Source organism: Pelmatolapia mariae, linkage group LG7 (assembly GCF_036321145.2).
Source record: "Pelmatolapia mariae isolate MD_Pm_ZW linkage group LG7, Pm_UMD_F_2, whole genome shotgun sequence".
Classification (NCBI taxonomy): domain Eukaryota; kingdom Metazoa; phylum Chordata; class Actinopteri; order Cichliformes; family Cichlidae; genus Pelmatolapia; species Pelmatolapia mariae.
Genome location: NC_086233.1, coordinates 5,278,239 through 5,350,327, shown reverse-complemented (window position 1 = coordinate 5,350,327; position 72,089 = coordinate 5,278,239). Strand labels below are relative to the sequence as shown.

At 42.4% G+C, this 72,089-nt stretch overlaps 2 protein-coding genes, 1 long non-coding RNA gene and 1 pseudogene across 5 annotated transcripts in view; 2 read left to right on the top strand and 2 right to left on the bottom strand.

Moving 5' to 3' along the window:
- spire2 (spire-type actin nucleation factor 2) overlaps positions 1–3,452 on the bottom strand; it is a 48,923-nt gene extending 45,471 nt beyond the window's left edge. For all 3 annotated transcript variants that reach the window (XR_010094290.1, XR_010094291.1, XM_063477644.1), the window contains exon 1: positions 3,022–3,452. Coding sequence is in view for 1 of the 3 variants with exons in the window: in XM_063477644.1 (XP_063333714.1) it covers positions 3,022–3,319 (298 nt within the window). In the remaining 2 variants the exon portion in view is untranslated. The remainder of the gene's footprint in view (positions 1–3,021) is intronic.
- A 28,589-nt stretch (positions 3,453–32,041) lies between these two features.
- Positions 32,042–33,321, bottom strand: LOC134630520 (carbohydrate sulfotransferase 6-like; annotated as a pseudogene).
- Positions 33,322–45,858: 12,537 nt separating this feature from the next.
- Positions 45,859–54,298, top strand: LOC135933344 (uncharacterized). Its single transcript, XR_010573726.1, has 2 exons — positions 45,859–46,451; positions 52,221–54,298. It is a non-coding gene; the product is annotated as an uncharacterized LOC135933344 (long non-coding RNA).
- Positions 54,299–55,511: 1,213 nt separating this feature from the next.
- On the top strand, positions 55,512–57,543 carry LOC134630509 (uncharacterized). Its single transcript, XM_065471430.1, has 3 exons — positions 55,512–55,775; positions 55,876–56,349; positions 56,500–57,543. Exons 1-3 carry the CDS (start codon positions 55,512–55,514, stop codon positions 57,541–57,543), a joined length of 1,782 nt encoding a protein of 593 aa, XP_065327502.1.
- Positions 57,544–72,089: the final 14,546 nt, after the last annotated feature.

Below are 72,089 nucleotides of genomic sequence, written 5' to 3'. Positions count from 1 at the left end.
ACCACTGTGCAGCATCCTCTCTTCTTTTAGAAACAGTCTGTGAACATCTGGGAACTGAACAGATCAGCTGCTGGACTTCTTTTCTTTTCATGATGCTCCAAAATGTTTTCATTTTGTTGTTTCTGTCTGGATGGCACACAGGCCAGTTTAGCACCTGGACCTTCCTACTACAAAGCCACGCTGTTGCAGTAGATGCTGTAGGCAGTTTAACATTGTCTTGCTGAAATATGCAAGGCCTTCCCTGACAAAGACATCGTCTAGATGGGAGCACATGTTGCTCTAAAATGTGTTTATATCTTTCAGGATTGATGATGCCTATCCAGATATGCAAGCTGACAATTCTATAGGCACTAATGCACTTTTGAAATGATTGTTGATAACAAGCCGGATGGCCTTTCTCCCTTTAGTCTGGAGAACGTGGTATCCATGTTTTCCAAAGAGAATTTCAAATTTTGTCTCACCGCAGAATGTCCATTTTAAACAACATGATCCAGACAAGACACTTCATGTTCCCATATGGCTTCTTCTTTGGATGGCAGAAACTTAACCTGCATTGTACACAGCTTGGTGAACCATGTTCATGGTCAGTGATTTCTGTGAGTGTTCATGAGCCGATGCAGTGATTTTCATGACAGAATCAAGCCTGCTTTTGATGCAGTGTTGGCTGAAGGTCTCAAGGATCATATCCAATACTGATTTTCAGCTTTGTCCTTTGCAGACATAGATTTTATCTAATTGTATTTATATAGCGTCATATCACAACAACACTTAATAATCTTCTAGACTGACTAGTGTTGCCACAGGTCGTCTTTAGTTTCTAAAACAGCCCCACCTTGAGATTCGATTAGCTGGTCTATCCTGAAGCCAAAAAGCTGCACTGTCATATCAGTCAAGCAATGAGAGGAAGTTATTGGGTGGCCAAAAAACTCCTTATTCCCTTATTCTGATTAAAAACATAGTTTTCCTCCTCACTGAACTATTGTAAATATAACTGTGTAATGCTAAATAACAATATTGAAAAGTCATGTGCTTATTGTAGATTAGAGATGTAAAACAATGCATTATATGCCTATCAGTAGTTTGGTCCACTGCCTGCCAAATCCTGTACTTTGCAACATCAAACTTAAAACTAACGATGGGTCAGACACTCTACCTTCCCCCTTCTTTACTGTTATAACTACACTGCATTTTGTTAGCTCCATTACCAACAGGAGGAATCTTGTCTTAAAAAGTTTTCTCCCTTATTGTTTTACTGCAGTCACATCTTCTAATGCCTCGTCATCAAGATCTGTCCACAGTAACAATCATTAGAAGTCAATTTTCAACCAGTTTAAGGGGTTTGGCTTGCTATTTATTATTTATGACACATTCCGCTGATTGCCCGTTCCCTACACCTGTATGACAGCTGCTAAATCTAAAGCAGTTCACTCCAACAGCACTGCCATAACATCTGATAAAAAAGCGATAATCCTACTTTATGTTTATTATTGAGGTCACAGTTCAGGATGATGGTGTAATGAGCTCATATTTAAAAGGTGTTCCTTGAAACAGTGTAACCATTTTATGCAAATTAATGCTGTGTTTTTTAAAAAGGTTACATTAACTTTACTTTTTCTTTATGATCATTTCTCATGTAGACATCAGAACCAGGACTGACCCATGATTAACTAATAAGAATGTTATTTGACATGTGAACAAATGGCAGAAAGAAAAGTAAAGTGCCATCCTCAAACATGCACACGGACCCTTCCTGTTTGATCTTTGAACAGCTGTTACAACAGCTGCTACTGTATATTCACCTGGAGACTTTATCAAAAAAGGAGCTCAGCATTTCACAGTTTTTCCTGAGATTTGATATCCAATATTCTTTTCTTTTGCCCACATTTCTCAGTCATATTTTAAAATGTAAAAGTCTATCTTCTCTCAGGGCTGCTGGCAAGAAATATCCTGGCTGTATTTTGCCTAATTGCAAAATAAACAGGTTACAGACATGACTTTAAGCACAAAATATAAATTTCTGGAGATATTGTGTCGCCATTGCCTAAGATAAGATTTTTGGAGTAAGAGGTGAAAAAAGTTTGAGCACAAATTTGCCTTTTTTTCGGATTAAATTGAGTTTTGACTGAAGTTGTCTCCGTGCAGCCTCCTCTTGAGCTGCAGTGAGGACATAAATACTTCACATGCAGCAGGATATTATGCAGGTACGGGCTAATTTCAGCACGGAGGGGACAAGAGGAAGGCTGCCTAAAATCCTCTGGGCTTCTAGCCACCCTTTGATGTCTCCAAAACAGTCTTTGCATAAGGAGATGCTAGGGGAAAGCGGTGCTCCATGAATAATTTATCATTTACCGGCATAATACGAGTCATCCTTGCTGGCACGAGTAGTGCGACAAAATCTAGATGGTGTAAAATATAAAAATACAAAGGCAGTTTGAGTAAGTGAAGCTTAGGGTTGACCAAATGACCAAATAATCCAGTGAGGGTCAGCAGTGTAGGGATTGATGCTGTTTGAGACGGGACAGGTTAGCACCGCGGCGTCCGTTACTGAGCAAGACGTTGTGAGCCAAACTCTGTATTAAATCCGAATAATTTAGGACAAAATGCTTTAGATTTGTGTTCCTGGTAGATAAAATATGACATAATGATACTATATGAAACAATATTAGACACTCTTCGGTTCCGCGTTAATATTGTGAACAAAGCATGGAGTACTTTAGTACACTTCTGGATATAAACACAAGCGCTGTTCACTGAGGCGGAGTAGTTTACTGGGAGAAATCATTGCAGTGCGGCTGAAAAAAAGCGGTAATTTATTTATTTATTTATTTTTACAAAAATGTAAATTAAACTACGCCAAATTCAAAAGTGGGTTTTAATATTTAAAACTAACGACAGGTATACCTGCAAAGGCCATGTTGCTTCTGGCAACTGGTCTATCCTGTTAAAATGCACTTTTTCCGCACTTGCTTTAAGTTATCAAGATAGCGGAAAGTTGGGAGTAACCGCGGCCGTCTGTCCTACCGTCATATCGTTGCTCCCGCTGTAACGATACGGTTCCGTCCCTGTGGAGGAGGATGGAGGACGGGTCCTTCACCCGGCTGACTCTCCCTGCCGGCGGGCGGGGCACCCTGAGCCCGCTGCAGCACTGGTAGCACACCGCCCATGCCTGCTCCTCGTTGATGGGCTGCTCGTAGGACTTCAGCACCTCCTCCAGAGACAGTTCCCGGGGCTCCGCCAGGTCCCGGGAAGCGTCGCGGTCCGTGGGGGCGGTCACCCGTGGGTCCCCATCCTCGCCGCTTCTGTTAGTGGATCTGGCCATGGCTGCGATGCCGTGGAGCCCATTCTTTACTCCGTAAACACCGGAGCCATTGATGCTGTCCGCCTCTCGGCCCAGTCTGCTGTTCAGTCCGCGGCTTAGACGTCTTCAAGTACCGCAGCTGCACCTCGTTATCGCAGTGACGCCGTCAACTTGGCCACCGGAAGCGCAGCGTTTCCGGATCACGTTTTCAAACAATAATAACTTTTCAAAGTAAAATATTTTGGAATCGGCGCTTCAAAGGATTTTTGTTTTGTTTTGTAAAAAGCCCATCCAGAAGACCTATGTGCATGAAGTAAAAATAAAATAAGCAATACAATTAAAATCTGTTAGTTTTTAGTTATTTTCTTCTTTACAATATTGTATAAACGTCTATAGTCACATCTCATTTTGTTATATTTTGCTTCCAAGAATGTTGGGGGTGGAGAATAGGTTTGGGACAGTGTGGTGTCAGTGGTGTTGGAGATCTTGTTAAAACTGATGGAATTGTGAACACAGAAATACACCATCAGATTTTGATACCCCATGCAATTCCATGTGGAAAGCAGACTGGTAATGATTGGTAATGGTTTCATTTTTCAGCATGACACAGCAAACACAATGGCAATGGAGTCAAAGGTAAGCGAGATAGAAAAACACACAATGCAACATCTTTAGTCATGGATTGGCCTCCCCAGAACTTGGCATGTTAGTTGAGCGCCACGGTGTGATGAAGAATGATGTTCAATTGACTTTCAAGCTTGTTAGAATTGCAAACCTGACAGAGTCAGCTAAACTTTATGTATTACTTTATACAGTATTTCCATGTATGTTTGCAAATGTTTGCTAGCAGGCAGGGCATACATGGAACGCCATAACCAAGTGTCCGGCATAGTATCCAGAAACATCTGTGTCGAATATGGCCTGGAAATCCTGAGGTCAAAATGTGAGATGCCCCAAGAGTGGTGGTGATTGACCAAGCTAAGATCCTGTGGGACTTCCAGATACAGGTGGAGAAAATGGTGATGGCTAACCAACTGGGCACAGTGGTGGTAGACAAACAGAAGAAGATGGAATAATGATGTAGCGGTTCCAAATGACAGCAACATCAGGAAGAAGGAACACGAGAAGCTCAAGAAATACCAAGGGCTCAGAGAAGAGCTCGAGAAGATGTGGAGGGTGAAGGTAACAGTGGTCCCAGTGGTAATCGGAGCACTAGGTGCGGTGACTCCCAAGCTAAGCGAGTGGCTCCAGCAGATTGCCGGAACAAAATCGGAGATCTCTGTCCAGAAGAGCGCAGTCCTAGGAACAGCTAAGATACCGACAAGCTCCCAGGGCTCTTGTAGAGGACCCGAGCTTGAAGGATAGACCACACGCAGGGGCGAGAGGGGAATTTTTAAAATATATATATTTAGAAGGCTAGCTCAAGATTTTCCCACCATTCTAAATTTTAGACTCTTTTTTCCCTTTTTTTCAAAATAGTATAACTTCATTTTCTCCCAAATTCTCAAATGCCAGCTCATCGGCATTGCATCTATTTACCTAATATACCTAATATAAATGGTGTATGGTTCTCCCAAGTGGCATCATGAAAACAACTTGATATCATTTAATAGTTTTAATAAGACAAATTCAAATGATAACCACTTTGGAATATAAAATAAATATTTTCAAATATTTTTCTTTTGAAATGCATATTTTTTGTTGTTGTTTTACATTTATCATGTTAGATTTAAACCAGAAGGAGAATTATGTTTTTTGAGTGGTGAAAAAAGAAACACTTGCAGAAAATAAGTAGCTGCCACAGTTCTTCTATTATTGAAGCTTGCAAGCCAATAAAGTACAAAAAACAAACAAACCACCTTTTGCCCGTCACAACACAATATTTCAGGTTATTATCACTAAATTTCTAACTCAAAATTGAGAAAATCTTCTATCTTCTATAAGGAAACAACAGCTTACCACTCCAGCTCTGTTTAGCTGACTCTATCAAGTCTTTTAAAAAGCAGTTAAAAGTTAGACACTATCTCTACTTTTAAGATCAGGCTTAAAACTTTCCTTTTTGCTAAAGCATATAGTTAGGGCTGGTTCTGGTGGAGGTTTCGTTCTGTTAAAAGGAAGTTTTTCCTTTTCACTCTTGCCAACGAGCTTGCTCTTAGGGGGTCATATGATTGTTGGGTTTTTCTCTGAATGTATTATTGTAGGGTCTACGTTACAATATAAAGCACCTTGAGGCCACTGTTGTTGTGATTTGGCGCTATATAAATAAAATTGAATTGAATTTTGGAATGAATAAGTCAAAATTTTCCAATAATAAACCGACTAAGTTCTGTTTAATTATTCAGGTAATACCACTGTAATATAACCTGGATTTCCTGTTAATATAAAGCAGGTAATGCTGCCATCACCTTTGTCAAACCGATCTGGCTGGTGTTCAGAGAAGAAGAATGATCAAATAACCAGATGCTTTGAAAAACAAAATCTTTATTTATTTTTAGTTTTTCCTTTTTAAAAATTTTCTTTATAAACCAGCAAATGACATATTTAAATATCAGTAAATTGTACAGACAGCAGGTGTTTCCAGCCTTTTTTTCTTTTAACTGCTGCTCTGTGTTACTCACACAGTGAGTGTGGGTATCAAGAAAGTTGTTTTTTTTATCTTGTACATCTGAGCACATAGTTCAGGTTCTTTCTAAATGAATATAGCTTTGCTAACTGAATGTTCAGAAAAAGAATACGAAATAAAATATTTATTAGTAACTCAGCCAGCAGATGGCGGTGCAATGTAAGTTAAACTCTAATGAGACACCCTTATCATCCTCTCACAGTGTGAACTCGTCAAAGTTCTTAGTAACAGACTCAAACAGACAGGAGTATATGGAAATATTTATTGCTGTCATTAGTCCCATTTAGTTTCTGACTGACTCGTCTTACAAAGTGAAATAAAAACAGTAAACACAACAAGCTTTCTCAAACATGTAATGAATAACACATGTTGTTCCACATTTTTTCACATCATCTCAAAACGAGTCAGGACACTGAAAATAAAACAGTCATGCAATCTGTTTGGAATACTAGATAATGCCGTTTGTGTTCAGATGTTTGACTCTTCACAATGACAACCACAAAATATGTGCACACCCCTGCCCCCGGTCCTCCTGTGCCTTGAATCATAGTTCGTACAATTACTTTTGATACTTTGAAAGTGGGAGATACAAATAGTTTTAATACAGTTGGACCTGTGATTAGATGCTCAGCTGTGATTGGTTCCTATTAATAGTGTAGTTTGGTCCAAGTGAAAAAAAGTCATGAAGTTTGGTGAAGATCCACATTGATAAGATATTCCAGTAAGATCTTGGCCAAACTGGTTAGGTTCCGGTTTTCAGAAGACAACAATGATCAAACAACCAGATGCTTTAAAACACAAAATCTTTATTTGAAAGCTGGTTTATTATAAGTTGTGGTAAAATGTCCTTATAAACATTCCAACCCAGCCTTTAGTAAGCAATTCATAATTTGCAGGTCTTTCCCTCATCCCAGGACTCACACACCACACAGCAAGTGATTATTCAAATGATCACAAACCACGGCACACAAGAAAAACCCACTATACAGCCACAAAGGATCAACCATGGAAAGGACAACAAACAAAGGCGACTGAAGTATACACGGCCACCACCAATTATTATGGAACAGGAAAGCCCCTGACATTAGGCAGGAATTGCTAATCAACCTATAACCAGATGAAGAGTGAGGAATGGGGCTGAAGAAGGAAGTACTAAAGGGTAAAGAAGGAAGGCCTAGGTTTGTCACACGGGAAAAGAAAGAAAAGAATCAGTGAATAAACAGACTTTTTAATTCCTCACATGACTTGTAGAAATAGATTGATCCTGGTTTTCTTTGGTCATAACTCCAAGACGGTCTAAAGAAGGTGAATTGAATGGAAAGTACTAATAGTATTTGCTACTACTGCTACTAACAATAATGACAGTAAAAATTATAGAAATGATAAAGCTAGATAAGAATTGAACCCTATGATGCATTTGAATCTTATGTCTGAAAAGAGAGTAAACATTTTATAAGCAATTCATTAGCTCACATTAAGTGAGAATTATATCTGTATAGGGAAGCTGTAAATTTGAAATGAATTTGAGTTGTGCTTCTGGACTATGTATACAGCATGTAGCAGAGTATTAATAAATCATAGTCTGTGAGTCATATACTACATCATGGGTCTAAAACTCGTGGCCCAGGGGCCACTTGCAGCCCACGTCATCCCTACTTGTCGCCCGTATATTGACGTGAAGAAATATAATGCAATTTGGCCCTTGAAGTTATGTTTTTGTTAGGGAGGATTTGTTTGTTGGTGAGTGCAATGTTAAAATAAGTTCTTTAAAAAGCAAAAAGTGATTTAATATAGGCAATATGAGCAGAAAGTACAAACATGTTGAGGGATTAGCTGTGTGAGAGAGTTATTTGTAAAGAAAACAATTTTCACTAGCAGTCAAAAACTAATGTGTACACCTATGTCTGCATTTTTATTTTGTTAAATACAAACAAAATGATAGCAGAAGTGCTGCCACGTGTCTGGCCAGAAAGAGAGGACCAGTTTGTTTATTTGGTAGTTCAATGAAAGGCTTCAGTGAGTGAGAAAAAAATTGCGTTCATGTTTACAGTTTTGGTTTGTTATACATTTGAAATGAAAAAACAAACAAACAAAGCACTAAATTTTCAGAAATATTTGTAGGTGTTTTCTTGTTTGTTTGTTTGCTTTTTGTACTACTTCAACACTAAAGTGGCTCTCTCAAACTTAATGGCCCACAGCTCATTTCAGTTTGAGACCCCTGGGCTACACCATGACTGAAGTGTAGCTTTAATTCAAAGTTATTTTAAAAACTATTGCATACCTGGTTAGGAATTATGGCTATATTTTATAGTCTTTCATTTTCAGAAGCATAAAAGTAATTTGATAAATAATGATCAGGTGAGGCTTGTTTCTTCATTATGTTGTAACAGGTTAAGCTGATAAAATATTTGGAGTTGGTCCCAAGGGTTTGGCAGCATTTCACTAAAATGCATGAATGACTGAGATTCAAAGATATGTCCGTCGAAAGGAAAGAGGGTCATCGTTACATTAGCATCAGGAAATCGTGGATTGACAAAAGTTCCCCTTTGCTTGGACTGAAAAGTGCGATTAAATGCGTTAATTTTTTTTTATGCATTATTTTTCAAATTAATTAATTGCAATTAACGCGTGAAATTCCCACCCCTAATATATATATATATGTATGTATATATATATATGTGTATATATATATATATGTATATATATGTGTGTACACACACACACACACACACACACAGAGTTTTGATGAAACCAGCAGTTATTCTAGAGGACCTAGACAGGGAAGCATATACATGCTAAACGTGTCTTACAGGATGGTTGTCAGAATCATCATGTAAGTAGCATACCTGATGCACTATACTGAGCTCTCTTACCAAGGAGTGGCAGGGTGATTTTCCACTGCCTGTACTGAGCAATGCTATTTTAAGTGCTTCATGATTTGGTGGACTTCCCATGCTGCACATGATAAGAAAACAATACTCTGCATGTTTCTCCTGTTATCCAGTCAGCCAGTTGTGGAAACAAACAATCCCCTGACGTGCAAAGCATTGAAATGAATCCAAGTGTTACAGTTTTTTTCTATTGGTTTGGCGCAGTTTTCACAAGCAATTGGTACATTTCCAAAACTCTTAGTACTTATATCACAACAGATCATCAAAAGTGCACCTTTTTCAAACATTTCAGCATATTTTCAATTGTGTTAGTACAATACACATAATGACAAAATATCCTTGACACTACACAAAATAAGTGTTTCATCTAAATAAATGTTTCATTCACAGTTACTGCCTTTCATAATGTTATCACTATAAAATTTTGGTTTTGCATCTCTTATTAGTCAGTTTAATACATTTGTCTGTCACTTCATTCAACTGATCTTAATGTTTAATCAATGAATCATTCATTATGTCCATGGATTTCCAACTTGACTGATTGTTGTCTGGTCATTTGTAAGTTACACATTGCTGCAAGAGCTTTCAATCTAGAAATAGTAATTGCTAATTGTTTCCCCCTGATGATCACAATTAGTTACCATATAAGTAGAACTGTGTTTGAGACTTTGCACTGTTCAAATATGGAGCAGGATAGACTCGTAGGGAGAGGAAACCTTCATCGGCGAGGTGGTGGTGCTCCTCGACAGAGAGGTGGTCTTCAGAGAAATGTAGGTAGAAGACAACGCACCATCATCTCTAATGAAGTCCGGGCCATCATTGTTGACCATGTGGTTAACAGAGGCTTTACCATGGCTGAGGCTGCCAGGTTGGTACAGCCTAATTTACAAAGGTCAACTGTCAGCTCTGTCATCAGAACTTTTCGCCAAGAAAACCGGTATGTCTGCTATAGCAACTTGACTTCTAAAATATAGTACTCTATTGTATAGATGAACAACATGTAATTGTCAGTTTACAGTAATGTAATTTGTAATACTTCAATATTGACAGTATATGATTGTCCTCAGAATAAACAGGAGACAACCTGGTGGTGGTCGCCCACGTGTTTTGACTGACCAGCAGGAGTTGGCTGTGGTGGAAATGGTCAGGGCAAGGAATGACATAAGGCTGTCTGAAATCAAACAGGCTATTGAGAACAGCAATGACACCTTTGCCAATGTGCCATCAATTAGCCTTCCAACGATTGCCCGGCTTTTGAAGAAGCACCAGGTTTCCATGAAACAAATTTACTTGGTTCCTTTTGAGAGGAACAATGTCCGGGTGAAACAACTGCGTTCAGAATATATTCAGGTACAACACTAAACTGGCATGCAATTACTGTAACAGTACTGACAACTATTAGTTGTAAAAAAAAAAAAACTAAATTATCATTTTAGAGGGTGATGGAGCTGGACGCTGCTGTGAATCATCACAAGTATATTTTTGTTGATGAGGCCGGTTTCAATCTGGCAAAAACTAGACGCAGAGGACGTAACCTTATTGGACAAAGGGCTACCATCCAAGTCCCTGGACAACGTGGGGGAAACATCTCAATGTGTGCAGCTATATCTGAAGATGGTGTGGTAGGCTGTAGACCAGTTCTAGGGTCATACAACACTGAACACCTGATAGTTTTTTTTTTAAATAAACTGGAGCAGGCCTGTCAGGGAGAAGACATCGTCTATGTTGTTGTGTGGGACAACGTCAGCTTCCACCATGCACAGCTGGTTCAGGAATGGTTTCAAACACATCCTCGCTTCATGACCCTCTATCTTCCACCATATTCCCCTTTCCTCAACCCAATTGAGGAATTCTTCTCTACATGGAGGTGGAAGGTGTATGATCGCCATCCCCATGAGCATGTCTCCCTTCTTCAAGCCATGTGTGAAGCTTGTGGTGATATAACTGCTGAGCAATGTCAAGCCTGGATTTGTCATGCCAGGAGATTTTTCCCACGGTGCCTGAACAACGAAGACATCCACTGTGATGATGAAAATTTATGGCCCAATGTTAATGACCGGCTTGATTAATTGTGTAAAAGTGATAAGAATAAAAAAAAAAAAAAAAAAAAATATATATATATATATATATATATATATATATATATATATATATATATATATATATATATATATATATATATATATATATATATATATATATATATTTTGCTTATGTAAATGACTTGGTTTTTTTTTTCTTCCTTTTTCGTGTGTGTGTGTGTGTGTGTGTGTGTGTATTTTATGTCTGAACATAAGTGTAATATTTGCTGTGTAAAGTTTTACAGTTCAGTTGCACTCATTCATCACCAAGGACAATTTGAAACGCTTACCTTCTATTATTTGCTCCTGAATGAAATGATTGGTAAAAGTACTACGTTGAGAAAAGATCTTACTGTTTTGTTTGGGTGATTAAAGCAAATGTTCTCAAAATATATCACAATGATCATGTGTTCTGAAACAATAATTAAGTGGAATGAAAATATGTGCAAATACAATGAAATCATGACATCACATTTGGAAGAATGACTAGTGGTGTTACAAATGTGATCAAATGTGAGTTTTGTACTGAGAGATTTGAAAATGCACACTTTGGTTATGGAAATAGTACCAGACCTATTAAAAAAACTGTAAAAACAATCAAAAGTGTTCACTTTCCCACTGTCTGTACACAGGATCATATAACTTGTACAGCATAGAGTACAGGCTGTCTCATATTACCTCTACAACCCTGTCTGAGTTTACAGTAAGTTCAAACACTGAGACTCAGGAGAAGTGAAAGAGGATTCAGACGTTATTGAAATGATCCAAAGATATAGAATGAGCTTCTGAATATATAGAATGACACTTCAATATGTAGAGTGATCTTTTGAATATATAGAATGAAACTTGAATATATAGAATAATCTTTGGATATATAGAATGAAACTTGACGTCATGGAGGCCCTTGCGCCATCTAGTGTTTTCCTTGTTTGCAGCTGTGAGAAGTGGCACTATAAGCCAGTCCGCACGGAATCTTGTGGCTCAAATTCTAAGTAATGAGGATCTATATAACACCCTGGCAAAAGCATGTTCTGGCCAACCTAATATTACAGTTTTTCTCAGTCGCTTTGGTGCTTTTCTCACATCACTATTAACATTTGCACAGCAGTTACTGTATTTCTCAAAACAATTGGTGCAAATGGCAAAACCTAGTGCTCAAAATAGATAATCAGTTCCTCAAAAGCAAGTATTTATGTCAATGAAACTGCCAGTGCCATCAAAATGAGAAGTCTTGAGACCATTTTATGAACAAAGTAGTCAAATGGCTTTGTCATGTTCTCATTATGACAGTTTACAGTATCCTCTCAGTGTTTTCCAATGCAAAAAAAGGTCAGAACTCGGTGACACAACCTGAAAATGCTCAAGACAGCACTATACACTTTTTGTACAGCCATTTACAGTAAAATCTATGGTACAGTTAGACATTCCTGTAGTTAGGGAAGTAAGTGAGTACAAGACACTGAACACGTATGTTTCACATTTTTACTGTGTAGGCTGTTTGTAATTCTACAACATTGTGCAAAAGAAAAATACTCTACAGTCACTTATTTAAAATAAACATAAGAAACACCCTTTTGGTAGAGCTGTGCACAAATGTGAACAATATAACAGTACATATTGTAACTGAACATACGTAAATCATTCTGGCACATCCAGACGTTCCTGTCTTTCTGGCCACATATTTTCATCTACGTCACAACGGGTATCATCCTTTGCAATGCAGCGAGGAAAGTATCTTCTGAAGTGGCGAATCCACCCCCTGCATGACTCTGCTGTGATGTCATCACATGCTGCATCCATGGCTGCTAGCAGGGCCATTTGCGCATGTAAATGCCGGTCATAAGCCTTCCACCTCCAGGCAGAGAAAAACTCCTTTATCGGATTAAGGAATGGGGAGTAGGGAGGGAGATATTCAACCAGCATTCTGTCATGTGCTGCAAACCACTGTCTGACCAGATGTGAGTGGTGAAAACGGACATTATCCCAGACAACATACTTGTTGAGTTGGCCTCCACCCCTCATTCTCAGGGACTATGTCCCTGTAAAGAGTGTCTAAAAAAAAGTCAGGAGATGTTGTGTATTATATGGACCAAGAAGGGGAATATGGGTGAGGATGCCATTGTCTGAGATGGCTGCACACATTGTAACATTCTCTCCACGCCGGCCTGGGACATCAGTGGTTGCTCTCTGTCCAATGCGATACCAACACCATGGGAATTTCAGATTTTACACAGGTGGGTGGATGTTACACTCTGGAAATGGAAGCAAGGTGAGTGTTATTATGACTATTTTAAGCTGACATAGCAAAGAGCTGCAGCCACGCTGAGTCTCTATTTCAGCCCACATTGAAAGTTCGGACTTCAAAGTTTTTAAATTTTAATTACAGGCCAGTAAATCCAGAGTTATGATAATATATATAAGCCACGCTTTTTTCTAAATACTGTCCTCACGTTTTTGTGTGTGGGGGTTTTAAGCGTTTTCTAAGGACAGCGCGAAAACAGTAAAGAAAGGAAAAAAAGCCACCGCTTTCTTATCGGTGGAAAAATGTACCATGTCGACCAATTTAAAAAAAAAGTCAACATGTGGGATTTGGTTGTTTAGGAAGAGGGAAAAGTTTTGGGAGTGACGGTAACGGCAGAAAGACAGAGCAAGCGAGTGAGAGAGAGAGAGAGCGAGAGAGTTTTTAGATGTGGGAGATTTGTGACGTTTAGTGTGGAGTGTATACTTAGTGTGTTGTGCTGTCTTGTGTAGCTGTTCTGTTGTGTAGTCGTTTTGTTTTGTGTGTCAGTGAGGGCAATAATGAATGTCACTAAGGCACATTTGCAATGTAAACACTGTCACTAAGTAGAAAACCAGCGGAGTGATACACCTCCTGTTGTCAGGCCTGCAGGTTTCTCCCTGTGCTGTTCTCCTCTGTCTCATGGTGGACAAACTTTTTTTTTTTACTGGCACACATCATTTGTGGGGCATCTTATTGCGAAACCTGATTGTTCTCTCATTTTAGTTTTAGTAATATTTTTAAATGGTTGTAGAAAATGAAAAAACAAAACAAACCGGCAGGTGTATTGGCTGCATTTTTAGATAAATAGTTGTATATGTTTACAAAATGTACAATTTATATTTGCATTTCAAGTTATAAAAATTTACTCAACATGTCTGTGTTTTTTTTACAGTAAAAAATACTACTAGGATTTTAAGTTCTTTGTGTGATTTCAGATCAGTAATAGTACTATTAATAGTAATAGTAGTACTAATGCAGTATGTCAGTGAAAAAAATAACTAAATTCAGTTGAGCTGAAAAGATAACAAACAAGGCAAGGGGAAAAAATTAAAATGAAACAATTTGAGGGTGAACTACAAATGTAAACTCAAAAGGAGTCAAAAATGGCTGGTTGTACTTAGTTAATCCAACAAATCATGAAAAATTTTTGTTCATGACAGTGCAGATTTCTGACATTTTGTGTAATTTAAGCATGTAACAATGTTTTCTAACAAAAAACAGTGTGAAACTTAAGTTAGACTTGTGTTTGTAAATGAACCGCCCCATGTTGTGTAGCTTTCTGGATTTTATACTTATTGGGCTACATATTTATTTATTATAAAGGCTATACAGTACATAATATCAAAACTCACGTTTTATGTAACTAAAGTGTGTAATTATGTGGGCTACAGACAATAATTAAGTTGTAGACTATATTTATATGAAAAAAGTGTATACTTACTGCATTTGAATCATTTTAACCATATGAAACCACCTGCATATGTGGTTTTTTTTTTTTTGGGGGGTGGGGAGGCTTTGATTTTGCCACCCCATTTGATTTCTTTGCCACCCTCATGCCACCCTAAGAAAATTTCTCTAGCTCCGCCCCTGGACAGCGCTTTGAATTTCTTTCAACTGTATTGCATTGTTTGCAATCACCATTGCACAAATGGCTTCCTCTTGCTGCGTGGTAAAAAGGGGCCCTCTTCCACCTCTGTGAGGTAACTTATCACTCAATTTTATTTGAAATGGGACCATGCACAATAATAACATAAATGTTGCCATTGTCCCATAGTTACTTTAAGCTAACTTGCATCTGTAGTCCCTTGGCAGGTCATATGCAGAAGATCATAAAAGTAATGGTCGAGCTCCTCAACCTATCTCTAAGGGAGAGGCCAGCCACCCTTCGGAGATAACTCATTTCCGCCACTTGTAAACACAATCTCATTCTTCCCGTCACTACCCAGAGCTTGTGACCATAGGTGAAGGTAGGTAAATTGGGGGGAGGGAGGGCTTTGTTTTTAACTCAGCTCCACCAATCCTTCTGTCAATCTCCTGCTTCCATCACTTGTGAACAAGACCCCGAGATACTTAAACTCCTCCAATTGAGACAGTAACTTGTCTCTGACACGGATTGGACACTCCACCCTTTTTCCGGCTAAGGACCAGGCCTCAGACTTGGAGGTGTTGATTCTCATTCCCGCCGCTTCACACTCAGCTGTGAACCGCTCCATTGCGAGCAGCAGGCCATCACCCTCGCTGTGTCTGAAGCCAACAGAACCACATCATCTGTGAAAAGCAGAGATGAAATTCTGAGATCACCCAAATGGAAGCCTTCCGCCACCTAGCTAAATTCTGTCCATTAAAATTATGAACAGTCAAAGTCCAATGCCCACAAAGAATGAGTCTGAAAAAACAAAAGATGCTAGAATAGTCCAACCCATCACCTGACCTGAATTCAATCCAAAAATGTATGTAAAGAACTAAAGCTCATATTTCATAGAAGGGGCCCACGAAACCTTCAGGTTTTGAAGACTGTGTGGAAGAATGGGCCAAAATCTCAACCGAGCAATGCATGGGACTAGTTTCTCCATACAAGAGGCATCTTGAAGCTATCATTACCAACCACGGCCTTTCTATGAAGTATTAAATCTCTGTACGCAAATTCAATAAATTATCTTTGTGTCATTTCTCATTATTACACATAACCTAATTTATGGACCTCTATTGTTTGATTTATTTGCATGTGTGGATTGCATGGGTTCTTACCAACATATAGTGATAATTTAACCTCAGTAGCACCTGTAGAAACATATTTATTTACAAAATTGGTAAAGTGTTCAATAGTTATTTTAGCTACTGTTTAGTAGGGTTGGGTATCCTCACTGATTTCTAGAATCGATTCGATTCTGATTCACAAGGTCCCGAATTGATTCGATCCACGATTTGATTCAAAGGAAGTAAGTTAAAAAAAAAAACAGCGGCCGACACCGTAGACTGGTGGGTAATAAGTAAGCGAATAATGCAGAAAACAGAGATTTTTAGATGGGAAACTGTTCTTGACGTAGGGGGGGGGTGTGCAGGAAGTGTGGTTTTATCGTGGTGGAACCAAAACAGCAAAAGTAAGAAGAAATTCGTGACAATGTTTATGTGAAGCAAAATGTGAAGCGTAGTTTGGATTTTCTTTTGCTGCTGGTTCAGTCAATATTGTTTGGAGAGAGATAAAACCTGCAGCTCCAGAATCTAGCGCAAAAAGGACGTAAACACAAAGCGCCCGCCGACGCTTCAAAATCAGTGAGCTGTCGGCTTTCAGCCCCGACGGCGTGTCCGCGTACGTGCTGTCGGGTGAGAAAGGCGACATCTCACTGATTCGGATGCGTTGAGTCCGCGTTTTGTGTTTACATCTTTGTGCAGAATACCTGCTCTCATTTACTGTTGTAGCTGTTTGGTGGTTGTAGAAATTTTGTGAGGTTTAACCTTAGATTCTGGCGTTTCTTGCAAAATAAATTTATATTTAAAAATCGATTCAGGATTTTATGAATCGATATCACATTATCCAAGCCAGAATCGATTTTAATTGATAAATCGATAATCAAAACCCACCCCTATTGTTTATATAGTTATGCATTTTGGGTCATTAAAATTTGAGCACACAGTAATAAAAATAAAATCCCTTTATATTACAACAGACAACTAGTGACAATTTCTGATTGGTATATTGAGAAAACAGTAGAGTTATATGTCACAATAATGCAAAATAAAATATGTAGGATAGTTTTTAAAATCAAATTCTTGGTCACAGAAATGAGGACAATGTCATTTTCGCGCCCTCACAAGACTGCTCAGGTGAAATGGTCTCCTTATTCTTAATTTTTTTCCTAGTTTATTTTTATTGCCAAAAATTTTACATTGTACTTGTTGAGTTTTTAATTCCTCTGAGTATCTTTTAAGTTATATATGAATTATGAAGCTCTTTGAGGGCAAAAGATAGCATGGTTTTTATTTTTTGTGACTAGGAATTTCATATCGAATGATATTCAACATGCTTTGAATGATTGTGAAATAAAACTGTCCATCATTCAGAAATGATCACTATTTGTCAAAAATGGCACTGGAATTATTATTTTTTATATTTTAATCTGCCAATACTTGAACATTTCCTAATGTCCATGTTCCACATTACAGGTCCTGACTCATTTTAGTAGTAACAAAAAACAATTAAAATTTTTAGACTTTTATCTTTAATATTTCTTAGATGTTGATGTTCAAATGTTGCCTCAGATTTTAATGGGCGTAAAAATGGTCTGAAAATGGACTGCTGGGAAATATATCTTGATGGTATTTAATATACGAAGATAAAATTTCACAGCATTATTTATGTTTAAACTTTGTCAAACCTCTGAAAATACAGTTAAAAGTCTAAAATTGTCCCGTCTTTCACAAATTTCACACATATTTCACATATTCCAGAGCCGTCCAGTGGACTGAATTGAAATATTTGCTAGGCCAGTTCTTCCTTACATTTCAACAGGCTGCTCAAATGGAAAGCATTGTGCACAATACACCATTGTAATACTGAAGTGTTGAATCATGTAAAAATGGTGTCATGTTTCTGATCCGTTCTAACAAAGAAACCCTTCAAATAACATTTCAACATAAACATGTCACAATCGGAGATGTGTGTTAAACGGATCCATCAATGTAAAACTGCCTGAGGCTGTATGAAAATGTGTCCTTTAATTAACATGAGTCTGGAGTGTCACAGTCACTATGGATGAACAGTAACAGATTTGCAGAATGTGGAATGCCTCAAACCCGACTTTATGTTAGAAATATAAAAAACATTTATACTGGAGATTAATTCCATTATTAAGTTTGGGGACGCTGAAACAAAAGCCGCAGAAACTATATATAAAATTAGAATGGATCGTATGTTTCACAAGTAAGGCTATGTAAGTCATGGAGCCCAAGGCCAGGTGTGATGGAGCAGTGGGGGAAAACAGAAATTCATCCCAAAAGAACCAAATTACTTTGTACTGCAAGTTTCATTAGAGATGTTTAGTTGTGGGAAGGCTTATTGCATGATCTGTGCTGCTGGTGACTTTCAGAGTCACAGCTTTTGGTAAAACGGATTTAAGCAACACTGACACTTGCTCACAATGCACTTCAGGGAACTCAGATAATTATTTTCATGCCACGTGTGTCAGTCACCCTGTCCACCCATTTGGACTGAAAAATGATCTACTATTCTGGGCTGTAGAATCTCTCCATATCCATCAACGTCCTTTTTCGCTAGTATTGCAGAACTTGACAAAATCCCTGGGAAATACAGGAACCCACTGTTGGGTCTTAACTCAGACCCCGCTGTATCCAGGACTTATTCCCATGAAAGAAAAACAAGGCAACAGCGTTCGATCGATTACTTGCGCAAGGGAGGCCTCATCTGTGTCCAGCACGAAAATGACCCCCTGATGGCCTCCTCTCGCTGGCTTTTATTGAGAGACAGTTCACACAAAACACAGCAAAGCAACGCCCCCGCATTGTATGTATATGTGTGATCTTCTATATGTAAGTAGGAATGTGTGTGTGTGTGTGTGTGTGTGTGCGCTGCTGATCAAAGGGTCATAAACTCAGGAAGCTTAGATCAAAAGAAGTAGATCCTCCAGATAGGATGTATCTGCAATAAAACCTTACAGCCCCCTACCCAGAACCCCGAGAATCTGGGGGGAAGGACAGTGGAATCCTTTTCATCAAAGTTGGCAAGCATAAAAATGACAAACATTTAACAATCCACTCTAACATTCCCTCCTGTTTTGTGATTTTTATGCTCCAAATTATTCCTGTGTAGTATATTCTTATCCATGCACCTCTTGCTTGACAATTTCAGCGCAGGCGTCATTTATACACAGGCTTCTGTCATATCATTCATGTCAGTCAATTCATACTGTTGTAAAAGGACATAATTAACAAATGTATTAGAAATCATTTTAGTTCGCATTGATCTTATACATGGTAAAATTCATCCTATACATAAACAAATCAAATGTCAACAGTCCAAAAACATGAATTAATATTTTCAAAAGAAAATGCCACCAAGGACCAGACATTAACCAAGTTATCCAGCCTTGTGGTGCATCTACTCCTGTCATGTGATTCATTATGTATTCCCGCAAGTAAACAACTGAATGTAACAGTCAAACAAGAAGAATCAACATACTCAAAAAATCATGTGTCACTACAATACAACTGTACACAGACATAGACATTCAAACACATCAGTTGACTTTATTGTTTGTCCATGTGGCTCTCAGCTAACTTCAAAGCTGTAGCCTGGTCAACACCCTTCTTTATGACTCCTATCAATCCCCCAAACCTTCACACTGTGGGCATCCTGTGGGGGTTAGAGTCAAGTGGTGAATTATCTGCATTTGCAACTCTTCTCCTGTCCTGTTGTCACCACAGGAAAAGCTTTGTAAAGGAAATTGGATCAAGCTGTTTTGATCTTCTTGGCTCAAAGCCTCAACCAGCTTAGAGAAGTGTTCATGATGCAAATGTAGACAAAAGGCTTCTCTGTTTACATCCTTCTTGCAGAGGACACAAAGAATAGGTGATGTTGTACAAATTCCATGATAAATCTCCAACTTGGACTAATCCATTGCCCTTCATTCACATAGGCAACTGGCCTGTTTCCAGTTCGTTTAGCTGTTCAATGTCCTGCAGCAAGTCAGATTCTTGGAGTCAGACTAGCAGGTCTGTCGTATCAGAGCAGTTCACCTTTCCAGCTACTGGTGAATCAACCGTCCATTCAGGTTCAGAAGTTGAAAAGTTGGCAGTGTCCCAAGTATGTTTACTCCTGGATGTGTTGCCAAGGCAACCAAACAAACTGTCTCGCTCTCAGTGATGCTATATGGCCACAGTCCAGAAGAATGTGTAGCCAGTGGCATCACAAGCATAACCATTGGTCTCGTTCTTTATGTGAGCGGTTGTGTTCACAAACTGCCACCAGTAGTTGTTGAAAACCCCATGCGGGTACTGGGTGTGGTTTGCTCTGTCCCAGTGCGCTCCTGTCATCCCACTCTGGGTCCACAGGCACAAGAAGGCGCACAGCACATTCCCAGCCATTCTGATGAGTACCTGTGGCTCAGTTGGTTTCTTCACCGGATTGAGACGAGGGGCCCTGGAGGCTTTCCCCCCCCTTTGTACCCGGTCTTCCTGCCACTTACCCCGAGCTGGCCTGGATGTGTGTCACCTTCTTGCAGTGCGCTTGATGTATCCAAGTGTTCCTTTCTGCGATCTTCACTGCTGTGGTCGTCGTCAGCAGCATCCGATAGGAACCTTTCCACCATGGACTGGACCAGCACTTCCTCTCCATGGCCTTATCAACATCCAATCTCCAGACTTCAGATTCTGCTCCTGCGGAGAAACAGAATCATCTGGCAGATCATTTGTTCTCAAGACGTCTTTATTTTTGAACATTTTAAGCATCTAATCTGCTAATATGCTCTCTCTTCTGCTCTTCTATCATCACTACAGAAGAATAGAACTCTAAATACTATAACATATATAATCTCAACGAGTCAGACCATTCTCTGTTGGAGTAATCCTCATGCACATCTTAACTAATTCTTTACAGTCTAACCATGTCCTGCGTCTCTTCCTAAGTCTTAACTTTACTGTTCCATAAGTTCTCTCTATCAACCCTGCACTTTGTGGGTGATATAAACAATGATGTTTTTAGTGTTATCCCTAGATGTTGTGCCATTAATCTAATCACTTCATTTACAAAATGTGGACCATTATCACTATAAATGGTCTCGGGAATCCCATGTTCCAAATGATATTCTTACATATTGCTTTGGCAACCGAAATGGCATCTGCTTCCCTAGTTGGGACGCTTTCTACCCACTTTGAAAAGGACACACTATCACTAAACAGTACTTATAGTTATTACAGTTGGACAGCTCTATAAAGTCCATGTGAATAACTTGAAATGGGTGACTAGGTCTGGGGAATTTCCCTCTCTTAGGTCTCAAATTACCCCGAGAATTGTGCTTGAACATATCATACATGACCTACAAAAAAGTTTTTTTAAGGGTATTTAATCTTAAAGTATAAACTACTCATTATCTCCCTCCTGTTGCGACATGGCAAAGCCCATGGCGCAAAATAGCAGCAGTCCTATATAAATTCTTAGGCAGTATTGGTTCATCACACAGATAACAAACACCATCCTGCAAACTCGCTCCTTCTGTAGATCACATTTTTTTCCTGCAGTAGGTGAGTGGTTATACATGTCTACCAGTGCATTCCGCATAATAGGCAATGTCTGTTGGTGTTGCATTGCTAAAACGTTAACACCATGTTCTCATAAAGTTGCCTCTTTTGCGATCTTATCTGCAAAAGCATTCTCTAATGCAACTGGATCTTTCCCTCACATGTGTGCTACACATTTACAAACGGCAATTCTACTGGGTAAAAACTCTGCCTCCAGCAGATTTTGCAAGAGTTTGGCGTGTTCTACAGGTTTCCCTGTAGAGGCTGTCACACCTCGTCTCACCCACTGCATCACAAAGAAATATAATGTAGCAAATGCATACTGGCTGACAGTGTATATTGTCACATCTTATTTCTCTGCAGCTTTACACGCTTCCGTTAAAGCTAGCATCCCTGCTGCTCAAGCAAATATGAAACATGCTAGTTGTCCTGTACAGATAACTTTCTCACTATCTTCTACAGTAAAACCTGTTTTAGTCTGTCCCTCTGCTGCTGTAAAGCTCAAACCATCAACAAACCAAACCTTTCCCTCACCAAGTGGCACAGCTATTAAGTCATCCCTCAGCTTACACCCCTCTCTACGCGCTGTCTACACTCATGAGAAGTGCCCTCTTCTTTCGTTGACAAAAGGTGTAACGGATTCAGAATTGTGCATCACTTTATGGTTATATGTATGGTTATGAGAGTAACAGTAACATTAAAGACAAGTGTTTTGTAGGTGACAGAAATGTAATTTTAGTCTGCAGTAGTAGACATCTACCTCGTGTTGAACTAACAGTCAAAAGGTGAAAAACTATATCCTGAAACATATTACAGCTTAAGCTGCTGCACATACTGATCTCACGCATGGAAGTAAAGCACAAGCAACTAGAGCTAATCTGGTAGGATAGTAAGTTACTGTCTTCACTTGTGGAAAAAGTGCTGTTAGGTATTTCGCAGTCACCTGGCATTTGTGCTGTTCACAGAACCACAAGTCCATCGCTGGACCTCCTCTGCGCTGTCACTTTTTGGAGCCTGGCACGCTCCCTCAAGCTCTCATGATTCAACGTTGCTGAAGATTTTAAAGGCAGAGCACGTCGTACACCTTAGTTGTCTTCCTCAATGTCAACGTCGAAACTCTTTCATCTTATTTAAGATTTTGCTGCTGCGCAAAAGTCTCCTCATGACGATCTCCTGGAAGCTCAGTAGCACAGCTCTCTGTGCTGAAGGCGATCTCCGATCCTCCTGAAGACTCTCTCCAGGCCTCAGCTTCCATCTTGTGGACGATCCTCTCAGTCACTCCTTCTCGTCATGGCACCTCACGACATCTGCAAATTAAAATGACACTCCTCTCGCCACATGGCTTCTGCCATGTGTCAACTCCCCAACGAGACATGTACAAGAATGTTGCACAGTCTCCCTAAAACAATCTCCAGGGTTTGTCCCTTGGAGCAGCTTCACTCCAACCTGTAACCCTGTGTAAAAACATTAGTCGGCAATTAAATGTTTAGCTTGTTTAACTCCCAGCTCCACCTGGAGCCTGTATCCTGGAAGACAAAGTCTTTAAATCAAACTTCACATTTTCAACCAATAAAGTAATAAAGTATTCAGCATAAAAGACAAATATCATGTGCAGGTTTTCTCCAATCATTAAATCACTCTTATTATTATCATAATTTGTCCCAAATCATGAATCATCCCAATTTATTCCACAATTTAATCGGTGACTTTCCTTAAGCAATGTCACTCCACTTACTATGAGCTCAATAGTGGCCAGCTAGTGAGCCCATATTAAACTATTCCATAAACACTGCATCTCTTATTTGTTTTCTCATGTCACTTGTCTGTTTTCTGCTGAATCCTCTACATGCACTCTTAGAAAAACAAACATTAGCCAAACACACGATTCATCCTGGTGGTCAGGCGTCGGCCATCCAGATTCCAGAGATGCTGTAAAAAGAAGTAGCACTGGTCTCAAACACAGTGTCACACTGTATTCACTTCTCCCTTGTAACATTCATATTTTCTCCACAACACAGTGTAATTTCATCATCAACACACAGCCTGTAACCACAGTTTTCTTCAGACAAAATCTTAGTAATCCTGTGAGAGAAAAACATCATTAAGTTGTGTCCTGTTATAAATCACATGATCAAATCACATGATTAACCATCTGCTGTAAAAAGAAATATAAATGTTATGTATACACTCTTTCTCACAGTAATCTCTGTGAGCAACACAAAGTAGTTAATGACACACCCATGGTGAATTCACAGACACAGAAAATTTTAAACTAAAAGGTTAAATTTGCAGAGTTCACATAGTCATGTGACCCAAGTTTCCTCCTGTGGTCTCCTTCTGTTCCTGCAACAGAAGACACACACAGAGATACGTCCACACCTTTGTCAGGTGGGGGTTAACTTCACACAATGGTGTTACGTCAGTCAGTCTTGTCAGCTTTTGTCAGTCAGTTTTCCCACTCATTTTTTATTTGCTAATAGTAGAACCCTTCTTGACGCAATAAGTTGCTACTGCCAGCAATGACGTCATTTCAAAAAAGAAGAAGAAAAACTTTAGAAGCGGATTACATCGCTGAATCCTTTTTGGCAGGGACTTGTTTTCTGATTGTCCCAAATAAGTGGCTTTCTCCATTTTAATTTTTGGAGAAACTCACTTGCAACAGTTTTCTCAACGACGAGTCGTATAGCGCTTCTGTTCTAATCGTGCATCTCTGCTCAAACAGACATCATCAACCGAAACTTTCAGTGCACCATGAAAGTAACAAAATAAAAAGAAAGGAAAGAAAATAAAGGAAAGCAAAGGAAAGAAAGGCCTTGTTAAGTCATGACACGTGTTTTTCATGCCAGGGGGATAAATTGTAACAACCCATTTGGCAGGCTCAACTTAGTAACAAAAGACAAATCAACAGCCAGTTTAATCTCAAACATCCATCCAATCAGCCACACACAACATACAGCATAACCCTGTTGTCTCATCACATAATAAGTTTCTCCTCATGTAACCAAATGTGTGCCGTGGTAAAACTTCTTCACACACCAGAAACTCACAATCAGCTCACTCAGCTCACTCATTTAAGACCCCTCATCAGCATTCTGTTTTCCTCTATGATGCAACCATCTGTCCTCCTATAATATTCAGTCTACTAGTCTATGTATCACTTTCATCTTACTAGTGACTTGGACAAGATGACAAACAGAATCTCATGCTTAAGATGCTGTCTGGTCTTCATGAGTATCATTTATTGTGTATACATGTAGGGTTAGTATAGTTAATGTATTTTCTGTATGTTTTTGTTCATGGGAAGAGTCTCTGGTTCCTGTCAATCGCCATCCATCCCGTGGGGAGTTCAGGCGCAAACTGTCCGGCCTGGAACAAAGCAAAGTACCAGGGCTTTCGTCAATCGTCCCAGACGATGGCTGCTAGCAGACTGCGGTGGCGTCCTCTCCCTCTCCTCGGTGAATGCGATGTGTTAGGCTCCGGCTCGAAGGACCAAATAAATGTTGGGTCTTAACTCAGACCCCGCTGTATCCAGGACTTATTCCCATGAAAGGAAAACAAGGCAACAGCGTTCGATCGATTACTTGCGCAAGGGAGGCCTCATCTGTGTCCAGCACGAAAATGACCCCCTGATGGCCTCCTCTCGCTGGCTTTTATTGAGAGACAGTTCACACAAAACACAGCAAAGCAACGCCCCCCGCATTGTATGTATATGTGTGATCTTCTATATGTAAGTAGGAATGTGTGTGTGTGTGTGTGTGTGTGTGTGTGTGTGTGTGTGTGTGTGTGTGCGCGCTGCTGATCAAAGGGTCATAAACTCAGGAAGCTTAGATCAAAAGAAGTAGATCCTCCAGATAGGATGTATCTGCAATAAAACCTTACAGCCCCCTACCCAGAACCCCGAGAATCTGGGGGGAAGGACAGTGGAATCCCTTTCATCAAAGTTGGCAAGCATAAAAATGACAAACATTTAACAATCCACTCTAACACCCACGTCTCATCTCTCTAATTAGGCACCTAACTCTTGTTTCAGTGTTGTCAAACACAAGGCCAGGGGGCCAGTGTAGACCCAGCAACACCTGCAATCAGGCCCACTGGACAGCTTTAGAAAATATGAAAGAGGAAATCAATTTTAGACTTTAAACTGTATTTTCAGTTTTACAGTTTTTCCTGCTGATAACATCCTCTCCCATGACCCTTTATATGAGAAGAAAGTAAAATGGCCTGTATTTGTATAGTAAATGGTAAATGGCCTGTATTTGTATAGTAAATGGTAAATGGCCTGTATTTGTATAGCGCTTTTCTAGTCCCTAAGGACCTCAAAGCGCTTTACACAACCAGTCATCCACCCATTCACACACACATTCACACACTGGTGATGGCAAGTTACATTGTAGCCACAGCCACCCTGGGGCAGTGCACCATTAAGTTATACATTTCTGTCACGGTCCTGGGTTGTGTGACCCAGTGTTTTTGTGTTAACAGGATTTTGATATTCATTGTTTAGGTTTTGGTTCATTTTGTGCTCTTTAGCTCTTAGGTTTCCTACCTTTAGTTCCTTGCTCATGTAGACTCATTGTGCCATCTCCCCCTGTGGTAAGTCTCCCTTGTTGGTTAGTGTGTCTAATTTGTCATGTCTCGTGTCTGCAGGGTTTATGTTGTCAAGCCCGTGTTGTCATTTCGGCCTCATCATGTTTCCTGTTTTATTTTGAAAGACTCTGGTGTTCTTTGTTCATCGTATTTAGTTTCACCTCACCTGTCACGTCATTAGGTTCATGTGTGTCAGCTGTTTCCCCAAGTGTCTCCACTTCCCGTGATCACCTCATGTGTGTATTTAAGTCCTCTGTCTCCCTTTGGTCATTGTTGTGTCATCTGAGCTACCTACCCCTTGTCACAGTTTCATAGTTGTGGTCTCAGTAAAGTCATATCAATTGAAGTCATTGTAAACGTGAGAGTCTTAGTTTAGTTTTTTTCCAACATGTGTTTTAGTTTTCCCTCGTTCTACCTCGTTTCTTGTCTGTGAGTATCAGTCTCAAAGTAAAGGCTTGCTCAGCTTTGGCTCCTCATCTGTGTCTGCACCTGGGTCCTCTACTCAGACTTCAGACGGTCTGCCCCTGCAGTCCATGACAGATTTCTGTGTTTTACACATTTACTTTTTACATTGTAAGTGTAAAGAGTCTCGCTGACAGATTTCTTTTATTTAGTACAACACCATTTCTTTATCGTGTACAAAAAATTATATATTGATGGAATTTCTCTTCTTTTTCTTATATTAAATTGATTAAACATGTGGTTAAATTTCTGTACACTGAGAGAAAGATGACTTTCAGTGATCCTGCACACGCTATGACAAAGTGGGCTGTATGTAAAATAAGTTTGACATCTGTGCTCTATTTGATTAATTTAAAAGAAAAAAGTGTCTTTTTGTGTTGTTATCAGCTGTGCTGCCTGCCAACGGAGCCTGTGCATGTTCCTCAAAGTCCTCCAAACACCGGGGAGTTCTCCTCTTCCATTGCTCTCAGTCACCAGTTGCTCAGATAACTTTCTTCTAGTGTACAGATCTGAATAAAATTTTGATACAGGACTGGGGATTCTAAAAAGGACTTGGCGGGAACTGCTGCCCTGTTGTCACTTTTTGACACAACACTTCACAGACTGAGGAGGGTGGTTGCAAAGCAGGAAACACAGGAGGAGACTTTAGATTTTCCCCATTATATTTCCATTCTGTTTGTTTTGCAATTTTGGAGTAGACTCATACTTTAAAACTAGTTGCACAGGCTGATCAATGACCTGACATGAGGGGCATGCCGGTTACTTGGCCTCCAGTAACACTGAGGAATCTTGGAGTTGTTTTTCATCAGGGTATGTCGTCCAATGCATATATTTGAAAAATATATGTAGGGCTGCTTTCTTCCAGTTGAACAGTATCTCTAAAATTAGAAATATCCTATTTCACAGTGATGCTGAAAAACTACTTCTTATGTTTATTATTTTGAAAATGCAGTAATGTTTGTTATTATGAGGATGTTCTAAAAACTCCCTGAAAAGCCTTCAGCTGTTCTAAAATGCTTCAGCAAGAGTACTGACAGGGACTAGAAAGAGCGAGCGTATTTCTCCTATATTGGCTTCTCTTCATTGGCTCCCTGTTAAATCCAGAATTGAATTTTAAATCCTTCTCATCACATGCAAGGTCTTGAATAATCAGGCCCCACCTTATCTTATAGCACTGTATCACACAAAGCAAGATCTTCGCTCTTGCTCTGCAGGCTTACTTGTTGTTCCTAGAGTATTTAAAAGTAGAATGGGAGGCAGAGCCTTCAGTTTTCAGGCCCCTCTTCTGTGGAACCAGCTTCCAGTTTGGATTCGGGAGACAGACACTATCTCTGCTTTTAAGATTAGGCTTAAAGCTTTCCTTTTTGACAAGGCATATAGTTAGGGCTGGACCAGGTGACCCAGAATCCTCCCTTAGTTATGCTGCAATACATCTAGGCTGCTGGGAGATTGCATTGATGCACTGTTTCATCATCACTCACCTTTTTCACTCACTGTGTACTATAAAAATAAAATTGAAAATGAACAGTTTAGCTTGCTGTAATGTCTTTAGACCTAACATAATCAAATTAAGCTACTTTATTACCTTTTTAATATCCATTTCTAAACCCTAATATCAGTTTTAAATATTAGGGTTTTAAAATCAGAAAAAAATAAAGTCTTTATTAGTGAATGTCTCACTTAATTAGCTCATAAATTAGCTCACTTTTTAAAGTCTCACACCTAAATGGACTGATTTTTTTTACAGTGCTTTTCTACTCTACCTCAAAGAACTTTATAAATGTGCCTCATTCACCTATTCAATCAATCACTTTTTTATCCTAAAGTGCTTTATATATAACATTAACATGCATGAATTTGAGTTATAAAAGCGCCGAGCTTATTGTCACTGTAGTACTGCGCATGTGTGAGACCATGCTTACAATGAAAGCTCAAGGCCTAGTCCTTTGAAAGTGAGATTGTTATGGAATTTAAATAATTCAAATCTAGAGTATTTTGTAGCCTTAACATCTCATACCATTACTTTATTACTAAGAAACCTGCTTATTTAGAGTGTAAAAAAAACTATTTTTGTAATTTTACCATACAAAATATATGTAATGTGAACAACATCAGTTATTCATTTCTTGAAGTGCATAAAAGAAATTATTTTGAGTTGTGATCCTTTTCCCCTCACTGAGCCACTTTTCTTTTTCTATTAATAATAATTTAAATAAATTAGAATTAAAATTTAGACTGAAATAAAGTTTATATTCCCATGTGCTGATATAATTTTATTACATTAATATCGCACAAGGTTCAGTGCTATATTCAGTCCTTAAAAAAGCTACTTTTGCTTTCTTACTTTGAATATATTTCAGAGCCTCTACTTTTTCACTTTTACTTGACTAAAGAAGTTAAATCAGTACTTACATACATACAAATATCTGTACTTCTACGTACTTACGTACAAAATGTCTGTACTACTGCCACATAGGTTTATTAGTGTGTGCTTAAATAGGGAACTTTGCAGGAGTGCTGGGCTTTTTGTCATATTTTACCTAACCGGTATTCACAGTAGTCACATGATTAGTGGTGGTATTTTCTAACGCATGCTCAGTTAACCTTCAAGACATGCCTCTAATTTTTTCTCACTAGCTGGTCTTTGCAAAAGAGATTCAAAACCAGTGTTTTATTGGTTAGAATAGCTCACCTAAAGTGTCCATTGATCAAATAAACTCAAAGTCAGAGTACAGTTCATGTAAAATAAACAATATTTTGTTTTTACACTGCTGTACAATGGTGTAGCAAGTTTCCCAAATGTACAAGTGAAGAATTTGTTTCAATCAAAACACTCAATCATGTATGAAACACAAAAGTCACACAAATTTATAGCTGAAACCCATCTTTAACGAAAACCTTTTTTGAGGCTTATTAAATAAATAGTATAAATATTTTACCCTAAACATGATTAACAGTAGTTAATTTATCCCTTCATTTGAACTCTTTTGTAATGTAATGTGTATTTGTTTTTAGAACAAAGGGAAACAGCACACCACAAAAATACAGCATATTGAGTTTCCGAGAACATTACCCCAAACCCAAACCCTACAAGTTCCTTTCACTCCTGACCTCCCTACCAACACATATCACCTTTGCAGCATAACCGTAACACTCCAATGACACCACAGGTTAACATAATGAATAAGGAGAGAGGTACAGTAGGTCAGTGATTTAAAACAAAAAGAAAATTACATGTATTAACTAGCCTATTGCACATTCCTGAGTAACCTTTTGGTCTCTCCAATTCCCTTTAGCCAGTTTTGGACTGCTGAGGGGTTTGCATGATTAACTCTAGCTGAGGATAGTTCTAAGAACAAGATATCTAAGAGGGCTTGTAACCAGTGTTTTACCGAGAGATCATGTGGTGGTAGCCACCTCTGAACCACTAGCTTTTCGGCCGCAGTTATGCCTGCCAGCCATAATTTGCGCACTTTCATTGTCATTGAAGGCCTAGAGTTGTCAAGTAGAAGATGTAGTAGTGGGTCAACAGGAAGACTGGTATTCGTCAGGGATGACAGTAACTTTATTACCTTTCCCCAGAACAAGAACACATCAGGACATTCCCATAAAGAACGCATTAAGGTTCCAACAGTAGCAGACGAGCAGAATGTGCAGTAAGGATGAGAGGTTATTTTCATCTGGAATCTTTTCTGGGGGGTTAAGTACATTCCACGGCATATCTTATAATGGATAAATTGGTGGCCGGGATTCTTTGATGAACCGGCAACATTGGTCCAGGTTATCTTCTCCTGTTGGTCCACCAGGTCTTTTTGCCATTCTTTAATAGAAAAGTCTTGGGATTTTAACCACTTTAATAGATTCAAGTAGATAAATGAAGCTATTCTCTTAGGTTAGTTTTGCACCAGCTCTACAATTGAGTGTAACTTTAAATTGTCTCCCCCCTGGATATTATGCGATTTGAGGGCCGAGCGCAATCCTTTATTCTAACTCTAAAGGTAGAGCTCAACTGCTCACTAAAAGTATTAATCAATAAAATAGGCAGGTAAACAAATATCAATAAAGACATTGAGCACTTCAACCCAGTTTAAATAAACACCCGTTCATGTATGAATACCTTCATAGCTACGATACACATATGTGACATCATTAAAGACTTATGGGCACCGCTGCTATTTACAAAGAAAAATATAAATACAGTGGAACCCCGACTTACGAATACCCCATTTAACGAAAAATTCAAGTTACAAAGGCACTTAACGGCAATATTTCTGCCCGTGTTACGGCAAAATGCCCGCGTAATGAAATCCGCTGGCTCTGATTGGCTGAGCCCAGAATGCCCAGAATGCCTTCCGAATCATGTGACAACCCCCTTGGCTTTCGTACTTGCGCTTCACTGTTCCACTTGAACGACGTATTGTTGTTGCAGTTAGCAATTCGCCTATAGCCTATCGTTCACTCAAAAGGCGCGATGGGTGCTTCGACTTACGAAGATTTTTGACTTACGAAAGACCCTCGGGAACAAATTAATTTCCTAAGTCGGGGTTCCACTGTAAAACAAATCAAAAAAACATTCAACCTGATGAATTTCCGCAGAAGCCCCACCCACTGCTGTTCTAGCCCTCCGTTTGCAAGGAGTTGCCAATCATAAGAAAGTTCCCATGAATGCAAGTTGTTTCACACAGCAGATGACCTGTGGAGCTGCACCAATGCCCACTATAATATAAATATGAATTTTATTGAGCCTAAATGAGTGCATACTAGTCCCATGGCTCTGTGTGCCATGTTAATCTTGCAAAGTAGTCAAGTGGAGATCTTTAATTAAGTTAGTAAACTATGCACTCTAGACGATTAACTAACTGCTTACTGTCTGTCACATGGACAGGAGGAGACTGCTAAATGCAGTTAAATAGGAAATATGCCATTTTGAAATAAACTGGAATTAGTGTTATAGAAGTTATACGTGTCTTTCAACAACAAGGAGTCAAACTTTCTGCAGTCACAGTGTGACTTGGATTGACTACAACCACTCTTAGAGAGACTGTTGAAGGTTCACAAATAATTGTATAATTTATAAATGCAGACAGATTGCAAACATGCTACCGTCAGTCTGAATGAGTCTTTTGTCTATAACTACAACTCAAGGGAACTCAGCTCAACTGGCTGTAATACTGGTAATATTCCTGAAGAACAGGAAGGTTGCTGAGGATAAATGTAATAGTTAAATATGAATTTCTGTCTCGGTAGACAGCAAGAGATGTGTGATTTTTGCTGATTTATTACAGTTAATTGCTGTATTATCAGAAACAGAATGCATGTAATTACCGACTTAACTCGATTTATTTACTGACTGATATCAGACTGGCAACAATTATGAAAGGTTTTAGACTCAGTATTGGTGTGCTTGACAATCTCATTCTACAGCATTAAATTAATTAATGCTGAAGTGAGATATCTTATTTTCTCTATAAGAAAACTTTAAGACACTTCAGGAAATAAGCTGTGTGACTATTTCATCGTGGCATGCAAACACTAAATGTACATTAACAGAATGCTGTGCTGCCTTTTCACATTTGAATTTTGCCACTCCACAGTTGGTCTGTGTTACCCTAATCTTGTGTTTTGTGTAGTCCGTCTGTGATAAAGTCTTTGTCATTCCAGATGTAACTGTCGTCCAGATGCTGTGTTTTATGAGGTGACCAGCTGAGCTGTTCTCGTGGTACCAGCAGATCTATGTCAAGACTCTTCTGCTCAGTTTCACTGTTAACCATCCTGTACCCGAGATACGACATGGCCTCTTCACACACTTCCTGTACTCGTTTGACCTTGTTATTCGGCAGCATGGTGCGCCAAGCCTGGGAGACATCAATGGCGCTCCGCGAAGTAATCTTGAAAGCCTCGTTAGCGGAGCCTTTGCCATTTCCGTGGGTCACCTTGTGGATCCATGTGGCCAGCTGCGTGGTCATCTCCAGACCCACAAATTGATACAACGCATTGATCTCCCCAAGTGGGTTGCGCGTCACATCCTCATAGCGAACCACTTTGTAGCGGCCTTTTAGAACGGAGGGGGGTTCAGGACCGCCCTCTCATTGATACGCAAGTGACTGCGACAGATCTCCTGGATGATCTGATACTGTATCTCTGTTTTATTGATGGGTTTCTGCTCCAAGACGATAGCGTTATCACTCAGAAAGGACCCGGCTGACTCTTCCTTAGATCGCATCACTCCCCGTGGGTCTCAGACCAGGTGGATGATGCGGAGATCTAAGTTTGGATCCTTCAAAAGTGAGAAAAGGGATTCCAGCTCAAAGATGCGCACTTCTTTGTACACCACATGAGAGTAAGAGCCACACGCCTGCTCTACAATCTTCAGGTCCTGAGGCGTGCAGTTCTGTAGGCACTGTGCTTGGTTGCTGAGCTGATAACGTGGGGTGAGAGGACAGACTGGAGGTGAGCACAGAGCTCGACTGTGACTCCACATAAACAATGCTTTCTGGTTCTCTGGAAGGTAGGACTCCATCACTGAGAAATCACACTGGAACAGGCTCCGTAAGAGATCCCTCAAGGCCATTCGAAGTGCCTGTGCACCATTTTGCCTGGGTCCACACATGCCAACCGGGCTCCATAAGATAGAAGACAGACGGGTGCTGATTGAAAACCTGGCCCATGAAGGATGAGCCTGATCTCCACGATGACAGCAGCAGAACGTGAACTTTGTCATTAGAGGGTTGTGGGTCATAGAGGCTGAGCTGCATGTACCAGCCGCAGAACAATAGCAATGCTGCCCCCTGTAGGATCACCAGGAACTTCATGGTGTTGGGGTTCACTCTGTATTGCTTTATCATGGCTGTGAGCTGCTTTCAAGTCAGTGGTACTTAGTGCGACTCCTCTCTTCAGCTCTGTTTTGAGCTGTGCTGCATAAAAAAGAAAGAGACACTGAAATTGTAAAATTTGACATTTGTGTTTAACAATACACAATTTGCTTGCAAATCCCATCTTTGCTGGAAAAACTGTCCTCCACCGTTACTCTTGCTGAGCACGTGTTCAAGCACGTGTTAAGCAAGGCAGAGACCCCCATAAAACCTCCGTCTCACTTTGGAAATTTTAGAATGATGTCTGTAAACATTGTGACATTCACATTACTCACACTCTCATTACACATACATATAGGATCTTGGAGGTGGGCACGCTACACGGATTCTTAGAATTAAAAGAAATTAAAATATAAAAAAAAAACAAAAAAAAAACAAAAAAAAAAAAAACATTGTGACTCGTGTCAGTGGCTCAAATTACAAGCTCAATGCCTTTTAATGGCTTAAATGATTCAAATGAGCCTAATGACTGTTAATAGTAGGGGTGGGTTTCAATAATAGATTTTCTGATTAAAATCGATTTTAATCTATTTCAACAGCCACCAAACCGTTAAAACAGCAAACGAGAGCAGGCAAACTGATTCGGCACAAAGAAGTAAACACAGAGCGAGGACCCGATGCATCAGAATCAGTGAGATGTCGACTTTCTCACCTGACTGCACGTACACAGACAAGCCATCGGTGCTGAAAGCCAACAGCTCACAGATTCTGAAGCTGCAGGTTTTGTCACTCTCTAACCAAAATTCATGAACCAGCAAAAGAAGATCCAAACTAAGCTTCACATTTGATAAATATCGTCATTAATTCCCTCCTACTGTTTTGCTTCCACCATGATAAACGTGGTGTAATCTACAGGGTGGGCCATTTATATGGATACACCGTAATAACATGGGAATGGTTGGTGATATTAAAGTCCTGTTTGTGGCACATTAGTATATGTGAGGGGGCAAACTCCTCAAGATGGGTGGTGACCATGGTGGCCATTTAGAAGTCAGCCATCTTGGATACAACTTTTGTTTTTTCAATAGGAAGAGGGCCATGTGACACATCAAACTTATTGGTAATGTCACAAGAAAAACAATGGTGTGCTTGGTTTCAAAGTAACCTTTTTCTTTCATGAGTTATTTACAAGTTTCTGACCACTTATAAAATGTGTTCAGTGTGCTGCCCATTGTGTTGGATTGTCAATGCAACCCTCTTCTCCCACTCTTCACACACTGATAGCAACACCGCAGGAGAAATGCCAGCACAGGCATCCAGTATCTGTAGTTTCAGGTGCTGCACATCTCATATCTTCACACCATAGACAATTGCCTTCAGATTACCCCAAAGATAAAAGTCTAAGGGGGTCAGATCAGGAGACCTTGGGGGCCATTCAACTGGCCCACGACGACCAATCCACTTTCCAGGAAACTGTTTATCTAGGAATGCTCGGACCTGGCACCCATAATGTGGTGGTGCACAATCTTGCTGGAAAAACTCAGGGAACATGCCAGCTTCAGTGCATAAAGAGGGAAACACATCATCATATAGCAATTTCAAATATCCAGTGGCCTTGAGGTTTCCATTGATGAAGAATGGACCCACTATCGTTGTACCCCATATACCACACCAAACCATCACTTTTGTTGTTCCAACAGTCTTGGAGGGATCCATCCAATGTGGGTTAGTGTCAGACCAATAGCGGTGGTATTGTTTGTTAACTTCACCATTCACATAAAAGTTTGCCTCATCACTGAACAAAATCTTCTGCGTGAACTGAGGGTCCTGTTCCAATTTTTGTTTTGCCCATTCTGCAAATTCTGTGCGCCGATCTGGGTCATCCTTGTTGAGATGCTGCAGTAGCTGGAGTTTGTAAGGGTGCCATTTGTGAGTAGCTAATATCTGCCGAAGGGATGTTCGACTAATGCCACTCTCCAGTGACATGCGGCGAGTGCTACGCTGTGGGCTCTTGTTGAATGAAGCTAGGACAGCCACTGATGTTTCTTCATTAGTGACAGTTTTCTTGTGCCCATATTTTGGCAAATCCAACACTGAACCAGTTTCATGAAACTTAGCAAACAGTTTGCTGACTGTAGCATGGGAGATGGGTGGTCTCGTAGGGTGTCTTGCATTGAAATCTGCTGCAATGACCCGGTTACTGCGTTCACCAGATATCAACACAATTTCAATCCGCTCCTCACGTGTTAACCTCTTCGACATGTCGATGGCTGTGAACAAAGAGAAACTTGTAAGTAACTCGTGAAAGAATAAAGTTACGTTGAAACCAAGCACACCATTGTTTTTCTTGTGACATTACCAATAAGTCTGATGTGTCACATGGCCCTCTTCCTATTGAAAAAACAAAAGTTGTATCCAAGATGGCCGACTTCTAAATGGCCACCATGGTCACCACCCATCTTGAGGAGTTTGCCCCCTCACATATACTAATGTGCCACAAACAGGACTTTAATATCACCAACCATTCCCATTTTATTACGGTGTATCCATATAAATGGCCCACCCTGTACATTGATGTACATGCATGCGCCACTAGGCGGTAGTACTTACCCACTAAACAGGGAATGGGTTGGCATGTGAACAGCTACGAAAAGCTGTATTAAAGATTATTGTTGCTCCACGTTATCGCTTGAGCAGGAGTTTTATTCAAGAGCCCAACACAACATGGTGTCAGAAGTGCACTTGCTCTAAGCGGTGAACTAAGAAAACTGAAAAGAAAGTCAGCTTGGCAATCAGCTAGCTACAAACATGACGGAGCAAGCAGCGGCTCTACCCGCAGCAGCAGCGGCACCGGGCCCGGTTATGGCAGCCCCACCAGCGGCTACTTTCACCATCAAGCCACCGGAACCATTCGACTTTACAAAGCCCCAGGAGTGGGAGAAGTGGATCAGACGTTTTGAGCGTTTTAGAGTGGCAAGTAATCTGAACAGCTTAACAGATGCTAACCAAGTGAACATTTAGTTTACTGCATGGGAGACGAGGCTGACGATGCGCTAAGGGGACTTGACCTAACAGACGGGCAGCGCCAGCAGTACGATGCAGTCAGAAATGCATTTACGCATTTTGTCACCAGAAAGAATGTGATCTATGAAAGAGCAAAGTTTAATAAGCGAGTACAACAGCCAGCAGAAACAGTTGACTCCTTCATAACAGCTCTATATGCTCTCGCTGATAACTGTGAATATGGTGAACTTCACCATGAACTTTTGAGGGATAGGCTCGTTGTGGGTCTTAAAGATTCATCACTGTCGGAGAGAATGCAGCTCGACAAAGATTCGACCCTAACTAAAGCTATCACAATGGCGAGACAATCTGAGGAAATAAAAAGACAGCAAACTGACTTAAGAGGTGAAAGCAGCACTAGCAAAACAGCTGTGGATGCCGTGCATGTCAGAAAATCAAAGCCAAATAAATTCAGAAGCACAGACCAAAAGCAGTTCAAGCCACAAAAACCACAAATAACAAAGCAAGAGAATAAAACATATTCTAAATGTGGAAAAGCACCGATGCACCCCGCAGCACAGTGCCTAGCTAAAAATGCGGAATGCCACAACTGTGGGAAACGTGGACACTACGGGAGAGTTTGTAGGTCTACAACTGTGCATGAGGTGGCAGACAGTGCAGATGGACTTTTCCTAGGTGAACTGGATTCAGGAGAAGACCCGTGGCTTGCTAACATCTGTGTGAGAGGCAAAAGCAAGACATTTAAATTAGACTCAGGGGCAGATGTCACAGCCATCTCAGAAGAGACATTCAAAGACATTAAGCAGCCAAATGAACATTTGCAAAAAGCTGAAAAGCCACTGTATGGAGGTGTGCAGCACTGACCGTACTTGGGTCTACAACGGAGGACATTTCCCACAGTGACAGGAGCACTACAGAGACAATCTATGTAGTCAGAAATCTGCGTGTAGCTCTCTTAAGCAGGACCGCTTCTGTGAGACTGAAACTAATTGCCCGAATGGACAATATTGACCTTGAGACAGTGAAAAAAGTGTACCCGAAACTATGTGATGGGCTCGGGCTTGTTCAAAAACCATACCAATTAAGCTGAAGCCCGACGCTAAACCTTATTCACTGAAAGTGCCAAGGCGCGTTCCACTGCCACTACTGGGCAAAGTCAAAACAGAGCTGGAGAGGATGGAACAGTTGGGAGTAATTAGTCGTGTGGAAGAGCCCACACACTGGTGTTGCAGCATGGTCGTAGCCCCCAAAAAGGACAAAGAGAAAGTCCGCATCTGTGTGGACATGACACCATTAAATGAGTCAGTGTGTTGTGAAAGGTATATCCTCCCCTCTGTAGACCAAACGCTAGGCATGCTCACAGGTGCTCAGTATTTCTCCAAGCTTGATGCTAACATGGGCTTTTGGCAAATACCGCTGTCCAAAGAATCTGCTCTCCTCACCATATTTATTACGCCATTTGGTAGATACCATTTCAGTTATTTGCCATTTGGTATTTCCAGTGCACTAGAGCATTTCCAAAACATGATGGTGACGGAAGTGACAGCCGGCCTCGCAGGAGTCGTGTGCCACATGGACGACATCCTGGTCTCCGGATCCATGAAAGAGGAGCACAACATGAGACTCCACACTGTCCTCTACCGTGCAGAGAAGGCGGGCGTCACCCTGAACACGTCAAAATTTGTTTGACAAAAGAGCAGTGAAATTCTTAGGATTCATAGTGTCATCAGAAGGTGCGAGTCCTGACCCTGACAAAACCAATGTGGTGCAGAATATGAAGGAGCCAAGCTCCGTGAGTGAGCTTATCTCAGGAGGACCCATGGCACTGCAGAAAGAGCATCTGTTTCTACCATCAGCGTTTTGGCGACAGAGCGCGTCGCTGCCTGCCGCCTTGCGCTTTCACGGCCCAGGGAAACGGACCCGCCAGCGCGCCGTAGCAGCCGCGACCGCTGGCAATACAGAAAGGCTGCTCTTCATAGAGGACTCGCGCTCCGGGAGACGTTTTCTCGTGGACTCCGGCTCCCAGAAGAGCCTCCTTCCCCCTACCGCTGCCGACGGACTAGCAGCGAACTGTGGGCCGCAGCTCATGGCAGCTAATGGCTCTCCCATCAAAACGTTTAGGGAAAGGTTGGTGACTGTTTGTTTTCATGGCCGGGATTTCCAGTGGAACTTTGTTGTTGCCGCTAGCTCTGTGCCTATTTTAGGTGCTGATTTTCTGTGTGCTCATGGACTGCTTGTCGATGTTGCTAACAGACGTTTAATTGATGCTCTCTCGTTTTCTTCGCTACCCTGTTTTACTCGGGCCGCCGAGCCCCTGATTCGGGCTAATGTAGTGACCTCCGGGGATGCTTTTCAGCGTTTGCTTTTAGAGTTTCCATCGCTGTCTGTCCCTAATTTCTCTAGCATGGTAACGAAGCATGGGGTTGAGCATTACATTCCCACAGTTAGGCCCCCGGTGTTCGCGCGCGCGCGCGCCGCCTTGACCCCGCAAAACTGTCCGTCGCTTGGGAAGAGTTTGCAGCCATGGAGCGCCTTGGCATTGTACAGCGTTCGAACAGTGCATGGGCCTCTCCGCTTCACATGGTGCCCAAATCGGACGGTCGGTGGCGGCCATGCGGAGATTTCCGCCGTTTAAATAATGCCACGGGTAATGACCGTTACCCCATCCCCCACATTCAGGATTTTTCTGCCAATCTCGCCAATCTCGCCGGAACGTCGAGATTCGCACCAAGTCACCAATTGACTTGGTGCGGGGGTATCACCAAGTTCCCGTGCGCGCCGAAGACGTTCCTAAAACCGCTGTCATTACCCCCTTCGGCTTGTTCGAGTTTTTGTGCATGCCGTTTGGCCTGAAAGGTGCCGCCCAGACCTTTCAGCGGCTGATGGACTCCGTTTTGCGTGGGCTGCCGTTCGTTTTTGTTTATCTGGACGATATATTGGTGGCCAGCTGCTCAGCGAGCCAGCACGAGTCCCATCTGCGCCAGGTTTTCCAGCGTTTGGCAGCGCACGGCCTGATCATCAACCCTTCCAAGTGCCAGTTTGGGTTGCCTGTTCTGGATTTCCTCGGGCACCGCATTACCGCTGAAGGTGTGGTTCCGTTGCCTGACAGAGTCCAGGCTGTTTCGGCTTTTCCGCGTCCCACGTCGGTTAAAGCGTTGCAGGAGTTCTTGGGGATGATAAATTTTTACAACCGCTTTCTCCCCAGAGCTGCCCACGTGCTACAGCCACTCTATGCTGCCTTAAAAGGTAAAACAGCCAAAGATCCTGTTGACTGGCTGCCGGAACGCGTCCAGGCGTTTTCCGCAGCCAAGTCTGCGCTGGCTGACGCCGCCCTGCTGGCCCACCCGCTTCCGTCGGTGGAGATCGCGTTGACCACCGACGCGTCCGACGTGGCAGTGGGTGGGGTGTTGGAACAGCGGGTTTCAGGTCTCTGGCAACCGCTCGCCTTTTTCAGTCGTACGCTCAGGGATGCTGAACGCAAGTACAGTGTTTTTGACAGGGAGTTGCTGGCCCTGCACCTCGCGACACGACATTTTAGTTTTTTCCTCGAGGGTCGCAACTTTACTGCGTACGTTGACCACAAACCTTTGACGTTTGCGATGTCCAAGGTCTCTGACCCATGGAGCGCACGCCAGCAGCGCCAGTTGGCGGCCATATCAGAGTTTACCACAGACATTCAGCATGTGGCTGGTAAGTCCAATCACGTCGCTGACTGTGTCTCACGTGTGTTGGTTTCTCCGTTGTATGTCGGCGTCGACTACGCTGCCATGGCCGCTGAGCAACGTGCTGACCCGGACGTCCTTGCCCTTCAGTCAACGAAAACGGGCCTCATGCTGGAGGACACCCCGGTGTGGGACGGCGGTCCGCACCTTCTTTGCGACATTTCCACCGGCCGCCCCCGCCCGGTGGTTCCTCTTTCGTGGCGTCGTCGTGTTTTTGACTCGGTGCATGCCCTCTCTCATCCCGGCGTCCGGGCCTCGGTTAAGCTGGTCAGCGCCAGGTTCGTTTGGCCGGGCCTTCGCAAATCGGTGACAGAATGGGCGGCGGCTTGTATCCCATGCCAACGCTCGAAAATCCACCGGCACACGCAGGCACCCCTCGAACCTTTCCGTATCCTCGGTAGGCGTTTCGATCACGTTCATGTGGACCTGGTTGGTCCCTTGCCGCAGTCACAGGGTTTCACGCACCTTTTGACTGTGGTGGACCGCACGACCAGGTGGCTGGAGGCGGTACCCCTGGCGTCCATGACAGCGGTGACGGTGGCCCGAGCATTTTTGTCAACGTGGGTCTCACGTTTCGGTCCCCCTGCTGACATTACCTCGGACAGGGGCCCCAAGTTTGTTTCTGAGCTTTGGTCTGCTATGGCTGACGGCCTGGGGGTCAAGGTCCACCGCACCACAGCATACCACTCGCAAGCTAATGGGATGTGCAAACAGTTTCACCGGTCACTTAAGGCCGCGCTCCGGGCTTCCTTAACAGGTGGCGACTGGGTCGACCGTCTTCCGTGGGTTTTGCTGGGATTGCGTAGCGCGGTTAAAGAAGACCTCGGGGTTTCCCCGGCTGAACTGGTCCTCGGCCAGCCCCTCCGGGTCCCCGGGGAATTCTTACCTGAGAGCCCTCCCCCATGTTTCGATACCTTTTCGCCCCCCAAGAGACTCATGGGGTGGCTGTGGCTCAGGTGGTAGAGCAGATCAGCTACTGATTGGAAGGTTGGTGGTTCGATCCTAGGCTTCCCCAGTCTGCATGTCAAGTGTCCTTGGGCAAGATACTAACCCCAAATTGCCCTCCGATGCATTCATCGGAGTGTGAATGTGTGTGAATGTAGTTATAGTTTGCACTTGCGTTTAGAAGTGCTTGCATGAGTGGGTGTGAATGGGTGAATGAGGCATGTTGTATGCAGCGCTTTGAGTACTCCGGGAGAGTAGAAAAGCGCTATATAAGAATCAGTCCATTTACCATTCATTTCCTGTTCCTGGTCCTGTGCACCACTGCCTGCCTGACACTTTTGTTCCGAGTTCGTTGGACGCTGCTCGTTTCGTTTTTGTCAGGCACGATGCCCATAGGACTCCGCTGCGTCCACCATATGACGGGCCATACAGGGTTCTTAAACCAGGCAACAAACATTTCATTTTGGACTTTGCTGCTGGGTGTTTGGCGGGGGGGGGGGGGGCATGTGTGGTGGACCACTAGAGGGCTCCACTCACACCCAGTGTTGAGGAAGTGTGTTCCTGTGTTTTGTGGCGCGAGATGTGCAGTTGATGTTGGAGAGGAATAAAAGAAGGAGCGAGAACTGAGAGCTCTGTGTCGTTAATGCTTACCTCCACAATGCTCAAATATCTGATATAGTTCACTTAAAACACTTTTACACTATCTTTACAAGTTAAATGAATTTACTGTAAAACATTTCTGTATGTTACTGGTACTTTTTTACTCAAAATCAAAAATTCCAGATTCTCCTACATGTTTGTTTTGGACCAGATAGGATGACGGCAGATTTCAGGTGGCCTTGTGTCTTTCTCCATTACATCTGGCCCTGCATCTTGGTCATCTTCATCTGGTCCCTCATCTGGGTTCCACCCTCTCCTGTCTGGCTCACATGACTCTCATCTTCTGAAAGATCTATGTCTGAATCTCCCTCAATGATTCTGTTAAGAATTCTCTCTGCCTCTGTCAAAGAGATGTCTACTAGAAAAATGTGAAATAAAAATAAGTACAAGATCTCAGCAGATGCCTCTTCATACGGGTTGGGGGCCGTTTTGCTACAGAAAGACAATGACCTGTGGTCACCAGTCGCGTATGCCTCACGATCATTGACACCCACAGAGCAGCGCTATGCTCAGCTGGAAAAAGAAGCGCCGGCGCTCACCTGGGCCTGTGAAAGATTCAATGACTTTATTCTAGGGCTACACTTTGAGCTTGAGACCGACCATAAGCCACTCGTGAGCCTACTCGGAGGTAGGGTTGCCAACTCCCTGAAAAATAAATAAGGGACACCTCGTGGCCAGGGCCGGGCAACCCAGTTGTCTTCACCCTTCCCAGTGTGGTGAATTTTGTAGCTCTTTTTTTTGTGTGTAAAATTATTTTTTTAACCATTTGACTTGAATTTGATTTAAGTAGATGCATATTCTTTGTGATATGACCATATGGGAAACAAATGATCATTTAGCCATTTATTTTTAGCTCAAAATGACAACATTAACACAATAAAACAGGTCTCTTTCTTAAACAGAAGCCTGTCATGCTTAACTTTTGAGAATATAAGTAAATCTTTCTTTAAAAGAACTCTGTCCTGCTTAACTTAAAATTATATAAATTAATAGAAAACAATAGAATGAAAAACATTCTTGTAACAGTGCACATATAGTGCTTTTAGTACAATTGGCTTTAGTTGAGGTATTATTTCAGCTTTTCTAATGCTAATCAGCTGCTGCCGTTTGTAAACCCGCTTGTTTCCATGATTACGCATCATAACTCATCATCTTTATACATCTATGTATTACTTTTATGTATTAGTCATCTATTTGTTGTAATCATCTATCCTTGCAGTTGTTTATTACACAAAATAAATTATATTATCACACTTCTGGCCACATAGCGCTGATATTCACTGCACATGCCCATATTAACCTTAACCAGAGGGTTTAAAAAAACAAACCAGTGTTTACAGACCATATCTGCTTCTGCCGTGGCCTGGTGGACAAAAAATTGGTTAAGGGTTCCCCGAGCTTTCACGCCCCTCATGTTCATCATGTGCCCACCATTAGAAGCATGCCTATGGAAAAAGTGCGCCGGCACACAGTGCAGTGCGCTTTATAGGTGTTGTCGTGCACTTTTCCAGCCAGGTGTTTTCCTTTTCCCATTCCTCCCTGTACTTTTGCAGCCTTTTTTTCTTTCTCTGAGGGGAACAAACATTGCTGGTCTAATGCTGGGCTTACACTGTACGATTTTGGCCCATTTTGAGCCGATTTTTGAGTCGTGCGACCGATTTGGTGATCGGCCCGATTTTGGCCTTCATCGTGTAGTATACGTGGGGTAACGAGAAGCGATTAACACCTCACGACCAGCTCCCGATCATCAATCGCTCGTGAGGGTGTCACCGCAGCCGCTCACACTGCTCACGCGCAAACACGTAAACGTCGGTGAAAAGACGGAGCAGCACGGCTGTGCAGCATGTGATCTGGACACAAGCGATGGAGGCACAACTTGTAGAACTTTGGAAAGCTCATCCGAGCCTTTTCGATGTGGCCTCACAAAATTATCAGGACCACAACAACCGTGAAATAGTTGGATTTACATTGCTGCTCAATCACAGCTGCCTGATCAATGTTTTTCATTAGCAATATAGCAAAGTTGATGGTGGTGGTGTGCGTGTCTGTGTGAGTGAAAGACAGAGAGGGAGAGTGAGCGACAGATTTTCTGTTATAACCTTCATTTTATGGAGGCACAGTGTGAGCACTCAGGTCGCATCAGAGCATCGGGCCGTATAGTGTGAGACCCTGCATCGTGACCTGCGAACTTATAACCCCTGCGAGTTAATCGAGCAGTTTGAAAATCGCACAGTGTATGCCCAGCTTTAGGTGTACTGTTGTCCGAGACTTGCACCGCAGTGTCGGCGTTTGTTTCCCTGTTGGCCATGCTTCTTGTTGTGGTCATCTGTTGTCTTCCGGTATTTTCTCCGTAAGCGACCTTTCCTCGACCAATGAGATAAGCGGTAATCTGAATTGTCATACTCGAATTGTCATAAGTGTGCTGTCAGCTCATTGGTCACAAAGCAGGAGAGGGGCTGGGAATTATGTTTTCAAACAAAGCGTTAATTCCATTAACATTTATAGACTACTTTTGATTCTCACTGTATTACGGGACAAAGTGCGTCCCTTATTAGCTCAATACGGGACGTGTACTTTTGTTTCTAAATACGGGACGATTCCGTTTTTTAAGGGACGGTTGGCAACCCTACTCGGAGGGCAAGCCTTGGATTTGCTTCCACCGCCTAATGAGGTACTCTTACACTATAAGGCACATTCCAGGCAAAAGCCTCACCACAGCCGACACGCTCTCACGGTTACCGCTGACAGACAGTGTGATGCCCAGTGACAATGATCTTATGGAGGACACTGATATTTACGTTGACACGGTGCTGGAGAGCTTTCCTACTAGCAGCAAATACCTTGCAGATCTCCATGAGCAGCTACAGTCTGACAGCGTCTGTTCCCAAGTCATGAAGTTCTGTGCAGAGGGCTGGCTGGACATCCACCAGCTGCAGGGAGTGGTAAAATACTACTGGTCAGAAAGAGCAGTTTTGAGTGTACACAATGGACTACTACTGCGAGGCACAAGGTTGGTCATACCTGCAAACATGCGAAATGCAGTTTTGGACAAACTACACGAGGGTCACCAAGGGGTAGTTAAGTGTCAGGAACGCGCCCGACAAGCAGTGTGGTGGCCAGGCTTAAGTAATCAGATCAGTGAACTTGTCCTTAACTGCAGGCTGTGCATACAGGAGCGAGTCAATGTGAGGGAACCTCTTATGCCCACACGTTTACCTGAGAGGCCATGACAGAATTTAGGAGCTGATTTGTTCACACTAAAAGACAAAACCTATCTGTTGGTAGTGGATTATTTCTCGAGATATGTTGACATTGCTCAACTCAGCCCAACTCGTTCAGTCAATGTGATTGTGCATTTAAAGTCAATATTTGCACGCCATGGAATACCAGAAACATTGATTACAGATAATGGCCCACAGTTTGCATGTCAAGAAATGAAAGACTTTGCAAAGGACTACTGTTTTGAGCATGTCACCAGTAGTCCCAGATACCCGCAGAGAACGGCGAGGTGGAGAGAGGCGTCCAGACCATCAAAAATCTCCTCAAAAAAGCCAGAGATCCATACAAAGCATTGCTGGCATACAGAACAACAGCACTGGCGAAAGGCTACAGCCCGGCTCAACTTCTCATGGGGCGCAGACTTCGTACTATTTTACCAATGCTTCCTGAAACTTTAGAGTCATGTCTGCCTGATTTTCAGCAGATTTGTCATTCTGAGAGAGAAAAGGCTGAGACAAACCAAATGTTTTAACAAAAGACATAGAACAAGATAGCTGGATAAATTGTTGCCAGGGCAACCAGTCTGGATCACGGATGCAAAAGCACAAGGCACAGTGACATCAGTACACCCAACTCCACGATCGTACATCATCAGTGGACCTCAAGGCACAATCAGAAGGAACCACAGTCATCTCGTGCCGATCCCACAAACAGAGACTCAAACCGAAGCAAAACAGATCCAGTCCACTCCTACAGAGACTGTTTCAGAGCCATGCGCACCCCATACACCAGGTGTGGTTAGAACCCGGTCTGGTATGGAAATCAAAAAGACTGGATCTGTGAAGCTAATTGTTTGGAAAGAATTTCATATATCGAGAAGTTTTGTTTTTGAGAATAGCATGTTTAAAAGGACAAAAAGGTTTAACTTGTGTTAAGAGTGTAAGAGAAGGTGTTTATGAAAATACCAAAGTTTATGTTTCCTGAAATGCAGGGTGTTGAAAGATTTTATTATGTTTATGCTTAAAAGTATATTTCATTTAAGTTTTCTAAATGTGTTTGCTCTTTTCTTTACTATTCAGCTTAAATAGAGAAGTATGAGTCTGTCTGTGTCTACTCAACAGGAAACCTGCATGCTGTGCAAACTCAAACAGGAAGTCTGCACAGAGCACAGTTTATTTTTATCTTCCTGTACGTTTCTGAGTTACATGAATATGCTTGAGTATAAATAAACGCTGACAACTGCTGCAGGGGTGTGAGTCTCCGTTGAGCTCTCACCCGTGTGCACGTTAATTTGCAAACCTGTCTGAGTGTCAATTATTCTGACCTGAGTTGCATTACAGGAAAACTCCTGACATTTCTTGGTCCTCCGAGCCGGATGGGACAACCCTTTTGTGTAAATCCCACAGGAAAACCTCATCGAGTCCTGACGTCGTGAGAAGCCCACGCTGAAGTCTGTCGACAGCTCCTGTCTAGGTACAGGATAAAAGACCAGAGACGTACAATTCGGGTTCTGGCCAGCGTTCTTATAAGTGGTCCACGACGGTGGGGGTCGATGAGGTGGACCTGAGAGACCGGCAGTGAATCAGCAACCAGGTGAATATTAACACTCTTACACACCTCGCGTAAAACGTATAGGCTCGCCCAGAGGGGCTGGTAGCATTTAAAATAAAACAGAGCTCGTCTGAAATAGGACTGGTAGCTCCCCTAAAGTGGGTAAAACTTGGCTCGCCCGAGAGGGGTTGGTAGCATTTTAAAATAAAATAGAGCTCGTCTGAAATAGGACTGGTAGCTCCCCTGTAGTGGGTAAAATTAGAGCGCGCATAAAGGTATTTATTGTTGTTGTTTTATTTTTGTTGGTGGAATAAGTTGATTTTACAGCACAATAAGGAGGCTGAACTATTCCACTAATTTGTTTACTGTTGGTCACCCAAGTACTGGTGAAGAGAGAAGAGGTCATGTTTCATCATATAAAGGAGACACCGCTTTCAAGAATAGCTTGAAAGTAGAAGGCCGTGTCAACTACCTCTCTCGATTCTCGTGCCAGAGAAGGTGCCGCAGTTGTGTAGTTGTAAAGGATTAAAATGGGTAACGAAGCTTCAAAACTCACTGCTGACGAGCAGTGGCTAGAGAAAAAATGTCCAGGCGCCGGACAAATTAGTGCATGTAGATGGAGAAATCCAAAAAAGATTAAATGTCCCACTTGGGAGGGAAAATGTAGCCCCTCCGCATTGACTAATTTAAAAGAAGCCCTCCAAGCAGAAATAAATACTGAAAAGAACCCTAAAAATAAAACAAAACGTATTCAAGAATTGCAGTATTTCAAAGCGTGGAAAGAGGAGGAAGAAAGACGTAGTGAAAATAGACAAAAAAGGCAAAAGAAAAAAGAAACAGCATTACAAAACCCACAGCCACCCCCTTATGTACCAACGCCGTCAGCACCAGAACCGCAATCAAAAAACCCGTTTACCAACCAACCTAACCCCTATGCTCAAGCCCGAAACGCATTGAACTGTATGTCTGTAAATAAAAATCCACAGGAAGACATAGGGAAAGATCCGTCAGGCAGGGACATGGGAGGAAATGTTGACCCCCCAGGACCCTCTGAATTATTCCCAATGATAGCCACACCCAATCCTAGATATGGACAGCTGACCGGTGGTGCAAATAATGAGCGAGATGAGAGCCCAAACATATTTGTTTTTAGACCATGGTCACAAACAGATAGACAGAATGTACTCAAAGATGTCCCACCTTTAAATGAAGGTTTCATACAGTGGAGAGAAGCTGTCGAGTTAATTAGAAGACAGTGGTATTTAAATGGCCATGAAATGCTCCAAGTGATACAAGACCTGTTAGGATTAAAAATGGGAACAGTGAGGGAAGATTTTACAGGATCAGATGAACATGGTAGGGCCCTAGCTCCCGTATCTGCTGACTTACAAACTGCCATAACACACTTGTATGAGCGGATTAGAGTCCGCCTGGCCCCCAGAGCAGATTACGCAAAAATAGGAGAAGTAAAACAAAAGGAAGCCGAGACAGCATCAGACTTCCTCGACCGGTTACGCCCGGTTTTTAGACAGCATTCAGGCCTAGATTATGAAGAAGGCCCAGAGAGACCATACCAACAGCAATTAAAGAACGCATTCTTAAATGGTCTCCTTCCCCCAGTTAGAGCCCATGTTGAAAAACACTGGGTGACAATGAACACCGGTAATCTAATAGATGCTCTGCAGTATGCAGAACATGCAACTCGAGTGCTAAAAAAGAAAGAGAAAGGAGGTGTTTTTACTGTGGATCCTGAAACAGGATTCTTAGCATTTACAGGTGGATACAGAGGACAGAGACAGGGACAGCAGAGGAACAAAGGAAGGAGAAAAGCAGATTTCAGAGGAGGTAGAGAGAACAAAAATAACAGAGACAATCGCTGTTACAACTGCGGAAAGGAAGGACATTTTGCAAGAGACTGTAGGAATGGAAGTGAGGATCAGAGTAAGTGACTAGAACAGGAAACAGAAATTTTCAACATAGAACAGTTGCTCCTAGGTTCTGAACACAAACCCACAGTAACAATCCATGTGAATGGCCAACCCATAACCATGTTGTGTGACACTGGAGCATGCAAAACCGTGCTAAATCAAAAGCCCAAAACTTTAAAATACTCAAGTGACACCCTGATAGTTAAATCTGCGTCAGGCCACACCAGTGTTAAATCATTAACAGAAGGATTGTTGCTAGTACACAAAGAAAGCGGCAGAAGTTGTACAAACCAATGTATATATGACCCATCCTGCCCAGTCAACCTTTTAGGGAGAGATGCTTTAGAAAAACTAAAGATCGGTATAGTGCCAGGGCCAGAAGGCATGTACGCTAAACTAATGTTGCATGAAGAGCAGTGTCCTGAAGACTGTCAGCTTAATGTGTGTGAAGGACAGGGAGAGCCCTGCTATTATTGGACATTAGACCTGCCTCCATTAGAACCCTTGCAGCATATAGCAAATCGCTACTTGCCAACCCAGTCAAGAAAGCTAGATTTTGCTGATTACCACAACACCTTAAGGTTCAAACAAAGTTCAGGTCATGACCCCATATATGATCAACAAGTGCACAAACTAGGCCCACAGAAACTTACACTGCAACACCTTTATGTTACCCGAAGCGGCAACGCAGTGTGCTCTGTAATACAGCCAGAAAAAGTACAAGAGCTAAACAGGATGTCAAAACCACATGTGTCAGTAGCGCGCAATGACAATACTGACTGGAAAGATTTAGGTCGCATCCTCACTCAGGTTGAAAGGGACAGATATGAGGAAACTGAAGAAACACATGAAGGGTGGCTTCAGGGTCGTAGAACAGGATGTATGAGGTACACATTAGGGTGGGTGCTCACAACACAGCCAGCAACCCACATGACTGACTGCACAGATGCACACATGCACGAAGTTAGTGAGGATTGATACACACTCTCTTTAGAGCAACACCCAGAATTAGAGGAACTACCTGCAAAGCTGTGGTCTATAGGACCAACAGACGTAGGACTAATTAAAGGAGCAGATCCTGTTGTAGTAAAAACCACCACAACTTACAGGCCAGTAAAACCACAGTATCCCCTCACAACAGAAGCCAAAACAGGAATAAAACCAGTAATTGCAGACATGGAAAAGGCAGGCATCTTAATAAAAACAACTGAAGTAACCTGTAACACACCCATTTTCCCAGTGAAAAAAGCAAATACGGGAAAGTACCGTCTAGTACATGACCTCAGGGCAGTAAATGAAGTAACAAAACAAATCCCACCTGTGGTAGCAAATCCACACACAATCCTAAATCAAGTGACCCCCAAGGAACAGTGGTTTTCAGTTATTGATCTGTCAAATGCATTCTTTTCTGTACCACTGCACCCTGACTCGCAGCATCTGTTCGGGTTCACCTTTGAGGGTCAAAAGTACACATATACAAGGTTGCCTCAGGGCTTTCAGAACAGCCCCACCCTGTATGCAGAGGCTCTAAAGAAGTCCATGTCACTGTGCACACTCCCCGCCCCGGGACAATTTCTCCTGTATGTAGATGATATACTCATCACAGGGAACACACAAGCAGATTGCAAAGCAAACACAATGACAGTATTACACCATTTAGCTGATCAGGGCCATAAAGTCTCACAGCACAAACTACAACTGTGGAGCCCAAAGGTCATATACCTCGGACACACACTCACAGGGGAAGGGAAAACACTGTTAGACAGCAGAAAACTAGCAGTACAAAACGCACCTAAACCACTCACGAAACAACAAATGATGAGTTTCCTAGGCCTCTGCAATTATTGTAGAAGTTGGATACCTGAGTATGCTTCTTTAGCTCAGCCTTTGCAGAATCTAATTTATGGTAGGAATCTAGCACTGAAAGATAAAATAGAATGGACACCAGAAGCAGAAAAAGCGTTCAACAATCTAAAAATCGCACTCCAAACACATACAGTTTTAGCATTACCAGATTATGACAAGTCTTTCTACTTGCATGTAGACGGAGGTGCAGGCTACATGAAGGCTGTTTTAACGCAGGCCTTCGGGGAAAAGCAACGTCCACTTGCGTTTTACTCGTGCAAATTAGACTCAGTTGCATCAGGTTTGCCTACGTGCGTGCAGGCCTGTGCAGCTGCAGCAGAGGCAGTTAAAAAGTCTGCTGATATCGTTCTCGGACACACATTAATTATCAAAGTCCCACATGCTGTAACCTCCATCTTATTGCAAGCAAATTTGTCTTATCTCACACATGCCAGGCAACTTTCCTATGTAGGCATCTTGCTTTCACAGTCACACATCAAGATTGAGAAGTGTGGGCAGTTAAACCCCAGCACACTTCTCCCTACTTTGCAAGATGGTGACACACACTGCTGTATAAAAAAGCTAGATGAGGAGACAAAACCACGCACTGACATTTACAGCACACCACAAGCTGGCTTTGCTAATGTCTTTGTAGACGGTTCAGCGTTCAAAAATAGCCTCGGGCAAAACTGTGTAGGTTACGCAGTAACCACAGCAGACACAGTTTTAGAAGCAAAGGCCCTAACTTCCTCATACTCTGCACAAAGTGCAGAACTTACAGCTGTCATACGTGCGTGTCAACTGCATGAAGCTCAAGACATAAACATACACACTGACAGCCAGTATGTTTTTGCAGCAGTACATCACTTTGCAAAAATTTGGCAGAACAGAGGAATGATTACTTCTACTGGCAATCCAGTGCAACATGGAAATCTTTTAAAGAAACTGTTGGAAGTGATAACATTGCCAAAACAGTTAGCATTATGTAAATGTACTGCACACCAGAAAGATAACTCAGAGGTCACTAAAGGCAATAACTTCGCAGATCAAGCCGCAAAAGCAGCAGCACAACAACCTATAGACACATTAATATCTGAATCCTCAATGCAAATACCACTTGATGTGCTTAAAAACGAACAGAAAGCCGCACCTACTACAGAACAGAAGAAATGGTTAAAATGTGGCGGAAAGCTAGAAAATGATTTGATGACTTGTAATGGCAAACCAATACTACCAAAATCCCTGCACAAAACAGCAGCATTAGTGACACACGGTTCCACTCATGTGTCAACGGGAAGCATGGTAGATATGATTTCTAAACATTTCTACGCTCAAAATTTTGAAAATTCAGCAAAAGAATTTGTCAGAACATGCATGATTTGCCAAAAACATAATGCACAGGGAAACCTCAGACCAAGAAGAGGTAACTTTCCCACACCACCTCATCCTTTTCATACAATCCACATGGATTTTATTGAACTAAATGAATGCCAAGGCTCAAAATACGCTCTAGTGATTATAGACGTATTCTCAAAATGGCCAGAAATCTATCCAGTAAAAAAAGCAGACGCCATCTCAGTAGCAAAATGTTTGTGCAACCATTTCATTCCAACATATGGCATCCCTACTCTGATAAGATCAGACAATGGGACACATTTTGTTAATGAAGTAATCAGCAAGGTCTCTGAAGCACTAGGATTCAGCATCAAACACCACTGTGCCTACCACCCACAAAGTGCCGGACTAGTGGAAAGAACTAACGGCACAATAAAACAGAGACTGAGAAAATGCATGGAAGAAACAGGGAGACCATGGCCTGAGTGTATAGGCCTGGTGAAAATGTGGATGAGACTGACACAAAGTTCTCAGAAACTCACACCTTTTGAAATCATTCACGGTAGACCATTTCCACTACCAATCACAAGTGAGCCCATAGATAAGTCAATAAGAGAAACCACACTAGCTGAATGGATGACTAAATTGCTTGAAAATAGAGAGATTGTTCTAAACAACCAACTGCCAAGTGACATCTCTCCAGTGTTTTGCAGGTTGAAGCCAGGTGATTGGATCCTGATCAAAGTACTCCAAAGGAAAAATTGGAGTTCACCAAGGTGGGAAGGTCCTTATCAAGTGCTACTCACCACACCAACTGCCTGCAAAATAGCAGAAAGACCGTCCTGGATTCATCAAAGCCACTGCAAAAAAGTGAGTGACAACATAAACTAATAGACGCCGACGCCCCTGCACTCTGGTGATCCGAAGGTGGAGGGAGGGCTGATTGGGAAAATTCCCGCCCTTGACCTTCTTGCCTTTGGTCTACTCATCAGAGGTTACAGGTGTGTCTGGTCATCATGAAGACACTTGTCCTCCTAGTGGCTAGTGTTGCACTCTTGGTGAGTTTATTAACACTCACCCGAAAGAAAGAAGATGAACAACACCACCTGCAGACAAGATGGACACATGATAACTCACATCTTCGTGACATGACACAAGACCACATTCACCCATGGATGAACAATGCATGGTACCGCTATGTCTATGACAGCACACCTACTAAAGACTGCTATATCTGCTCACATATGCCGCCAACCACACAGCATGCAATGTTGTATGGCAAAGCAATGAACATGACTCAGGCAAAGTGTGCCGCAAGTTACGCCAGCCTTGGATATCAATACCGGGGAATGGTGATCAACCACAGCAATCCTCTGGAGATAGGATTACGAAATGGGACATGTGATAAATGGTTCTGGATTGACCTGAAAGTGAAGCGCAGGAGTAAGGCTGAATCATTCCCAGTCTTTCTTGAAAACAATGGAAATTTGACACACACCCTGTGCTACCGCCAAGAGAACGGATCGACGCCAATGGGAAACACCACCAACTGCAAAGCAGTGCAGACACACGCTCCTGGAGGACCAGTGAAGAGCAGCAACATCTCGAATGGCACCTTTTGGGTGCAAGGTATGGCCTGGCTTTGTGGCCAACGAGCCTATTTTATCCTTCCTAGGAATTGGACAGGTCAGTGCGCTCCCATTTTCATATCTGACCACACTTTCAAGATAACCGTGGAAGCCACGTCAACAACAAGGAAAAGACGAAGTACCCCAGATCTCAAGCGGCATGATTCCATGTGGGGTTCTGATGTCCCACAAGAATTTAAACTTTGGACTGAGAAACAAAAGGTTGCTCACGCACTCTTCCCATGGGTGGGAGTAGGAAAACACGCTTTAAGAATAGAGACTCTGAATTACCGCTTTGGACTTTTCTTGAATGCTTCATGTAAAATCAACGACGAACAGAATCAAGAAATTGACGCTCTGCGCATTGCAGTAATGCAACACAGGGTAGCTTTAGACATGATTCTCGCTGAGACAGGAGGACTATGTGTCCTCTTTAACAACACATGCTGCACATACATTCCAGATAATGTACACTCATCCAACATGACTGACGCTCTGCACACACTCAGACAACTCAGGAATGCACAACAACAAGACTATGTCACAGACACAGAAGACTGGCTCACGTGGTTGTTAAGTGGTTCTTGGAAGTCCCTGCTGATTAAAGGACTTGTTTTTCTTGGTGTTCTGCTACTGTTATTATGTCTATTCACATCATGCGTCATACCTTGTTTGAAGAACATGGTGTCAAAAATAGTAACTGCTTCAATTAATGCTTACATCACCCTACCACAGAATGAAGAAGGTGACAATGAGATAGACATTTGGATATAACATACTCACAAAACCCACTATTTAATGATGTCTTGGCTAAAAATGTTTCACAAGTGGCCATAGACTGATACAATGTTAGTGAGTTGCTATGTACATATATAGAAGAAAAGATCTAACATCAGGAGGGAATGTTGAAAGATTTTATTATGTTTATGCTTAAAAGTATATTTCATTTAAGTTTTCTAAATGTGTTTGCTCTTTTCTTTACTATTCAGCTTAAATAGAGAAGTATGAGTCTGTCTGTGTCTACTCAACAGGAAACCTGCATGCTGTGCAAACTCAAACAGGAAGTCTGCACAGAGCACAGTTTATTTTTATCTTCCTGTACGTTTCTGAGTTACATGAATATGCTTGAGTATAAATAAACGCTGACAACTGCTGCAGGGGTGTGAGTCTCCGTTGAGCTCTCACCCGTGTGCACGTTAATTTGCAAACCTGTCTGAGTGTCAATTATTCTGACCTGAGTTGCATTACAGGAAAACTCCTGACACAGGGGTATGTCTGTATTGAAAAAAATATTATGCAGTTATGTTTTGATTGATGCGCAAAAAATGTACCAACCTAACTTCAGTAAGGGGGACGTGGTGTAATCTATATTGATGTACATGCATGCGCCACTAGGTGGCAATGCTTACCCACTAAACAGGAAATGGGTTGGCATGTGAACAGCCACGAAAAACTGTATTAAAGACTATTATTGCCCCACGTTATTGCTTGAGCAGGAGTTTTATTCAAGAGCCCAACACAACAATAAAAATCACACTTCCTACACAGCTCACTGTAGGTCTTACTTCAATAACAGTTTCCCATCTCAAATCTCTGTTTTCGGTATTACAGTGTTCCCTCGTTTATCGCGGGAGTTATGTTCTAAAACTAACCGGCAATAGGTGAAATCAGCGAAGTAGCCAGCTTTATTTTTTTTTTTACTATTAGATAGATATAAGGCTGTAAAAACCCTCACTACACACAGTGGCGTGTCTAGAAAATTTTTGTTGGGGGGCCCAGGTAGGGGCACAGATTTGGAGAAGGGTGGCAGATGTAATTGGCAGATAATGTTAAAAAAAATCTACCAACCGTTAACCATAATTCAATAACCCTATAAACCTAATAATCGAATTCGCTTTTAACTCTTATTTGTCAGGGTTTCTGGGTCGTTGACCCAGTATTCTTAGTTCATGTTCACTGTTTATATTCTGTCTGTTTCACTTCCTGTTTTATTGTGTTAACCTTGGTCCATGTGCATTATGTTCAGTCCTCTTCCCATTTATCATTAGTTCATTATGTTCAGCTGTGTACTCACCAGTTTCTAATCACTCCTCACTTAACCTGTGTATTTAAGCTCCTCTGTTTCACCGCCTCTCTGTCGTGTCATTGATGTTCGTATGATGTTCCTGAGATGTTGATGTTGTCTCTCCGTATGTATGTTCAGTTCAGTCAGTCAGCCATCCATCCAGTCTTTCAGCCAGTCAGTCAGTCTTTCGTTCCTGCCCTGTTCATCCACGCTTGATAATAAACCACCTTCAGTTCTTCACTATCCACGAGTCCTGCGTTTGGGTCACTTCCTCGCCTCCACACACGACACTCCTGACAGAATGACACGACCCGCTTTTGACCCAGCGGACTCGGACCTTTTTGAGCGGCAGGAGGCAGCGCTCTCCATTTGGACGGAGAAGCTCAAGGGGAAACAGCGGCTCTTCGCGGAGCAAGAGCACCTCTTCGAGGGAACTCGCCTGGCTCTGGGCGGGCCTCGGAGACGCCGCGTTCCCCCACCTGCTGCCTCACCTGCAGCCTGCTCCACTCCAGTCAGTAGTACAGCCTGCTCCACTCCAGTCAGTAGTACAGCCTGCTCCACTCCAGTCAGTAATACAGCCTGCTCCACTCCAGTCAGTAGTACAGCCTGCTCCTGTCCAGTCAGCCCCTGTCCAGTCAGCCCCTGTCCAGTCCTCTCCTGTCCAGTCTATTGTCCAGTCCTCTCCTGTCCAGTCTGTTGTCCAGTCCTCTCCTGTAGTTCAGCCTCCCTCTGTCCTCCAGTCTCCCGTAGTTCAGTCTCCTTCTGTCCTCCAGTCCCCCGTTCTCCAGTCGCCTCCTGTCCTCCAGTCCCCCGTTCTCCAGTCGCCTCCTGTCCAGTCAGTCCAGTCGCCCCCCGTAGCTCAGTGCCCTGCTCCCCAGTTGCCTCCTGTCACCCAGTCACCTGTCCTCCAGCCTGTCCAGTCAGTTCAGTCTGTCGTCCAGCATCCTGTTATTCAGTCATCCGTTCTCTCACCGTCTGTAGTCCACTCTCCTGTTCAGTTCCCAGACCTGCAGCCACAGCATCCAGAGCCAGCTGTGAGCTCTCCCGCACCTCAGCCAGGTGTTTCCGCACCCGCTGGCCCGGCCGCACCTCAGCCAGGGGTTTCCGCACCCGCTGGCCCGGCCGCACCTCAGCCAGGGGTTTCCGCACCCGCTGGCCCGGCCGCACCTCAGCCAGGGGTTTCCGCACCCGCTGGCCCGGCCGCACCTCAGCCAGGGGTTTCCACACCCGCTGGCCCGGCCGCACCTCAGCCAGGGGTTTCCGCACCCGCTGGCCCGGCCTGTCTCCAGCCAGAGGCTTCCGCGCCTCCTGGCCCTGCCTGTCTCCAGCCAGAGGCTTCCGCGCCTCCTGGCCCTGCCTGTCTCCAGCCAGAGGCTTCCGCGCCTCCTGGCCCTGCCTGTCTCCAGCCAGAGGCTTCCGCGCCTGCTGACTCTGCAGGTGTTGCTTTGCCGTCTGCTGCTACGTCGCCTGGTCCGGCCTCGGCCTCTGCTGCTGCTACGTCGCCTGGTCCGGCCTCGGCCTCTGCTGCTGCTACGTCGCCTGGTCCGGCCTCCGCTGCTGCTACGTCGCCTGGTCCGGCCTCCACTTCAGCTTCTGCGTCGCCTGGTCCGGCCTCCGCTTCAGCTTCTGATTCGCCTTCTGCCTGGGCTTCTGATTCGCCTTCTGCCTGGGCTCCTGATTCGCCTTCTGCCTGGGCTCCTGATTCGCCTTCTGCCTGGGCTCCTGATTCGCCTTCTGCCTGGGCTCCTGATTCGCCTTCTGCCTCGCCTGGGCTCCTGATTCGCCTTCTGCCTGGGCTCCTGATTCGCCTTCTGCCTGGGCTCCTGATTCGCCTTCTGCCTCGCCTGGCCCGGCCTCGGCCTCGCCTTCTGCCTCGCCTTCTGCCTCGCCTTCTGCCTCGCCTGGCCCGGCCTCGGCCTCGGCTTCATCCTCTCCTTCGCCTGGCCGCCGCCGTCATCGCCAGCGTGGTCGCCCACCGGACCTCCTCAGCGGCCGCCGTCTTCCTCGCGGCCGCCCACCGGACCTCCTCAGCGGCCGCCGCCGTCTTCCTCGCGGCCGCCCACCGGACCGACTTCAGCGTCGCCGCCTTCCTCGCGGCCGCCCACCTGAACTGTCCGGGCTCAGCCACTGGCCGCGTGGCCGCCCACCTGAACTGTCCGGGCTCAGCCACTGGCCGCGTGGCCGCCCACCTGAACTGTCCGGGCTCAGCCACTGGCCGTGTGGGCGACCACCTGAGCTGTTTTTGTTTCGGCCTCCATCCCTCCGTCCTGGGCCCCCTCCGCCCTCCCTGTTCTGGTTTTTCGTTCTTTTGGCCGTCGGGTGCCGGCCTTTGAAGGGGGGGGTACTGTCAGGGTTTCTGGGTCGTTGACCCAGTATTCTTAGTTCATGTTCACTGTTTATATTCTGTCTGTTTCACTTCCTGTTTTATTGTGTTAACCTTGGTCCATGTGCATTATGTTCAGTCCTCTTCCCATTTATCATTAGTTCATTATGTTCAGCTGTGTACTCACCAGTTTCTAATCACTCCTCACTTAACCTGTGTATTTAAGCTCCTCTGTTTCACCGCCTCTCTGTCGTGTCATTGATGTTCGTATGATGTTCCTGAGATGTTGATGTTGTCTCTCCGTATGTATGTTCAGTTCAGTCAGTCAGCCATCCATCCAGTCTTTCAGCCAGTCAGTCAGTCTTTCGTTCCTGCCCTGTTCATCCACGCTTGATAATAAACCACCTTCAGTTCTTCACTATCCACGAGTCCTGCGTTTGGGTCACTTCCTCGCCTCCACACACGACACTCCTGACATTATTAGAATGAGATTTTAACCACTACGGTGCAAAGTTTTTAGATACTGCGTTGATAAAGTACAAGAGATACAATCAGTGCTTTGTCAGTGTTTATTCAGCATTCAAGGACAGCAATATTTGCATAGTCTTATTTTCTACAGTTGACAGGCTAACAAACCCTCCTGTGTCAGTGGCAGCTGAACTTCATTCGACCATGGCCTGCAATGACTTTGCCAAATTCTTCACAGAAAAAATCCAAAAGATTAGACAAGCAATTGGTACATCAACAGCAGATTCAGGATATGTACTGTGTCCACTGAAAAACTGTTTAAACACCATGAAACAGTTTCACCCTATTAACAGCAAAGACCTGGAGGACATCTTAGGCCAACTGAACTCCTCTTGCTGTTTAGATGTCCTGCCAACAAGTTTTTTCAAAAAGGTCTCAAAGACTTTGGAGTCAGACCTGTTACAGATCGTCAACTTTTCTTTAATGTCAGGTGTGTTTCCAGTATCACTAAAAACTGCTGTAATTAAACCTATACTGAAAAAAGACAATCTTGACAAGGCACAAATGAATAACTACAGTCCGATCTCAAATCTCCCATATTTAAGTAAGATCATTGAAAAAGCAGTTTCTCAACAGCTCAATTACTTCTTAAAACAAAATAACTGCTATGATGCCTTCCAGTCAGGTTTTAGACAGAACCACAGCACTGAAACCGCTCTGACCAAAGTGTTTAATGACATATGTCTGAATACAGACAGTGGAAAAATGTCAGTCTTAGTTTTACTGGATCTCAGTGCAGCATTTGATACTGTTGACCACAACATATTACTCAAACAACTGGAGAACTGGGCAGGTCTTTCAGGAACTGTACTAAACTGGTTCAAAACATACTTAGAAAACAGGAAATACTTTGTATCAATAGGTAACTTCACATCTGAGCAGACAAGTATCACATGTGGAGTTCCCCAAGGTTCCATCTTGGGACCTCTTCTGTTTAACATTTACATGCTCCCACTGGCACAGATTATAAAGAACAACAAAATAAACTATCACAGCTATGCAGATGACACACAAATATATATCACAATGTCACCAGGAGACCGAGGCCCTGTACAGGCTCTTGGTAAATGCACTGAGGAAATTAATGACTGGTTGTGCCACAATTTTCTCCAGCTAAACAAATACAAAACTGAATAGTCTTTGGATCCAAAGAAAAACGATTACAGGTCACCAGAGAACTTCAATCTATACACCTAAAAACCACAAACCAGGTGAGAAATTTGGGTGTAGTGATGGATGCAGACCTAAACTTAGAAAAACACATTAAGACAATAACAAAACCAGCTTACTATCACCTCAAGAATATTTCAAGGATAAAAGATCTGATGTCTCAACAGGACCTGGAAAAACTAGTCCATGCATTCATCTTTAGTAGGCTTGATTACTGTAACAGCATCTTTACAGGTCTACCTAAAAAATCAGTCAGACAACTACAGCTTATTCAGAACTCTGCTGCTCGAGTCCTCACTAAGACCAAAAAAGTGGACCACATCAGTCCAGCTCTGAGGTCTTTACACTGGCTGCCTGTCCGTCAGAGGATAGACTTTAAAGTTCTGATGCTGGTCTATAAAGCTCTGAATGGTTTAGGACCAAAATACATCAGTGCCCTCCTGACCCAGTATGAACCTTCCAGATCCCTCAGGTCATCTGGATCCGGTCTTTTATCAGTTCCCAGAGTCAGAGCCAGACACGGAGAAGCTGCATTCAGCTTTTATGCTCCATATATCTCTGGAACAAACTCCCAGAAAGCCTCAGATCAGCTGAAACACTCAGTTTATTTAAATCCAGGTTGAAGACTCACCTGTTCTCAGCTGCATTTGAATAAAGCACCAAATCCACACTTTTAAGCTTAAATTTCAAAACTCACATTTTAACTACTGATTTTATCTACTGTTCTGATTTTTGATTTTATATACTGTTTTGTTTGTTTGTTTGTTTGTTTTAATCAATTTTAAATCATGCTTTTTATTTGTTTTTGTTTTTAATGTCTCTGTAAAGCACTTTGAATCACCTTGTTGTTGAATTGTGCTATATAAATAAACTTGCCTTGCCTTGCCTAGTATTTTTACTGACATATAGTGCACATGTGTTTTGGGTAAAAACATTTTTGAATATAAAAATACGAACATTTTTAACATACAATTGGCAAATTAGCCAATGCCAATGCAAAACTTTATTTGCCTATTAAAAAAAGAAGATAATCTTCTCACGAACTGGTGTTTGATTTTGAAACAGGAAAAAAGTGGGGAAACAACTGAAAAGACTAACATTTGAATGAAACCTGAAAGCATGTAAATACTTTATATGCTGCCTTATGGTAAACTCTGGTAATATTGATGTATAAAAAACAACACTGGCTGATGATGAAATACAGTCAGCTGGCATGGTGACACTGCCAGTATTAACCTGCAGGGCTGGACTGGGACAAAAAAATGGGCATTTTGACTAGAGACTGGCCCACCAGGTATTAAAGCCATAAAGCCTTTGAATGAAAACAAACACTGTTGTGACAGTGATGTACACTGTCTTTTTGGTATATGTATGATTTCTATACATTTTACATCAGATAAAAACTTTGTTCGCAAGATTCAGATAATTATTTAATAAAAGCTAGATATTTTAAATGAGAATAAGAAAGAAAAGTATTTCTTTCTGCCCCCCTTTCCCTGTTAATGCCCTACCTGGCCCCCTGGCATAACTTTGCTAGACCCGCCCCTGCACAGTTACCAGCTGTCAGCTACGTAGAAAAGGATCCTGGTGTTATTTGTCTCTCAGAAACAGTTCATAACTTCAACTCATTGATGTCACCTAAAAGGTAAACCTGTTTCTCCATCACCTGTTCAGCTCTGATGATTCGGTAAGGACATCTCCTGGTTTCATCTTCATGTTTTCCTCTCACCACATATCCAAACATCATGACCAGCAGCTTTACAGCTGTGGCTCCAGCAAACATCAGCTGATACTAGAAAGTAATATTAAATACATTCTAACAACAGCTGATCAAGCTTAAACGTGCTGCTGTTGTTTAGCGCGACATCCGCTGGTTTCCTCTTTCTGGCGCAAAGTGGGCGTTGAACAAACAAGAGAGAAAAGCTGATCAGCTGATCATTGATCAGTTTCATGATTGAAGTAGCAAAAGGAGAGGGAGGGGGAGAGAATGAGAGAATAAGAGGCAGCTGTGCAGCGTAACGACAGAATAACTCCAGCTTTGTGTCTTTTTTTTTCATTATAGCGAAAGTACGGGACAAACTGTGACTCTTCTCAGCTCAATACCAAACGCATAATATTTTCTCTGAATGAGGGACCATTCCATTTTTTAAGGAGCCGTTGGCAACTCTACTAACTAACCTTGTGAATAAAATAAAGTTCACTATCAGTAACATACCACCCGCCCAGCTTTATAGAAACACCGTCATGCTAGCTAGTACCCAGTACGAAAATGTCAGCATAACGAAAACAAACCACATCTGAACCTGGTTTATATCTGACCCAGATAGACTGCAGGTCATAACTTCTTACCTGAAGTTCAGTTCACCTGACACTCGGACTGGCGGCTGCCTCGGGTCTCTCCTCCTCCTGCCTCCCCTTTCTCTCATCCACCTGCTGGCCTCTGTAGAAGCTCCGCCACAGCCACCACCAAACAACTGAGTTATTTTTACACATCTGCCAGCATCTGGCCAATCCACCACCTCTCATTGTTCATGCCGTTACAAAAAAAAATTAAATAAATAAGTCATCAGCCCACCGGGCAAATGCCCGATGGCCAGTCCAGCTATGTTAACCTGTTAATCTTTCGCCAAGAATTGTTTTCTGCGGTGCCGTCTTTCGTGCTTGACTCTCCTACCTTTGCTAACATGATGCTCATTTGCAGAAGCCCATGCTTACTTACACTCGGATATCTGCGCTTCACTGTGAAAACATAATCGTACTTTTGATATTTCATTGAATTTTACTGTTTTAGCTTCGGGGTGGCACCTGGGGTGGCCAGTCTGGTTGGAGGGGTGGCCTGTGCCCCCCCAGGCCACCCCGCTGGACACGCCACTGCCGAGTTGGACCGCGACCCCCTCCGATCCAGCAGCTAACATGTCGGTTAATCTGACACATTATCAGCTCGGTCAGAATTTCAGCTCCACCTTTTCGCCACTTACTCCACACTAAATTCTTTGTTCCGCAAAGTGCGTCAGCGCACAGCAAAGGTGGGGGGAGGGGCCGGTTGCGTTAAGAGAGTGGATTGGGTTGGTAATCTAGTGTCAGTAATGAAGTGGGCTACTGTCAGTGCTTGCAGGGCCGCTGCGTGGAGGCCCAAAAGTGCGTCTGTATGCCAGAGTACCAGTGCAGCCCTGGTTTCATCATGCTCCACTGACCTTGTTGAATTGGAGAACTTTTCAGCGGTTTGAAATGACACTCTGTACAGATGTTTTAAGGATCTTGCCATATTCTACATACTGTTGACAACATATTATTTTATTTTATTCTATTGTATATAATATATTAATATATATAATATAATAATATATTCCATTATTTTATTCTATTGTATTTTCTTTTATCTTATATAGCATGTCATTCTTTTATCTTATTCTATTCCATTGTTTTTCTTAATTTTTGCTGCTGTAACTTTGCACTGTCCACTTTCTGCTGTGACACAACAAATTTCCCAGGTGTGGGACTAATATAGGTTTATCTTATCTTATCTTATCTTATCTTAACATAAACGCTATAAAATGCTGCAAATTGTTGAGCGGATGAGCCAGAGGAAGAATCTGCTGAAAATTTCACGTCACCTATCAAAGATGATTTAATAAATTTTTGATATGATGCTGTCGCTTTCAATAGATCTTATCTAATTTCAGAATAATTGTCTTTTGATTTCTTCATTACAGTGGTTTGAGATGACTGAAAAAAATGTAACAAACACCCCCCCCACCCCACCCCCAAATGGTACAAGAGCTTTATTTCCCTAAATTTCCTGAAAATAATATCGCTCGCTCTCTCTCTCTCTCTCTCTCTCTCTCACTCACACACACAAACGTAGGTCTGTCTATATATATATATATATATATATATATATATATATATATATATATATGCAAGCATTCCACATTTTGTCACATTACAGCCACAAACATGAATCAATTTTATTGGAATTCCACATGAAAGACCAATACAAAGTGGTGTACACGTGAGAAGTGGAAGGAAAATCATACATGATTCCAAACATTTTTTACAAATAAATAACTGAAAAGTGGGGTGTGCGTAATTATTCAGCCCCCTGAGTCAATACTTTGTAGAACCACCTTTTGCTGCAATTTCAGCTGCCAGTCTTTTAGGGTTTGTCTCTACCAGCTTTGCACATCTAGAGACTGAAATCCTTGCCCATTCTTATTTGCAAAACAGCTCCAGCTCAGTCAGATTAGATGGACAGCTTTTGTGAACAGCAGTTTTCAGATCTTGCCACAGATTCTCGATTGGATTTAGATCTGGACTTTGACTGGGCCATTCTAACACATGGATATGTTTTGTTTTAAACCATTCCATTGTTGCCCTGGCTTTATGTTTAGGGTCGTTGTCCTGCTGGAAGGTGAACCTCCGCCCCAGTCTCAAGTCTTTTGCAGACTCCAAGAGGTTTTCTTCCAAGATTGCCCTGTATTTGGCTCCATCCATCTTCCACCAACTCTGACCAGCATCCCTGTCCCTGCTGAAGAGAAGCACCCCCAGAGCATGATGCTGCCACCACCATATTTGACAGTGGGGATGGTGTGTTCAGAGTGATGTGCAGTGTTAGTTTTCTGCCACACATAGCGTTTTGCATTTTGGCCAAAAAGTTCCATTTTGGTCTCATCTGACCAGAGCACCTTCTTCCACATGTTTGCTGTGTCCCCCACGTGGCTTGTGGCAAACTGCAAACGGGACTTCTTATGGTTTTCTGTTAACAATGGCTTTCTTCTTGCCACTCTTCCATAAAGGCCAGCTTTGTGCAGTGCACGACTAATAGTTGTCCTATGGACAGATTCCCCCACCTGAGCTGTAGATCTCTGCAGCTCGTCCAGAGTCACCATGGGCCTCTTGGCTGCATTTCTGATCAGCGCTCTCCTTGTTCGGCCTGTGAGTTTAGGTGGACGGCCTTGTCTTGGTAGGTTTACAGTTGTGCCATACTCCTTCCATTTCTGAATGATGGCTTGAACAGTGCTCCGTGGGATGTTCAAGGCTTGGGAAATCTTTTTGTAGCCTAAGCCTGCTTTAAATTTCTCAGTAACTTTATCCCTGACCTGTCTGGTGTGTTTGTAACCCTGGTGAGATTTACAGCAATCAAAAGTACAGGGTTCTTTGAATGCATCGTACTTCTCGTCTGATAGTTTAATTTCCGGGCTTGCCCTGAAGGCATCACCTGCAGCTCGGTGCGCGTGAAGGTGGGGTGTAGAGGAAAAAAGACGGCAAGGAAAAACTCCATGCTGCCGCGAAGCACGGTTTTCCAGTTGAAAGAGAGAAAAGAGGTTCCATTAACATTTGTGACAGAGCTGCCGTTAGCGGTGAACCACAGACGGGTACCTACCTCGAAGGAGTCGGAGTGTTTCTTCGAACTTTTTGAACTATTCTGGTGAGTTAGCCTAGCTCACTTAGCACCGCTATTGCAGTTCAGTGCACTAAAAGAAAAATAACTAACCAGTCAGAATAGTAGTAAGTGTTGTTTAAGGATGTTTAAGATGTATTGATATTTCGATGTTGTGACAGTTTTGTTTATTATGAGTGTTTAGTGTTTTTTCTTCTCTTGGGCCTGCTAGTTCAGCCGAGGCCAGCTAAGTGGTTATGCGCAGTTCACGTGCAATAGCTGTGCTGTAGCTGTAACTGCGGGTGATGAACAGTAATGCCAGTGTATTTAATGTGTCACAAGATGCAAATTTATTTTAATATTTAAAAGGAACCAAGGACATTAGGAATAAGGACATTTAAGGAATGTGGACATCTAACATTCTTCATGTTTGTGTGCAGACTGTTTTTTTTTGTTGAGGAACAATTCCATGTGTGCTGCGTAAGGAGCTGCCATCGCAGATCTAGGACACTGTTGCTGCTGTGGAGGCCTTCTGTGTGTCAGGACGCTACTCGTTGATGCCTGCCGTACCAGGAGGGCGGTAGGAAAAAACCCCCAAAAGGAAGTCCACCTGAGAGATACCTTATCATTTTCTTTTGCTACTTTTTTTCTTCGCCTGGAACTCAGGTTGTTTTTTGTTCTCAAACCCAAATAAACTGGTAACTAAATGAAACTGACATCATAAAAACTGACGGTTGACAACCAGTAAAAGTCAAGTGGTACCACATTTTCTTTTCTTTTTCCTTTTCTTTGGGGTGTTGAAATATTTTCTTTCTTGTCTTACATCTGTTTTGATTGTTTCAATTATTTTGTGATGCATTTGAGACATTTACTGCATTTGAAGGTATCCCTACATTGAGAATGAGGAAGGGAACTGATCCAAAGAAAATATATATATAAAGCAAACTTTGTTTCACAAACCTGTGGTCGTGCGTGTTATGTGGGTTGGAAGTCTTATTGCTCTTACAGAGTTGCTACCGCCAATCTCCTTCCCAAACCTAGATTCAGATATTGCAGACATTGCACTTGGGCGAGCTGTATAGATCATCTCTTTATAGATAGAGGAACACACGTCCAGGTTACATGTTCTTTGGACTTCATGGTGTTGTTGCTCCCAATATTCTCTTAGACAACCTCTGAGGCCGTCACAGAGCAGCTGTATTTGTACTGACATTAGATTACACACAGGTGCACTCTATTTAGTCATTAGCACTCATCAGGCAATGTCTATGGGCAACTGACTGCACTCAGACCAAAGGGGGCTGAATAATTACGCACACCCCACTTTTCAGTTATTTATTTGTAAAAAATGTTTGGAATCATGTATGATTTTTGTTCCACTTCTCACGTGTACACCACTTTGTATTGGTCTTTCACGTGGAATTCCAATAAAATTGATTCATGTTTGTGGCTGTAATGTGACAAAATGTGGAAAAGTTCAAGGGGGCCGAATACTTTTGCAAGCCACTGTACATATATATATATACATATATATGGATGACATCATGCTGTATGTCAAGAGTGAACGAGACATCGATTCACTGATACACACAGCAATGACATTGGAATGTCGTTCGGACTGGAGAAGTGTAGTCGGATGGTAACAAAGAGAGGGAAGGTAGTCAGAACTGAGGGGATTGAACTACCAGAAGGCAACATTGCAGACATAGAGGACAGTTACAAGTACCTGGGGATCCCGCAGGCGAATGGGAACCATGAAGAGGCCGCTAGGAAAGCTGCAACCACCAAGTACCTGCAGAGGGTCAGGCAAGTCCTGAGGAGTCAGCTGAACGGTAAGAACAAGATCCGGGCCATCAACACCTACGCCCTGCCCGTGATCAGGTACCCAGCTGGGATAATAAGCTGGCCAAAGGAGGAGATAGAAGCCACTGACATAAAGACAAGAAAGCTCCTGACCATGCATGGAGGGTTTCACCCCAAGTCCAGCACCCTGAGGCTGTACGCTAAGCGGAAGGAAGGAGGCCAGGGACTGGTGAGTGTCAGCACCACAGTCCAGGATGAGACAAGAAACATCCACGAATACATCATGAAGATGGCCCCAACTGACGGCGTGCTCAGTGAATACCTCAGGCAGCAGAAACCCAAGAAAGAGGAGGAAGGCGAGGAACCATCATGGAAGGACAGGCCCCTGCACAGTATGTACCACCGGCAGATAGAGGAGGTGGCTGATATCCAGAAATCCTACCAGTGGCTGGACAACTGAAAGACAGCACGGAGGCACTAATCATGGCAGCACAGGAACAAGCACTGAGCACAAGATCCATAGAGGCTGGGGTCTGTCACACCAGGCAAGACCCCAGGTGCAGGCTGTGTAAAGATGCCCCAGAAACAATCCAGCACATAACAGCAGAGTGTAAGATGCTAGCAGGCAAGGCATACATGGAACGCCATAACCAAGTGGCCGGCATAGTGTACAGGAACATCTGTGCTAAGTATAACCTGGAAGTCCCGAGGTCAAAATGGGAGATGCCCCCAAGGGTGGTGGAGAATGACCGGGCTAAGATCCTGTGGGACTTCCAGATACAGACGGACAAAATGGTGGTGGCTAACCAACCGGACATAGTGGTGGTAGACAAACAGAAGAAGACAGCCGTAGTGATCGATGTAGCGGTTCCGAATGACAGCAATATCAGAAAGAAGGAACACGAGAAGCTGGAGAAATACCAAGGGCTCAGAGAAGAGCTCAAGAGGATGTGGAGGGTGAAGGTAACGGTGGTCCCCGTGGTAATCGGAGCACTAGGTGCGGTGACTCCCAAGCTAGGCGAGTGGCTCCAGCAGATCCCGGGAACAACATCGGAGATCTCTGTCCAGAAGAGCGCAGTCCTGGGAACAGCTAAGATACTGCGCAGGACCCTCAAGCTCCCAGGCCTCTGGTAGAGGACCCGAGCTTGAAGGATAAACCGCCCGTAGGGGCGAGATGGGTGTTTTTATATATACACATACATATACACACACACATATATATATATATGTGTGTGTGTGTGTGTATATGTATACACACACACACACATATATATATATATGTGTGTGTGTGTGTGTGTGTATATGTATACACACACACACACACACACACACACATATATATGTATACACACACACACACACACACACACACATATATATGTATATATATATATATATACATATATATATATATATATATATATATATACACATATATATATATGTATATATATATATATACACTACAAAGTTTGAACAAACAATGATCGTGAAATTTTATAATTTTTTTTAAATGTAAATCAGAAGTGGTAAAGCAGAAGGTGTTCAATTTTTGGAGTGACCCATGGTTTTTAGATTGTGTGTGTGAGCCATTGTAATGGTGAATATTTTTTTTAAAATGTAATTTTTAAAATGTGTTACTTAATTACAGTGATTAAGTAGGAAGGGCCATAGGGTATGTTAGTCATTAATAGGAAGTGATAGTAAAACCCAAGTGATAGCAACATCAAGAAAAGGTTTTTCTTTCACAAATTTATCAAGTCTTATGAGTTGCAGAATTCATCATTCCATCATTGTCTTACCTTATCAGTCGTGCTACCTGACAACGGAGCTTATGCACAGTTCAATGTCCTCACACACCGTTGAACTCTTCTCTCCTCTGATAACTTCATGGACAAAGTGGATTTTTGACACGGGTGTGGTGACTCTGGACTAACATCGCTGGTGTTGACGTAACTTTCTGGTACAACAGGTAACAGACAGAGGAGAGTGGTGGGGGTTAAAAAGATGTAATCGATGTGTTGAATGTATTTTTGCTTGTGTGTGGTGCTTTATGTATTTAAAGATTTTTTAAACAACACTATGTATCTATGTAATAAACTATGTGCATTGTTTAAAAAAATCTTTAAACACATAAAGCACCACACACAAGTAAAAATACATTCAAGTCGCATAGATATATGATATATATATATATGATATAAGATACGGGAGATACGGTTGTTTTTTAGTTTTTCATTACAGAATTTCTATTTCTGCGTCAGTGGGAAATCTACAACCTCCCCTTTGAAATCCTATGGCGTAAACCAATGTGCTCCTCCAGAGAAAAACTAATAGAGTTAAAAGTCTTATATTCAAATTCTTTCTTAGGTACAAATCGGAAATAAAATTCGCTGAGTAGGCAAATCTACAGAAATACATCATATTCTATTATATTTGTTCATGTCTTGTGAAAACAAAAACCTTTTTTCGTAAATAAGCTTTTGATGAGTCAGTAAAAAAAAAATAATAATAATAATAAAGTTTTAAAGTTTAGATAGCAACTTTTTACTTTTACTTCCTACCTTACTATATATATATTAGTACTTTCTGCTCTTTAAATTTTTAAAACAGGGTTTTTAACTCATCTGAGGGAACGTTTTTATTTCCCAGCGTTGTGCACCTTAAAATATCAAACAGATTTAACAGATCTGAGCTTAAATGAAGGGAACAAGGATTTATAAAAGATATTCCTACTGGTATATACATCACCAGTACGTTTTGCATGCAAACGGATGAAAGAGGGAACGAGATAATTGCGATACTTCGAGGTTAAAATGAGCCGGAACGACGGGAACGATGTTTTTGGTTCAGATATTCATTCAGCATTCAGCATCAAGCTAGCGCTGAAGAATGGGAGCGGGTATAAATAGAGTTGTTTTTTTTAAATGCCAGGTAGTTTCAAGTGCAAGTGTTCCTGCAGCTAAAAAAAATACATAGAAAACCCCACAAACTGTTTGTGTGCAGTCTGTCACAGTGAGCCTGACAGCTAAAGTTACAGCTGCTGTTTTTCACAGGGAGAGAAATGAATGAGCGATAACTTCAGAGTTCGAGAAAGACAAGAAAGGTGTGGCAGGAGAGGAACAAGACAGGTGACATTTAAAAGTAAGGACTGCTAGAGGACATTTAAACTGGAAATATAAGTTTCTACATAATCTGTTCAATTTTTAAATCAAATATTATGTGCAGACATGGTTTTCATATTGTCAAATATCCTGCAAAACAAACTGTGCTTTATACTTTGTTGTATTGCGGGGTTGCATGAAAACCAGTTTAGTGCAGGACAAACAGGTTTTACAGCAAAACATTGTTTCAGGCTGGTATCACACCCAAGATAGCTCAATTCAGAATTCAACATTTTTGTTGTACATTCTTCTGTTTGTGAGACTTTTGTGTGCTCGATGTGCTATTTAATTACAATGGAGCATTATTATTATCATTACTATTATCATCATTACTATTATCATCAATTTCTGCATATTAATATAGTATGTTATCATTATTGTTATTAAATGTTTGAGCAGACTTAACACCCAGCTTTTCTAAGGGGTATTTCAAAAGTGGGCTGGAGGCCAGACCCAAAAGCACACTCAATAGACAGTTAGGCTTAAACAAAGATTTATTTGACTCGGTGACATGAACTGAAGGCTTGGGAATGTAGCAAGAGTCTGTGATAAGAAGGCAGCTGAAACAGAGAGAGAGAATGGTTATTTCCAGAGAATTGGTGAGGATGGCTGCAGGTGAGCGTGAGGTAGGAGGGTGAAAACATACTTACAGGTGGGTGATAGTTTGCTCCGGAGGGACTATGACCGATTGAGTGACTGGCTGAATGGCAAGGTGAGTCAAGTTGCAGTTCCGACTTTTTTCCAGAGATCCAGAGAAAGTGTGGCGAGCAGGTGGGCAGGCAGGTGAGAGCGGTGTGTAGCTGGGTTTCCACGGAAAGACTTTGCAGGCTGACTCTGAAGGTTTAGCGTAAGTGATCAGCATCCAGGGAAATGTACTGCAGGTCAGCTGAATTGGAGTCTCGGAGAAAAGGGAACTGGAGGCATAAAGAGATGTGAGTAAATACAAGACAAAACCTGAACAACAAGACATGAAGACCTATTTGCCACCGTGGGGTAGCTAGCGAACTGGCAAAGAATGGTAGGTTAAGCTGGTCTTAAAAATCATCCAGCTGATTGCACCTGATGGAAAACAGGTGGAGAGATGCAGATGTGGATCATCACAGGGTAAAGTGTTACAGAATAATAAAACAATTCAATTTTATTTATACAACGCCACATCACAACAACAGTCGCCTCAAGGCGCTTTATATTATAAGGTTATCATATAATATATTGTAAGGCACTACAATAATACATACAGAGAAAAGCCCAACAATCATGACCCCCTATGAGCAAGCACTTTGGCGACAGTGGGAAGGAAAACTCCCTTTTTTAATATAATTTTATTTTAGATTTTCAAAAGCAGTGGGAATGAGGATCAGCACCTCCAAATCTGAGGCCATGGTTCTCAGCCAGAAAAGGGTGGAGTGCCCACTCCGGATCGGGGATGAATTCCTGCCCCAAGTGGAGGAGTTTAAGTATCTCGGGGTCTTGTTCGCGAGTGATGGGAGAAGGAAGCCGACAGACGGATTGGTGCTGCGACCGCAGTGATGCGGACGCTGCACTGGTCCGTCGTGGTGAAGAGAGAGCTGAGTGTAAAACCGAAGCTCTCAATTTACCAGTCGATCTACGTCCCTACCCTCACCTATGGTCACAAGCTGTGGGTAGTGACTGAAAGAACGAGATCGCGGATACAAGCGGCGGAAATGAGCTTCCTCCGAAGGGTGGCTGGCCTCGACCTCAGAGATAGGGTGAGAAGTTCAGCCATCTGGGAGGGGCTCAGAGTAGAGCCGCTGCTCCTCCACATCGAAAGGAGCCAGCTGAGGTGGTTCGGGTGTTGTGCCAAAAAGTGATCGTCTGCCAAAAAGTGATTTCCGGTATTTGCCAAAAACTGATTGCTTGTATGTGTGTGAGCCATTGTAATGGTGAATATTTTTTTATTATTATTATTATAAATAACTTGTTGCTATAAATAACTTGCTGGTCTATAATATGTGAAACATATGTCAAATTTATCAATCATGAATGATACCAAGTCATCTTGAGCAACAAACAACATTCCTGTAACAAGGTAGAAGCTGCAATCAGTTTTTGGCAGTGACTTTTATGTATCCTTTATTTTCACAGTTAAAAAAAATTCTTGTTGACTTTAAAATGTCTCTTTTAAGAGTAATCTGGCCAAGAGGACAGCTGAAATTGCAACAAATGCAACAACAGTTTTGTAAACACATTTTAAGTGGACAAAAGGGACCCAATTGATATAATGTAAGTACAATAACACAGTTGAATGAAACTTGAGAAACAGGTAATTAAATTTTTTTATTTATAACCCCTTTGTAATACCTGTTCACCAAAGTCTATTTAGCAACATACGTAACGATATTACACAGAAAAAAAACCACACAGAAACATTGGAAATCAGTTTTTGGCAGGCAATCACTTTTTGGCACAACATGGGCATCTGATAAGGATGCCTCCTGGGCGCCTCCTGGGTGAGGTGTTCCAGGCATGTCCCACTGGGAGGAGGCCCCG

What these genes read in the sequence shown, in the direction of transcription:
- LOC134630509 (XM_065471430.1), top strand. Translation starts at nt 55,512, where the DNA reads ATGACACGACCCGCTTTTGACCCAGCGGACTCGGACCTTTTTGAGCGG. An exon ending in GTACAGCCTGCTCCACTCCA is followed by an intron (nt 55,776 to 55,875) that starts GTCAGTAATACA and finishes TCTCCTGTCCAG; the next exon opens with TCTATTGTCCAGTCCTCTCC. An exon ending in CGGCCGCACCTCAGCCAGGG is followed by an intron (nt 56,350 to 56,499) that starts GTTTCCGCACCC and finishes GCCTGTCTCCAG; the next exon opens with CCAGAGGCTTCCGCGCCTCC.